The following is a 72089-nucleotide window of genomic DNA, read 5'->3' on the forward strand; positions in this document are numbered from 1 at the left end:
GTCACAAGATTAGAACAGGAAACCAGATGTGAGATGCATCATTGTTCTTCTTGAATGTCATTTGTTTTGTGGGGGGAAAGCCATTGCACAGTGTGATGTTGAGCAGTACATGTCAGGAAAGTCTCAGATTAACTAGTAGCCTGTGTTAAGTTATCTGATCTGAGCTCGCTGGACAAGGGTGGGTGGAAGTGATGGGACTGTATTTTTTATATATTTGTTCTTGGGACATGGGCATGTCTGGCAAGGCCAGCATTTATTGCTCGTCCCGAGTTGTCCTGAGAAGGTACTGGTGGGCTGCATTCTTGAGCCGCTGCTGTCCTCGTGGAGATGCTACTCCCTTGTGGTTAGGGTGTTAGGGAGGGAATTCCAGGATTCTGACCCTGTGACGATGAAGGAATGTGATATATGTCCACGCTAGGATGGTGTGTGATTTGGAGGGGAACTTGAAGGTGGTGGTGTTCCCACAGCATTGCTGCTCTTGTTCTTCTTGATGGTAGAGGTGACAGGGGAGGGAGGTGCTGTCAAAGTAACCTTGGTGAGGTGCTGTGGTGCATCCTGTAGATTGTACACACTGTGGCCATGGGGCGCCGGTGGTGGAGGGGGTGGATATTGAGACCTGCTCTTGTAGCCATGATATTGATGTGGCTGGTCCAATTCAGCTTCTGGTCAGTGGTGACCCCCAGGCGTTTAATGGCCATGAAGCACCCATGGATCTGTACTCTAGAATGAGCCACCACCTTCAGGAAAGGAAGGGAGAAAATGGAATGGAATCTTTCTACAGTGAAATAAATGGAGTGAAGGTAAGACAGAGGATTGACTATAGGGAGAACCCTTGCCATCCAGCTCAATCATTGAGTGAAAAAGTGAGTTATATATCTCAGTATTGCTCTCTTTATCGTTGATATTTATCTCATTGCTGTTTGTGTGCAAATTGGCTGCCACGTTTTCCTACTTTGCAATAGTGATTGTACTTCCAAAGTTCTTCAATGGCTGTGAAGCACTTTGGGACGTCCTGCAGTCATGAAAGGTGCTCTATAAATGCAAGATCTTTCTTTGTTATATTAAAGCCTGTTTTTGTCCAAACATTTGTGTTACAAAACAGTGACCACACTTTGCGGAACAGATTCTGACAGGGCAAAATTCCTATCTGTAAAATTAGTCAGTGTGAACATGGGATAAGAACATAAGAAATAGGAGCAGGAGCCCCTCGAGCCTGCTCTGCCATTCAATAAGATCATGGCTGATCTTCTACCTCAACTCCACTTTCCTGCATTATCCCCATATCCCTTGATTCCCTTAATATTGAAAAATCTATTGATCTTGAATATACTCAACGACTGAGCCTCCACAACACTCTGGGGTAGAGAATTCCAATTTTGCCTATTCCTTAATGCTAACCAAATAGATTCTGTCTTTGACCCCTCAACTACATTATTCCTTTCCAGTGCTGTAACAGTTTCCAGTGCTGATGCCTATTTTGTAGTTACTCTAACTTTATTGCTAAGTTGGGGGAGGGTTTAAACTAATTTGACAGGGGATGGGCATCAGGATAAAGCATTAGAGAGGAGAAACAAGGTGCACAGAGGACTGGGAGAGGCAAATAGCACTAGAGTAAAGATAGATCAGAAATAGGAGGGATCAGACGGGGGGAAATGTGAGGCAGTCTAAGATGAGTTTGGAGTGCACGTGTGTAAATGAATGTAGCGTGGTAGAAAGGTTGGTGAGCTGCAGGCACAAGTTGCCACATGGGATTATGATATCATGGCAATAACAGAGACCTGGCTTAAAGAAAGAGAAGGTTGGGAACTTAATGTTCCTGGCTACAAGGCATTCAGCAAAGATAGAGAAGGAAAGAAAGGAGTGCGGGGTAGCCAATGTTCCCGCTAAGGTGCGCGTGCAGCCGCGCAGTAATCTGAAAGTTCCCGCGCAGGCCGCTCACCAGCTTTTACTTTGTAAATACTGAACATGCACAGAAATTTAAAGGTACCGCACATTAAAAGAAACAGGCCGCGCAGAACAAAGCACAGCTTACAGGGAACATTGGGGGTGGCTGTATTGATCAAAGAAACTATTACAGCACTGGAAAGGGATAATGTATATGAGGGGTCAAAGACAGAATCTATTTGGTTAGCATGAGGGAACAATAGAGGAACTATTACACTGCGGGCCACCAAATAGTGGGAAGGAGATGGAGCAGTAAATTTGCAGGCAAATTACAGAAAGGGGCAAGAACAACAGAATAGTGATAATGGGAGACTTTAATTATCCCAATTTTGACTGGGATAGTAACAGTGTAAAGGGCAAAGAGGGGGAGGAATTCCTGAAATGTGTACAAGAGAACTTTCCCGATCAGTGTGTTTCCATCCCAATGAGGAAGGAAGCCATGCTGGATCTAGGAGAATGAAGTGGGGCAAGTGGAGCATGTTTCAGTGGAGGAGCATTTGGGGAACAGTGATCATAATATCATCAGGTTTAGAATAGTTATGGAAATGGTGAGAGAACAATCAAGCGTAAAAATACTTAACTGGAAGAGGGCTAATTTCAGTACATAAAAAAGGGATCTGGCCCAGGTGGATTGGAATCAAAAATTGGTATGTGAAACACTAATTGAACAATGGGAGGCCTTCAAGGAGGAAATGGTTCGGGTACAGAGTAGACACTTTCCCACATGGGGGAAAGGAAGGGCATCCAAAGCCAGAGCTACCTGGCCGACTAAAGAGATGGTGATTAAAATGAAACAGAAAAAGGAGGCTTATGACAATTGTACGGTTACTAATACAATAAAGAACCAAGCTGAATTCAGAAAGTACAGAGATCTGAAAAAGGAAATAAGCGGGACAAAAAGAGAGTATGAGAATAGATTAGCAGCTAGCATAAAAGAGAACCCCAAAGTCTTTTATAAACATATAAATAGCAAAAGGGTAGTCAAAGGAAGGTGGGGCCGATTAGGGACCAAAATGGAATTCTTGTGAGGGCAGAGGGCGTGGCTGAGGTACTAAATGAATACTTTGCATCTATCTTCACTAGAGAAAGGATGCTGCCAGTTTAACAGTAAAGGAGGGAGCAGTAGCAATATTGGATAAGATAATAATAGATAAAAAGGAAGTATTTAAGAGTTTGGTGGTACTCAAAGTAGAAAAGTCATGCGGTCCTAATGGGATGCATCCTATGTTACTGTGAAAATTGCGGAGGCTCTGGCTATAATCTTCCAATCCTCCTTAGATATGGGGGCAGTGCCAGAGGCCTGAAGGATTGCAAATGTTACACCCCTGTTCAAAAAAGGGAGAGGGATAAATCCGGCACTTATAGGCCAGTTAGCCTAATGCCGGTGGTGGGGAAACTTCTGGAGACAGTAATCTTGGACAAAATTAATTGGCACTTAGAAATATATAAGTTAATAAATGAAAGACAGCACAGATTTGTTACAGGAAAATTGTGATTAACTTGATCAAGGGTTGATGAGGGTACTGCGGTTGATGTGTATATGCACTTTCAAAAAGCATTTGATAAAGTACCACAAAATAGACTTGTTAGCAAAATTTAAAGCCTATGAGATTAAAGGGAGAGTGACAGTATGGATACAAAATTGGCTATGGGACAGAAAACAGAGAGTAGTTGTGAACCATTGTTTTTCAGACTGAGGGAAGTGTACAGTGCTGGTACCCAGTATTAGGACCACTGCTCTTCTTGATATATATTAATGACCTAGACTTGGGTATGCAGGGCATAATCTCAAAGTTTGCAGATGACATGAAATTTGGAAAAGTAGAGAACAACTTGGAGAATAGTAACAGACTTCAGGAGGATATAGACAGACTGGTGAAATGGGCAGACACATGGCAGATGAAATTTAATGCAGAGAAGTGTGAAGTGATACATTTTGATAAGAAGAATGTGGAGAGGCAGTATAAACGAAATGGTACAATTTTAAAGGGAGTGCAGGAATAGAGACCTGGGGGTGTATGTACACAAATCTTTGAAGGTGGCAGGACAGGTTGAGAAGGCTGTTAAAAAAGCATATGGGATCCTTGGCTTTATTAATAGAAGCAGAGAGTACAAAAGCAAGGAAGTTATGCTAAACCTTTATAAAACACTGGTTAGGTCTCAGCTGGAGTACTGTGTTCAACACTTTCGGAAGGATGTCAAGGCCTTAGGGAGGGTGCAGGATGATTTACTAGAATTGTACCAGGGATGAGGGACTTCAGTTATGTGGAGAGCTGGCGTTGTTCTAGTTCGAGCAGAGGTTAAGAGGAGATTTGATAGAGGTGTTCAAAATCATGAAGGGTTTTGATAAAACAGTTTTGATAAACTGTTTCCAGTGGCAAAAGTGTTGGTAACCAGAAGACACAAATTTAAGGTGATTAGTAAAAAGAACTAGAGGCGGCATTAAGAAAATAGTTGTTGTGATCTGGAATGCACTGCCTGAAATGGTGGTGGAAGCAGATTCAATACTAACTTTCAAAAGTGAATTGGATAAATACATTTACAGAACTATGGGGAAAGAGCAGGGGAGTGGGACTAATCGGATAACTCTTTCAAAGAGCCAGCACGGGCATGATGGGTCGAATGCCCTCCTTCTGTGCTGTATCTTGATACTACAATACATTTTATTGACATATTTCAATGTAAAAGTCATGTCATTGTTGACATAGAATCATAGAACCATAGAATGGTTACAGCACGGAAGAAGGCCATTCGAGCCTTCAGTTAGTCCCACTGCCCCACCCTTTCCCTGTAGCCCTGCAAATTTCTTTCCTTCATATACTTATCCAGCTCCCTTTTGAAAGCCGTGATTGAGTCTGCCTTCACCACCTTTTCAGGCAGTGCATTCCAGATCTTAACCACTCGCTGCATAAAAAAGTTTTTTCTTACGTTGCCTTTGGTTCTATTGCCAATCACCTTAAATCTGTGTCCTCTAGTTCTCGACCCTTCTGCCAATGGGAACAGTTTCTCTTTATCTACTCTGACCAGACCCCTCATGATTTTGAACACCCCTATCAAATTTCCTCTCAATCTTCTCTGCTCGAAGGAGAACAACCCCAGCTTCTCCAGTCTATCAACATAACTGAAGTCCCTCATTCCTGGAATCATTCTCGTAAATCTTTTCTGCACCCTCTCTAAGGCCTTCACATCCTTCCTAAAGTGTGGTGCCCAGAATTGGACACAGTACTCCAGTTGGGGCTGAACCAGTGTTTTATACAGGTTCATCATAATTTCCACACTTTTGTACTCTATACCTCTATTCATAAAGGCCAGGATCCCATAAGCTTTTTTAACTGCTTTCTCAACCTGCTCTGCCACCTTCAATGATTTGTGCACACATACCTCCAGGTCTCTCTGTGCACCCCCTTCAGGATTGCACCATTTAGTTTATATGTCCTCTCCTCATTCTTTCTACCAAAATGTATCATTTCACACTTTTCTGCATTAAATTTCATCTGCCACGTTTCCGTCCACTTCACCAGCCTGTCTGTGTCTTCCTGAAGTCCATCACTCTCCTCCTCACTGTTCACTATCCTTCCAAGTTTTGTGTCATCTGCAAATTTTGAAATTGTGCCCTGCACACCCACGTCCAAGTCATTAATATATATCAAGAAAAGCAGTGGTCCTAGTACCGACCCCTGGGGAACACCACTGTGTACCTTCCTCCAGTCCGAAAAACAACCGTTCACCACTACTCTCTGTTTCCTATCACTTAGCCAATTCCATATCCATGCTGCCACTGTCCCTTTTATTTCATGGGCTTCAACTCTGCTGGCAAGCCTATTATGTGGCAGTTTGTCGAATGCCGTTTGGAAATCCGTGTACACCACATCAACCGCATTGCCCTCATCAGCCCTCTGTTACCTCATCAAAGAACTCAATCAAGTTAGTTAAACATGATTTGCCTTTAACAAATCCATGCTGGCTTTCCTTAATTAATCCACACTTGTCCAAGTGACTGTTAATTTTGTCTCTGATTACTGTTTCTAAAAGCATCCCCACTACCGAGGTCAAACTGACTGGCCTGTAGTTGCTGGGTTTATCTTTACATCCTTTTTTGAACAATGGTGTAACATTTGCAATTCTCCAGTCCTCTGGCACCACCCCCGAATCTAAGGAGGATTGGAATATTATGGCCAGTACCTCCGTGATTTCCTCCCTCAATTCCCTCAGCATCCTAGGATGCATCCCATCCGCTCCTGGTGACTTATCTACTTTAATAGAGCCAGCCTTTCTAAAACCTCCTTTTTATCAATTTTTAACCTGTCAAGTATCTCCACTACCTCCTCCTTTACTATGTCTATGGCAGCATCCTCTTTCTTGGTGAAGACAGATGCAAAGTATTCATTTAGTACCTCAGCTATACCCTCTGCCTCCATGCATAGGTTTCCTTTTTGGTCCCTAATCGGCCCTGCCCCTCCTCTTACTAACCTTTTGCTATTTATTTGCCTGTAGAAGACTTTTGGATTACCTTTTATGTCCTAAAGGGACAGGTGTTCAATGTCAAGTTGATTCTTGGTGTGGTTTGACAAGCTTCATCGGCATCTTGGTAAAGTCTTTACCATGGAGGCGTTTCCTTGGCCAGAAATGTAATCGGGCAAACTGCTGATCAGCCACCGTAACTTCAGTTGACTCATCCCCCATGAGATTGTGGAGAATGTTATACAAAAACAAAAGTCAATTTAGATAAAAATGTTTACATGAATGAACAAGGAAATCAGAATGGATAATGCGGAAATATAAGGTAAAACAAGTAAAAACCAATATAACCAAAGTAAATGATGTGCTTATCATTCTAACTATTTGCCACCAAATATATCCCAGTTTTGGTGTAAAATCAGCACCAGGATACAGTGATTCTCTGCTTCCTATCCCATCCTTTCAAAAGAATGGTGTGAGCCCACTCTTCCATCTCTGCGTAAAAAGCTGGAGGTGACAGAATGGGAATGAAGTCCAGTTAACCTTGTTACATATATAACAACACTCCACCTCACCTAACCCCACCCCTTCCCAGTGCCATTAACAAGGGTGATGTCGCTGGGCTGGGGTGCCACATATATTAAGTGCTCCTATATTCTCTGAAACATTGGAGCATCGCTGCTTAGATTCAAGCCCAGCCATATGCAGTGACACTGTCCAGTTGTGTATGAAACTCAGTATGGGCCAAGTATACTGGACTGGTGAGGAGGGCGCAAAAGAGGTGAATAAAACTACGCCATTATCCCATCGGTGTCGATGACTTTACACTGTTTTTGCATTAGAATAGCATAAGTCCTACTCACAAAGGCTGCAGGGAAATGCAGCCAGGTTGATAATGAACTCAGATTATTGTGTTGAACTCAGATCATTGTGTTGAACTCGGATCATTGTGCCGAACTCGGATCATTGTGTTGAACTCGGATCATTGTGTTGAACTCGGATCATTGTGTTGAACTCGGATCATTGTGTTGAACTCGGATCATTGTGTTGAACTCGGATCATTGTGTTGAACTCCGTTCATTGTGTTGAACTCGGATCATTGTGTTGAACTCGGATCATTGTGTTGAACTCGGATTATTGTGTTGAACTCTGATCATTGTGTTGAACTCCGTTCATTGTGTTGAACTCGGATCATTGTGTTGAACTCGGATCATTGTGTTGAACTCGGATCATTGTGCTGAACTCCGTTCATTGTGTTGAACTTGGATCATTGTGTTGAACTCGGATCATTGTGTTGAACTCGGATCATTGTGCTGAACTCCGTTCATTGTGTTGAACTTGGATCATTGTGTTGAACTCGGATCATTGTGTTGAACTCAGATTATTGTGCTGAACTCTGATCATTGTGTTGAACTTGGATCATTGTGTTGAACTCGGATCATTGTGCTGAACTCTGATCATTGTGCTGAACTCCGTTCATTGTGTTGAACTCGGATCATTGTGTTGAACTCGGACCATTGTGCTGAACTCCGTTCATTGTGTTGAACTCGGATCATTGTGTTGAACTCAGATTAGCAGGGCAGCACGGTGGCATAGTGGTTAGCACTGTTGCCTCACAGCACCAGGGACCCGGGTTCGAATCCGGCCTTGGGTGACTGTCTGTGTGGAGTTTGCACATTCTCCCCGTGTTTGCGTGGGTTTCCTCCGGGTGCTCCGGTTTCCTCCCACAGTCCAAAGATGTGCGGGTTAGGATGATTGGCTATGATAAATTGACCCTTAGTGTTAGGGGGATTAAATACGTGGGGTTACGGGGATAGGGTGGGATATGTGTTGGTGTAGGGGTTACGGGGATCGGGTGGGATATGTGTCGGTGCAGGCTCGATGGGCCGAAATGGCCTCTATCTGCACTGTGGGGTTTCTGTGATTCTGTGATATTGTGCTGAACTCTGATCATTGTGCTGAACTCGGATCATTGTGCTGAACTCGGATCATTGTGTTGAACTCGGATCATTGTGCTGAACTCCGTTCATTGTGTTGAACTCGGATCATTGTGTTGAACTCGGATCATTGTGTTGAACTCGGATCATTGTGCTGAACTCCGTTCATTGTGTTGAACTCGGATCATTGTGTTGAACTTGGATCATTGTGCTGAACTCTGATCATTGTGCTGAACTCGGATCATTGTGTTGAACTCGGATCATTGTGTTGAACTCGGATCATTGTGTTGAACTCGGATCATTGTGTTGAACTCGGATCATTGTGTTGAACTCGGATCATTGTGCTGTCAAGTCAAATAAAAGAAGCCAAGGTTCCTCTCCTTAGAGCTAGCAGGAGCAAAGTGACATATTCATTTAATGAAGGAAAATAACTTGGGTTAATTAGTGTGCTTTATATGAGATCTGGAAGATGGGGCGAAACATTTTTAAACTGTTGGCCTATTAAGAATCCCAGTGATGCCCCTCGTAGAAGTTTACTGGTGTATGGCTTAAACTAGAGACTGGGGAGACTGGGCCACACAAGGGACTGATGTGGTTTCGCTTTACATTGGTGTTCAATCCAGTCCAAACTCTTGGGATAAAAGTTGGGGAGATCTATGTGGAATTAGTAGGGGCGGTCTCAACTCAGATCCTCGTGGACATGGACCCACAGCAGAAAGCTGCTCCAATTTCAGCACAAACAGGCAATAAACTGACAATTTTACCCAAAAGAGTCGTAAGACGGCCAGTGTGAGCAACGGAAATGTTGTGCTGATGCAGCAGGAGGTGTACTTCTGAGATTTGGGTTAGGGCACATTGTTGGGACAGAATAAGATACACCTTAACACTGCTCGTGGATGCACTGTCCTTGACTCGGGAACCCTTGATACTGACACGTGGCAGCATCAAGCGGTGGTTGGAGAGGGACCCTTCCAGTTTTGTCCCCACACCTTATCTAGACTTAGAATTGAGACTGTACAAGTCCTTGCCCTTTTAAGAGGAGTCCAATTGAAACGGTTTGCCCACCCTCTGTAACACTAATAGTAACCTTTCAGCTTACAGCCACAGTTATAAATAGGACGCAGACCATGTCCTTGAAATTTATAACAATCGTTTGTCAGTGTGTTTTCAAATTATGTAAATCCTCTACTTCAATTATTCACTCAAACGTCTTGTGACCTTTCCAGGCCTTGCACTGGAGTGAAAGAGAAAAGGTGCCATAATTCATCAGTTACCCACTATTTCATGAACTATAGCTTCTTAAAATGATACCTTCAGATGTTACCAAGCAATTTGCATTGAGCTGTAAAGTACCGGTTGTCAATTTTTAAAGAGTATAGCTGGCAGCACGTTTGAATTTTTTTTGATGCAAATTGATTGTTCTGTACAATACCTTAATCTGTGTGAAATTTAGAAGAGAATGTTAAATAGGTTCTTTAGTTAACCCTTTGATTTTACACTGTTTGCTGGCCGTACAATTTCCCAAGGGAGTGACCACAAAGTTATTTTTCAATAAATTTGCAGTGAGGGAATTTAATCTTTTGGCATGGAAGTTGTGTGTGTCAAAAGACATGGAACATGCTGGCTGGCAGGATCTACACTAACCAGGGCTGCTGACAGAATTGCCCAAAATAGCATAAAAATGCCCCTTACCACACGGGCCAGATTTTCTCGCGGTGGTGCGATTGGCGACGGCACTGTAAGACCCGCCTTCTTGCTCGGTGATCTCACGCTGCTAACCTGCTTCAAATATTGTTGGTTTTCAAATTAGAACAGGCCGCAGCAAGCACAGCGGCGAATCGGGCACTCGGTGCCGATCTAAGAGCTGAATTGACGGACATCTCCACCGTCCCGGGCTGCGTGAGGGTTTCGGGGAATGAAAGTGCAGCTCCTTAATATAAACTTTAATCCACATCTTTTTTAAGCTGTAGTGAACCTCTTCGAACTTTGAGATTGTTTTATCAGCTTCACTGCTGTGTGTGATCAATTAATCCAGGCCACTAGAGTCATAGGGCTGGATTTTCATTAAGGAGTCGGGTAGGAGGTGGGACTACAACTTTTGGGGTTGTAGCCCTGCTTCCATCGAGATGTGGCCAATCCACGTGATTTTAACTTGATTGACCTTGTTGAGCCCGCCCAGCGGGCTCAGCAGGCCAATTAAGGGCCACTCGGCAACAGGTGACGTCACAGACTGAAATTTCATCTGTCAAGACGTTTTGACAGATGAAATATCAGCGTGTCACAGCTGTTTGAAGCTGTCAAACACTGACAGTCTTACGTCTAACCTGAGTCCTTCTCCACAGACTCAGTTAGAAATCTCTCCTGCACAGAAAGCTGAAGGCTGTCACTTTTGACAGTTCGCAGCCATTCTGCTTTCTGTGCCGATGAGATGAGGGACTCCCGAGACCTAAAGGAAGGAAGGCTGAAAAGATAAGAAAAGGTAATTTAAGCTTCTTTAAACACTTTAGACACACCAAACACACTTACCTTTGCACTCATGCACACATCACTCACCTGAACACCAACATCTCGACCCCTCCAAGTCCTTCAACCCGACGGCCCGCCTCGCAAACTTGGCGTGGTGTGGAGCCGCCGGGAATCCCACACTTCAGCATTAAAAATAGGGATTAGGCTAAAAACTGCCTGTTAACTACCTGTTAACAGGCCGTTAATTGGCACTAATCCCTTCCCGCCTCGGGTAGGCGGGTCCCAGTGCGGGGCGGGTACCCACCTTCTTTGAAACTGACATGGAGGCAGGTTGGGTGTGGGATGGGGTCGGGACCCCTATTTTGGGATTTTAACCCCCACACACCTCCAATCCTGACTCCACGGCCCAATGAAAATCCTGCCCATAGTGTCATAGAGTTATACAGCACAGAAAGAGGCCCTTCAGCCCATTGTGTCCGTGCCAGCCATCAAGCCCTTTCTATTTTAATCACATTTTCCAGCACTTGGTCCATAGCCTTGTATGCTATGGCGTTTCAAGTGCTCATCTAAATGCTTCTTGAATGTTGTGAGGGTTCCTGCCTCTACCATCCTTTCAGGCAGTGAGCTCCAGATTCCAACCACCCTCTGGGTGAAAAAGTGTTTCCTCAAATCCCCTCTAAACCTCCTGCCCCTTACCTTGAAACTATGCCCCCTGGTTATTGATCCCTCTACTAAAGGGAAAAGTTCCTTACTATCTACCCTATCTATGCCCCTCATAATTTTGTACTTCTCAATCAGGTCCCCCCTCAGCCTTCTCTGCTCTAAGGAAAACAACCCCAGCCTGTCCAGTGTTTCTTCATAGCTGAAGCGCTCCAGCCCAGGCAACATCCTGGTGAATCTCCTCTGCACCCTCTCCAATGCAATCACATCCTTCTAAAGTGTGGCAACCAGAACTGCACACAGTATTCCAGCTGTGGCCTAACTAGCGTTTTGTACAGCTCCATCATAACCTCCCTGCTCTTATATTCTATGCCTCGGCTAATGAAGGCAAGTATCCCATATGCCTTTTTAACCACATTATCTACCTGTCCTGCTGCCTTCAGGGATCTATGTACATGCACACCAAGGTCCCTCTGATCCTCTGTCCTTCCTAAGGTCCTACCATTTATTGTGTATTCCCTTGCCTTGTTAGTCCTCCCAAAATGCATCACCTCACACTTTTCAGGGTTAAATTCCATTTGCCACTGTTCTGACCAACCCATCTATATCGTCCTGTAGCCTGAGGCTTCCCTCCTCACTATTTGCCACTCCACCAATTTTCGTGTCATCTGCGAACTTACTGATCATACCTCCTACATTCATATCTAAATCATTAATATACACTACAAACAGCAAAGGACCCAGCACTGATCCCTGCGGAACACCACTGGACACAGGCTTCCAGTCACAAAAACAACCTTCGACCATCACCCTCTGCCTCTTGCCATGAAGCCAATTTTGGATCCAATGTGCCAAATTGCCCTGGATCCCATGGGCTCTTACCTTCTTGACCAGTCTCCCATGCGGGACTTTGTCAAAAGCCTTACTGACGTCCATGTAGACTACATCAACTGCACTACCCTCATCCACACACCTAGTCACCCCCTCGAAAAATTCAATCAAATTGGTTAGACATGATCTCCCCCTGACAAAGCCATGCTGACTATCCTTGATTAATCCTTGCCTCTCCAAGTGGAGACTAATTCTGTCTCTTAGAATTTTTTCCAATAATTTCCCTGCCACTGATGTTAGGCTCACTGGCCTGTAATTCCCTGGTTTATCCCTACTACCCTTCTTGAATAATGGTACTACGTTAGCTGACCTCCAGTCCTCTGGCACCTCCCCTGTGGCCAGAGAGTTTCTGAAAATTTGTGTCAGAGCCCCTGCAATCCCCTCCCTTGCCTCACATAGTAGCCTGGGATACATCTCGTCTGGGCCTGGGGGGATTTATCCACTTTTAAGCCCGCTAAAACCGCTAGTACCTCCTCCCTCTCAATACTAATTTGTTCAAGTATATCACAGTCCCCCTGCCTGATTTCTATGCCTACATCGTCCTTCTCCACAGTGAACACAGATGCAAAGTATTCATTTAAAGCCTCACCCACATCTTCCAGCTCTACACACAGATTGCCACTTTGGTCCCTAATGGGCCCTACTCTTTTCCTGGTTATCCTCTTGCCCTTAATATATTTATAAAACACCTTGGGATTTTCCTTTATTTTGCCCGCCAGTGTTATTTGATGCCCCCTCTTCGCTCTCCTAATTTCTTTTTTAAGTACCCCCCTGCACTTTCTATACTCCTGTAGGGCTTCCACTGTTTTTAGTCCTTTGTATCTGCCAAAAGCCTCCCTTTTTTTCCTGGATTTTTTTCCTAATCCATTCTTGGCTGGAACCGATGTCCTAGGGGGAGTGTTTGCTAGTGCTGTGGGGGAGGGTTTGAACTAAAATGGCAGGGGGTTGGGAACCTGAGCAGGGAGACAGAGGAAAGGGAAACAAGGATAAAAGCAAAAGATAGGAAGGAGAAAAACAAAAGTGGCAGTCAGAGAAATCAACTGTTTAAATCAAACATGGCCACAGTAAATAATAATTCTAATAGGTCTAAGAGCGTTAAAAAAACAAGCCTGAAGGCTTTGTGTCTTAATGCGAGGAGCATTTGTAATAAGGTGGATGAATTGGCTGCGCAAATAGAAGTAAACAAATAGGATTTGGTTGGGATTACGGAAACGTGGCTCAAGGAAGGCCAGGACTGGGAACTCAACATCCAGGGGTATTCGATATTCAGGAGAGATAGGCAAAAAGGAAAGGGAGGTGGGGTAGCATTACTGGTTAAAGAAGGGATTAACACAATTGTAATGAAGGATATTAGCTCTGATGAGGTGGAATCTGCATGGGTAGAATTGAGAAATACTAAGGGGAAAAAAACGTTAGTGGGAGTGGTTTATAGACATCCAAACAGTAAGGTGGAGGTTGGGGATGGCATTAAAAGGGAAATTAAAGAAGTGTGCAATAAGGGCACAGCAGTCATCATGGGTGACTTTAATCTACATATAGATTGGGCCAACCAAATTAGTAACAATACTGTGGAGGAGGAATTCCTGGAGTGTTTACGGGATGGTTTCCTGGACCAATATGTCGAGGAACCAACCAGAGATCAGGCCATCTTAGACTGGGTATTATGTAACGAGAAAGGATTAATTAGCAGTCTTGTTGTACGAGGCCCCTTGGGTCGGAGCGATCATAATATGATCGAATTCTTCATTAAGATGGAGAATGAAGTAGTTGACGCGGAGACTAGGGTCCTCAATTTAAATAAAGGAAACTATGATTGATTGGGGAATGGCACTCAAAGGGTTGACGGTGGATAGGCAATGGCAAACATTCAAAGACCGAATGGATGAACCACAGAATTTGTTCATCCCAGTTTGGCATAAAAATAAAACAAAAAAGGTGACCCAACCGTGGCTAACAAGGGAAATTAGGGATAGCATAAGGTCCAAGGAGAGGGCATATAAATTGGCCAGAAAAAGCAATAATCCTGAGGATTGGGAGCAGTTTAGGATTCAACAAAGGAGGACAAAGGGATTAATTAAGAAAGGGAAAATAGAATATGAGAGTAAGCTTGCAAGGAACATAAAAACTGACTGTAAAAGCTTTTATAGATATGTGAAGAGAAAAAGATTGGTGAGGTCAAGCGTAGGTCCCTTGCAGTCAGAATCGGGGGAATTTGTAATGGGGAACAAAGAAATGGCTGACCAACTAAATACATATTTTGGTTCTGTCTTCACAAAGGAGGACACAAATAACCTCCCAGAGATGCCGGGAACATAGGGTCTGATGAAAGGGTGGAACTGAAAGAAATCAGTATTTGTAGGGAAATGGTGTTAGGAAAATTGATGGGACTGAAGGCCGATAAATCCCCAGGGCCTGATAATCTACATCCCAGGGTACTTAAGGAAGTGGCCCTAGAAATAGTAGATGCATTGCTGGTCATCTTCCAGAACTTGATAGACTCTGGAACAGTACCCATGGATTGGCGGATAACTAATGTTACCCCACTATTCAAAAAAGGTGGTAGAGAAAAGGCAGGAAATTATCGACCGGTAAGCTTGACATCGGTAGTGGGGAAAATGCTAGAGTCCATTATAAAAGATGTAATAGCAGAGCACTTGGAAAGCAGTGACTGGATCGGACAAAGTCAACATGGATTTACAAAAGGTAAATCATGCTTGACTAATCTACTGGAATTTTTTGAGGATGTAACTGGTAAAATAGATAAGGGAGAACCAGTGGATGTGGTGTATTTGGACTTTCAGAAGGCTTTCGATAAGGTCCCGCATAAGAGATTAACGTGCAAAATTAAGGCAAATGGGATTGGGGGCAAGGTATTGATTTGGATAGAGAACTGGTTGGCGGACAGAAAGCAAAGAGTTGGAATAAACGGGTCGTTTTCCGAGTGGCAGGCAGTGACTAGTGGGGTACCGCAAGGATCGGTCCTAGGACCTCAGCTGTTCACAATATATATTAATGATCTGGACGAGGGAATTGGATGTAATATCTCCAAATTTGCAGACGACACAAAGCTGGGTGGGAGGGTATGCTGTGAGGAGGATGTCATGAAACTCCAGTACGATTTGGACAGGTTGGGTGATTGGGCAGAAACATGGCAAATGCACTATAATGTGGATAAATGTGAGGTTATCCACTTTGGTGGCAAAAACAGGAAGGCAGATTATTATTTGAATGGCAATAGATTGGGAGAAGGGGAAGTGCAAAGAGACCTGGGTGTTCTTGTGCACCAGTCGCTGAAGGTAAGCATGCAGGTGCAGCAGGCGGTTAAGAAGGCAAATGGTGTGTTGGCCTTCATAGCAAGAGGTTTCGAGTACAAGAACAAGGATATCTTGCTGCAGTTGTACAGGGCCTTGTTGAGACCACACCTTGAGTATTGTGTGCAGTTTTGGCCGCCTTACCTGAGGAAGGACGTTCTTGCCATGGAGGAAGTGCAGCGAAGATTCACCAGGCTGATACCTGGGATGGCAGGAATGACGTATGAGGAGAGATTGTGTAGATTGGGCTTATACTCACTGGAGTTTAGATGATTGAGAGGGGATCTCATCGAAACGTATAAAATTCTGTCAGGCCTGGACAGACTAGGTGCAGGAAGGATGTTTCTGATGGCCGGGGAGTCCAGAACCAGGGGTCATAGTCTAAGGATAAGGGGTAAGCCATTTAGGACTGAGATGAGGAGGTATTTCTTCACCCAGAGAGTGGTGAACCTGTGGAATTCTCTGCCACAGAGGGCGGTGGAGGCCAGTTCATTAAGTATATTCAAGAAAGAGTTGGATATATTTCTTAAGGCTAAAGGGATCAAGGGATATGGGGAGAAGGCAGGGACAGGGTACTGAATTTGGATGATCAGCCATGATCTCATTGAATGGCGGAGAAGGCTCGAAGGGCCGAATGGCCTACTCCTGCTCCTATCTTCTATGTTTCTATGTTTCTATCCCATGACATCCAGGGTTCCCTGGGCTTGTTGGTCCCACCCTTGACCTTTACGGGAATATGTTGGCGTTGTACTCTCTCTATTTCCTTTCTGAAAGACTCCCACTGCTCTGATGTGGATTTTCCTACAAGTAGCTGATCCCAGTCCACTTTGGCCAGATTCTGCCTTATCATATTAAAATCGGCCTTCCCCCAATTTAGAACTTTTATTTCCAGTCCATCTTTGTCCTTTTCCATGGCTACCTTACATCTTGCTGAATTATGGTCACTGTCACCAAAATGCTCTCCCACTGACACTTCTACCACTTCCCCGGCTACATTCCCTAGAACTAGGTCCAGTACCGCCCCCTCTCTTGTAGGACTTTCTAGATGCTGGCTCAAAAAGCTCTCCTGGATGCACTTTAAGAATTCCGCACCCGCTAAGCCTTTCACACTCTGACTATCCCAGTTAATATTGGGGAAGTTGAAATCCCCTACTATTATTACCCTATTATTTCTACACTTCTCTACAAGTCGCTACATTATAAATTCTTAATAATTCAGGAATAAAATAAATTATTGACTTTTATTTTTGTGGAATACGAGGGCGAAGCAAGTTAACATTGAATTTTTTACCTTTGAAAAATTCTGACAATTATTTCAGTTTGTATGAGACTGAAGATTGCAAACCTTTGCTGTGGACAGCAAAACTTTGTTTTTGAGGTATGTGTATGTCAATTTAGAAAGAAAGACTTGCATTTATATAGCGCCTCTCACAACCATCAGACTTCTCAAAGCGCTTTACAGCCAATGAAGTAGAATCACTGTTGTAATGTAGGCAATTTGCACACAGCAAGGTCCCACAAACAGCAATATGAAAATAACCAGATAACCTGTTTTTGTTATGTTGGCTGAGGGAGAAATACTGGCCAGAACACCGGGGAGAACTCCCCTACTCTTCTTCAAAATAGTGTCATGGGATATTTTACGTCCACCTGAGAGAGCAGACAGGGTTTAACATCTCATCCAAAAGCTGGCACCTCTGACAGTGAAGCACTCCCTCAACAATGCACTGGAGTGTCAGCCTAGCTTATGTGCTCAAGTCCCTTGATTGGGACAAGAACCCCCAACCTTCTGACGAGACGAGTGTGCTACCAACTTTTTTTTTTAATTAAAAAACTTTATTGAACATTAAGAACATTTACAACATCGTGATCATTACATTGTATGATACAAATCAATTCCACCGCTCTGCACAGCCATTCTGCCACCACCTTTTAACATCAAAACCTGAAGTTTAATTTGTCACCTGCAACATATATTAATCGATTGTACTTTAAAAATTGGTTGTAAAATACTGTCCTTAAATTCCTTTCTGAATAAAACATCCACAGAGCCTTATAATGATCTTTTAGCTTATATTTAAAATACTCTTTTAGATTGATTCTCCTCCCCTTAAAAAACAGAGCATTCCTTCTTTGCACAATCACGAATCTAGCCAAACTGAACATTAAATTAATTGCCGCTCCGCTAGACTCTGGCAGACTCTCCTGCAATCCCCATCTCAAAATTGAGTCCCACGGAATTCCCATTCTCGCTCTTCGGTCCCCACCCAGCAAAAAAGCTTCACACAACTGTCGAACATAGTACTTAAAGTCATTTAACTGCGGATATAACACCAGTAAATGGGACAGAGTCTCATCCTGTGTCCCACACATTGGGCAAGTTGCCGCCTCCACTCGTCCAATCTTGCACAAGACCGTCATGGTAAAAATCCGGTTATGAGCCAATTTGAAATCCAGTTCAATCCATTCTGGGCATTTAAAATTCGCCCACACTCCCTTCCAAATCCTGTTGAAGTCCAGCTGTGGGTATATACTCTGCCAAAACTCCTGACCAGCAGGTGTCTTGAATCTCCATTCTCTGAATACCTCATAGAAATCTCGAGCATTACAGTTGTCAAATTGGACTAACTCTCCCCCTTTCTCCAGTACAAAGCTTGGAAAAGCAGGATGCATTTTACTTCCTTTGGAGATTTCCGCATTTATTTCTTCCATCCAATCCTGTGGCATTGCCCTCACAATCTTCTCATACATGATACCTACTGCTTTTTCGTCTACCTCCTGATCCTCCTCCCACACCATGTCCCTCACTATCGCTTCCAGCAACCAACCTGGAATCACCTCGTATAATACATCTTTCACAGATATAATACCAGCTTTTATAAAAGCTTGATTAAATAAAACCTCTCCTTCGATGTTGACCCACCTGTTCAAAAATAAGGGCTGTTCTAAAAATTCCTCAGCCTCCTTGGGCATAAACTGCACACTTTTAAAAAATTGAGCCCAAGTCTCTACAACCCCCTTATAAAACCTAGGGAGAAGTTTAATCGATTTCAAAAACATATTATTGTATTCCATATACAATATCCCCTGCCCTCCTATCCCACTTCGTTTTAAAAAATGCTCAAAACAACTCTTCCAAAAACTTGTATTTGACTTCTGAAGAAATCTCTTCACCCATTTGATTCTAAAGGATTTTTTCTTCAAATCAATATCTGGGAAATTGAGTCCTCCCTGATTTCTCCGTCCAATGATGGTATTGTAAGCCACCAAGGCTGGTTTCCCTTCCCATAAAAACCTCACACAAGCCTCTCGGATGGACTTTTCTGCCCACTCAGGAATATCCTCCACCGTCAATAAGTACCATAGCTTAGATAGCAGGAGAGCAGACACCACTGTCGCTCTTCCTTGCACTTTCAACCACCTTCTTTCCCATTTTCCCAAAATCTTTTTAATTTTCGTAACCTTCGGTTCCCAATTTAATCGATCCACTTCTTCCCTGTCTTTCTTGCACCCCATATGCACCCCCAGAACTTCCAAAACCTCCACCACCTTAAAGGGATATTCCCCCAACCATTCTCCCCTACCCCTCCCTGCAACCAGGCATTGGGACTTACAATAATTCACTCTGGCACCTGAAGCTCTACAATATTCCTCCACTACCTCCATAGCTCTCCTCACTGACTCCCCATTTCTCAATGTTAAGGTTGTGTCATCTGCATATTGGTGTATCACCGACACCAGCCCAGAACTGGGTACCACAATCCCAACTACACCTTGTTTCTTTCGCATCATGTAACCTAATGGTTCTGTTACCAATGTGTACAGCAATGGGGACAGGGGACAACCCTGTCTCACTGATCTCTGTATCAGAAAAAAGTTAGATAAAAAACCATTACATTTAACACAGCTAAATATGTTTGAATAAAAAATCCTTATCCACTGAATGAAATTTTCCTTGAAACCAAATGCTTCCAAAACCTTCAGTAAAAACTCATGAGAGACCCTATCAAAGGCTTTCTCTTGATCTATCTTTAATACATAAGCCTCCCTCCCACTCTCTTCCATGAGCTCTATCGCATCTCGGATTGAGACCACAGATTCTGCGATGTCCCGGCCTATGACTCCATAGGACTGAGAGGGCCAAACTATCTCCGGTAACACCTCCTTCAAACGATTTGCCATAACCCTCGCCAAGATCTTATAATCCACATTTAATAGTGTGATGGGCCTCCAATTCTTCAGATCCTGTCTATCCCCTTTATTTTTGTATAAGCTAAGCGTATGATACCTCTCTTCATAGATGGGGCCAGGCTTCCCTCAATATTAATTTCCTTAAAAACTTCTAAGAGCAATGGACTTAAAATCTCGAAAAATTCCTTATAAAATTCTGCACTTAGTCCATCAGACCCTGGGCTTTTCCCCCCCTTCATTCCACTTATTGCTATTTTTATTTCCGCTAATCCTACTTCTTTATCACACATGCTTCTCTCATCCTCCTTTAAACCCTTTTCAATAAAAGCAGTAACCTTCTCCATCTCCAAATTGGAAATGTCTTCTTTTGTATATAGCTCTTGATAAAAGCTGCTAGCCACCTCCAAAATCTCCTCACTTTCATGAATGATCTTCTCCCCAACCTTCAACTCCTCAATTAACGATAATCTCTGTCGCAGCTTCTCTTGCTCCAGAAAATATCTAGTGCATCTTTCGCCCTCCAATGCATCTCTAGCCTTTGCACGGAGAATGGCCCCCTTGCATTTTTCAGCTTGCAATAATTCCCACTCTTCCTTTAGCACCCGGAACTTAGTCTCAGCTCCCTTATCCCCTCTGTCAACTGCTTTACAGACATCCGTAAACCTTTTGTTTATATTCTCTTCTCGATGCCGGTTAGCTGCCGCCCTCTTTTTCCCATAACGTACCGAAAAAACTTTTACCTCATATTTGAAATTGTCCCACCAAACTCTTCTTTCTTTCAAGAACAAAAGTTCCTTCCGAGCATTCTTTATTATATTTATAATCCCTTCTTTATAAGCACTTTCTTTCAGGTATTGATTGTTTAAAATCCACACCCCTGAACCGATCTTAACTCTGCTGTTCCTAATTCTAAGAACCAAAGCCGAGTGATCACTAAAAAATACTTTTTTATAATAAATCTCCATCACCTCTGAACTTAGCCCTTCCCGCATTAACACAAAATCTATTCGGCTCTGTTTTAAAACATCACCCACCCAACCTGCTCTGGAGAACTCCCTTTTTATGGGGTTCCGGTCCCTCCATAAGTCTCTCAAATTTAAAATTTGTCATCATTTTTACAATCATCCCTCTGGAGTTATCATCTTTAAAGGTCATCTGGGCTGTAATGCCCATCCAAGATAAAAATACATTAAAATCCCCCACTATACAAGGATTTTCCACCTCTGCCACTTCAGTGAATAACCCCTGAAAAAACTCACGATGCTTGCAATGGTCGTTCGGTGCATAGATATTAAAGAGATCACAATTAAATCCTTCCAATTTTACCCTTAGCCGTAAAAATCTCCCCTCAGTGTCCTTGTCCACCAAGGCAACGTTCTCTTCTATGGACGGACTCACCAAAACAGCCACCTGTAGTGTCCGTGTGTAGATAAAGACACTGAAGACAGGAGTTGGTTCATAGGTATTTACTAAGCAAGTCTGGGGGGGGTTCTAAAGGATATACACAATACACAGGCTTATATAGCCCAAGTGGCAATTACCGGCATTACGCACACCTGGGGCTCTTAAAGGCACATACACCACAATTCCTCCCTTTCTAGCTAACTAGTACATCATATTTTAAGTAATTAATTACATGTTATATGCAAAATAATATACATTGCTGTATTAATTAATTATAAGTTAGTCTCTCAGGAGGCTTCCTGACTTGGTCCGGATAACGCCTCGGGGGTGTAGTAGTTTCTGGTGGTGTAGTAGGTTCTTCTGACAAGGCTGATTCGGCTTGAAGGCCAGTGTCGGGTTCATCGGGTTCCAGTATCACCGGATCGGAGGTAGATATGGGTATCTCTACTTCATCGTTAGATGTATAGCGTGGTGGTGTATGTTGTCCCTTTTCGGATGACTTGATGATTTGGTCAGCATGGCGCCTTATTATGCTTTCTCCGATGTCCACGGTATACATCAGTGGTCCTAGTCGTGTGCAGATAGTTCCAGGCTGCCATTTCTTGGTACGGTAGTCCCGGGCCAAAACCGGTTGGCCTATCTGGAAGGCCCTAGTTGGCCTTTCATTCATGCCCTGAAACTGCCGGTTCTCCACGTCCCTTCGGATGTTGGGCTTGACCAAATCCAGCCGGCATCTTAGGTTTCTATTGTAGAACATCATGGCGGGAGTTTGGTTTGTAACCATATGTGTTGCATTCCTATATGCAAATAAGAAGTTATCCACCTTGTGCTGAAGTTTTATGTCTTCATTACCCATGGCCTTTATGGCCTTCTTAAAGGTCTGGACAAACCTTTCAGCCAATCCATTGGTGGCGGGATGGTATGGGGCGGACGTGTAGTGCTTTACCCCATTGTTCTTTAAGAACTTTCTGAATTCTTCGGACACAAATTGCGGTCCATTATCAGAACATATCTGTTCCGGCAGCCCATTCCTGGCAAATATGGTCCTTAATACTGTGATGGTTTTTTCCGTGGTGGTGGAGGACATCTTTATTACCTCCGGCCACTTGGAGTGTGCATCAACTGCGATTAAGAACATTGAGTCCATAAATGGACCAGCAAAGTCGATGTGCACCCTTTGCCAGGGAGATGAGGGCCACTCCCATGGATGTAGAGGGGCCTGTGGCGGAGCATTTTAGACCTTCTGGCATCCTAGGCAGCTCTTGGTCATGTCTTCGATGTCTCCATCGATACCTGGCCACCATACAAACGCCCTAGCTAGGTTCTTCATTTTCACTCCACCCAGATGCCCCTCGTGAAGCTCCTTTAGCACTTTATCCTGGAGTTTGGGTGGAATCACCACTCTGGATCCACACATCAAGGTTCCTCGGCACACTGACAGCTGTTCTCTTCTTTGCGAGAATGCTGGCAACAGTGGTTCGCCATGTGCTGGCCATCCCTTCATTGTTAAATCGTAGACCTGTGAGAGAGTAGGGTCATTTCTGGTCTCCCTTTCAATGGCAGAATTTGTCACCGGTAGACATTCCACTATGGTAGAGTGGAATATCTCCACTGGGTCTACTGTAGGTGCCTCTTCTATTGCTGGCAACGGCAGGCGCGATAAACCGTCAGCATTCCCATGCTGTTTTGACCCTTTGTATCCAATGTTGTATTGGTGTGCCCCTAGAAAAAGGGACCACCTCTGTAGTCTTTGTGCCGTCATAATGGGGACACCTTTCTTAGGGTTGAATATGGAGATGAGGGGTTGATGGTCAGTCAGCAAGGTAAATTTTTGTCCGTGTAGGTAATGGTTGAATTTCTTCACTCCCCATACCAGGCTGAGTGCTTCCCTGTCTATCTGGGAATAGTTACGCTCAGCTGAGTTCAATGAGCGTGACGCAAAAGCTATCGGCCGTTCCGAGCCATCAGGGAATCTATGGGACAATACCGCTCCTATGCCGTAAGGGGATGCATCGCACGCCAGTCTGATTGGTAGTGATGGGTTGTAATGAGCCAAAACTTTCTCGGATGTGATTAAGTCTTTACATTTATGGAAGGCACGTTTACAGTCTTCGTTCTATTTCCAAATCACTCCTGTGTGTAGAAGATCATTAAGAGGGTGTAGAATAGTTGATAAGTTCGGTAAAAATTTATGATAGTAATTTATTAATCCCAGGAATGACCTCAATTGTGAAACATTTTCAGGTGCTGGGGCTTTTATAACTGCTTCAATTTTTTCAGGTGACTTATGCAATCCTTCCTTATTAATTATGTGGCCACAATATGATAGCTGATTTTGGAAAAATTCGCACTTGGGGCGATTTGCTCGTAGGCCCCGTTCTTTCAGCCTAGTGAGCACCTGCTCCAAATTGGCAAGGTGCTCGTTGTCGTTTTCTCCTGTTATAAGGATGTCGTCTAGGTAACACTGAGTCCCCGGAATCCCTTGCAGGACTTGTTCCATAGCTCTTTGCCAGATAGCTGGAGCTGATGCTACTCCAAAAACCAGTCGATTGTACTGGTACAGGCCTTTGTGTGTGTTTATTGTGAGATACTTTTTAGAGGTCTCCTCAACCTCCATCTGTAGATATGCCTGTGCCAAGTCAATTTTTGTGAAACGTTTTCCTCCGGATAGTGAGGCGAAAATATCTTCTATCCTCGGAAGAGGATACTGTACCGTGTGAAGGACCGGGTTTACAGTCACCTTAAAGTCCCCACAGATGCGAATTTTTCTCTGTTCCTCAGAGTTATTTTTCAATGCTTTTTTCATGACTGGAACGATGGATGTTGCCCATTCGCTCCAATCTATTTTGGATAATACGCCTGCCTTTTCCAAATTCTCCAGCTCTGCCTCGACTGCCGGACGTATTGCGTATGGCACCGGTCTTGCCTTAAAAAATTTTGGAATTGCTGCATCTTCCACTTTTATTGAGGCGGTGATGCCTTTCAAGGTTCCTAGTTTCTCTTGAAACACTTCTTTGGCGTTGGCCAAAATGTCTTTTAATCGTTCAGGTATGATGTCATCCTTGTTTTTTTCCTTACTGGTCACCGTCAGTGCCTGAATGGAGTGCCAGTCTAAACGTATCTTCCTTATCCATTCACGTCCCAACAACGGTGGACCACCATCTTGTAGAATGTATAAATACAACTTTTGTATTTCTTTGCCGTTGTATACCACAGGTACCTTTATTTTTCCTTTGGGGTATACTTTCTGCCCCGTATATGTTTTTAAGATAATGGATGTGTCTTTTAGAGGTATATGCGAAAATAGCCTCTCGTAATCGCATCGATTTATTACGGTTAGAGCTGATCCTGTATCTAGCTCCATTTTAACTGGGGGCCCTGCTATTATGAGGGTAACCCAAATGGTCTGGTAATCTTCATTGGTAATTACATTATGTAATTTGAGAGAGCTTAGTCTCTTGTTCCCGGAGTCGCTATCGCTCTTCTGGTCTTTGGAGCTACTGTCCGTCATCATTTGTACCTTTCTGTGCTTTTCCTTATTGATTCTTTTCCCGTTCGTGGATTTTTTATTTTCAGATCGGCATACACGTGGAATGTGTCCCATCTTTCCGCATCGCCTGCATGCTTTTTCTTTGAACCAGCAATCCCTCTGGTCATGGTTGGATCTGCCGCAGCGATAACATCTCTTGAAACCCCGTGTCATTTCATGGGTGCCGAAGTCCTGTGGCCTTTGCTGTATCTTTGCCGCTCCTATTGCACTGAAAGCCTTGTCCAGTGTTAAATCTTTTCCAGAAGATACCTTTTTTTGTGTTTCTACACTTAGGGGATCGCAGATGAATTTGTCTTGCAGAGAACCTGCCAGTCCAGCCTCGAATTGGCAGTGTAGGGTATCAACAATCTCCTCAAAATTCTTGTCCATCGGTTCGGCTGGAGTGATTAAGTTGCGTAACAGCTTGTATGTTTCTGCGCCCATTAGATCCAGAAGCACTGAAGCTTTTTTTTCATCTTCTATTCCATTTGCGGTGCAAAACACCTCCACTCTTTCTACATATGTGGTCCAATTCTCTATCTTGTTATCAAAAACATCAATATTGCCAAAGTTAGGCTCTGTTTCGTTATCAAAAGCATCAATGTTGCCAGACTTAGGCATTTCAAAAAAAAAATATGGCGCTTCCCGCGCTTTTTTCTTTTTTTTTCTCTCTGTAGCAACGATATGGCGCTTCCTGCGCTTTCCCGCCGCTGCTACCGATAACAACGCTGTTTTACTGTGGTTTCCGTTTATTCACTGTTGGAGACTCGTTCCCGACGGAGGTCTAAACGTTGACCTGCTTGCCGCGCCGGCCGTCTCCCGAGTGCACCCTCCCAGTCCGTTATTGCTTGCCTCCGATTTCGCTGCCTGTCTCAGCTGTAGAGCCCGACGCTGGAGCCCCAGCCTGACGCCCAGGAAGGATTAGCGCAGTACCTGCCACCAGCTTGGCCAGCTGGTGAAACCACAGCTTCTATAACTTCCTTGAGTCTTCTGGATGCTGGAGGAATTGATGTCCTTGAGGTGCTGCCGAATTGCAGGTAAGTCCGTTTCCACTTCGTCGCCACTGTAGTGTCCGTGTGTAGATAAAGACACTGAAGACAGGAGTTGGTTCATAGGTATTTACTAAGCAAGTCTGGGGGGTGTTCTAAAGGATATACACAATACACAGGCTTATATAGCCCAAGTGGCAATTACCGGCATTACGCACACCTGGGGCTCTTAAAGGCACATACACCACATCACCCCTCTTCGGTTATTGTTTGCACAACTTGCAAACACCTCTCCCTTCCAAACCTTCTGAACTCTTTCTAGAATATCCTCATCCCAAAAGTTTTCTTGCAGACACAACAAGTCTGTGCCTTTAAAACCCTGCAACAACTGCTGCAATTTCTTCTCACCCCTCAGTCCGTTCACATTAATCGAGACCAATGTAATCATGGCTCCAAAGAAGGGATGTATGCCCAATAATCTCCCCATCATTTAATCTCTGGCTCTTCCCTCCTCACATGCTCCTTCTCAACTTTTCGGGCGGCTGTTGCTTTTTCCTGCAGCCTCCGACTCTTTTTCACCTCCTGTTTGACCCCTCCCTGCTGTTTCAGCCTCTTCCTTGCCTTAAGTTTGGACCCAGGAGCTGCCCTTTCTCCCTCCTTCTTCCCCTCACTAACCTTTCCCTTTCCACATGATGCCACCCCACCCCCGACTTCCATGTCCGGCCATTCCACACTCCTCTCCTGCTACTTCTCCCATCTCCTCATCACTCATTTTGCTCCCTTCTGCCACACACTCACAGCGGGTGGAGCCTTTCCGACACACCCCACAGCTCTCCGCCTTGCAGCTCCGTGCAATATGTCCCGACTCACTGCAATTGTAACAATACAAATCAGGACAGTTTCTTACGAGATGGTCATGTCCCAGACAATAGTAACACACCTTTACTTGGTTATCGTGCAGCACACGAAAGTACTGCACTCCTTCCGGTGTCTCGAACTTCATACTGTACGGCAAAGACCTCCCTCCCTCTGAGAACTGCACCTTTACATACTGGGTTCCGTCTGCTACCCGTGTTCCCGGATAGTACCTCCTCTTTATTTCGGAACAGATTTTAATGTCCCACGACTCCAACTTTTTGCTCAGCACTTCGTCCTTGATGTATACAGGCAAGTTCAAAAATGAAACCACCACCTCCTCTGAATGTAGCAGAGTCACCTCCAAGAATTTCTCCCCAACTTTCAGACTGAGCAGCAGTTTTTCCACTTCCTCACGGCCACCTTAAATCCCACATTTGGTTTTGGTCAGCAGGCAAAACAGCTTCCCTCACCACAGTCCTCATGAACCACCTGAATTATATCCCAGGCTCGAATCTTCTTATCTTCACATTGCACCACCACCGTATTTTCTTTACCAAACCTCCTGAGGTCCCGGCCCAAATCTTTGGGCCTTTTTTCCCCCCTTCCCACCACAGTTTCTTCCCTAATAAAATTCCTCTCGGGAATATTGTCCTCTGAGGGGCCTGGCACTCCGGACCCCTCAGCAGCCATCTGGCTGTTTTTTGTGGGCCTAAAAGGCCCTAAAACCTGAAAACAACACCCCAAAACCCTCCACCAACTTTTTACAAAACTCCCTCCAACACCCAGCTGCAATTAGGCAACCAGTCACACCTGGCTCACTCCTAGGCCCTCCCACCTAGAGAGTGCTACCAACTGAGCCACAGCTGACACTCATAACTCATAACTGATTGAAACAATAGTGATTAATGAACAAATTAGAGTTATTAGAGTGGGTATGTTTGTTGTGTCAGTGGCTTTAGTGAGGTTGAACACTGTGGGGAAACAGAGAAAGAGGTCATTTAAATTCTGAGAATGATCTCATAAATTGAATGGACTCTGGACATATGGCGTGACAATATTAAAATTATAAATCCCAGGTGCAGGAAGTGGATACTGAAAGATTCTAGTTGTTTAATCTTTGCAGCAGTAATACATTTTTAACATCTGGGAGTTTAAACCCAATCTTGGAGCAATAAATCATGCTCCAGCTGGGCCATTTAGAATATTATTTCTAAGTCTAAGTGGCAGGGGCATGAAAACCGGCTTCAATGGAGGAAAACCGCTTTTGCCATTGATTTTACTGGAGTCGGAGCTATTATAATGTACCTTCTGACTGTTTTCAGCGAGGCTAACAGTAGAGCGGCACAAACATCCCAGGTATTACAAGCAGCATAATTAATGGCGTAAGTCACTTACTCCATAATTTCCTTTTTTTTGCGCCGTTCAAGTGTTGCATTTTATAGTGCCCCTCAACGTGTTGCTGTTTTGTAACTGGATATCACACCAGGACAAATCACACAGTAAACTACCATTTCATTTCACATTATGTGATCTGACCTTGTAACTCTGCCATCCAGCACTGTTCCTTCTGACACTTGACTCACCATTGACATTTCTCTCTGATGATGGAGTGAGCCCCAGAATTCCAACTGCAGGTAACAAACCCGTTTGGGCCATATGTCTCCAGCTCTAGTTGTGCACTGGTGTCAGGCATTGCTCAGTTGGTAGCATTCTTGCCTCTGAGTCAGAAGGCTGTGGGTTCAAGTTCCAGGAGACTTGAGCAGAAAAATTCTAGGCTGACACTCCAGGGAGTACTGCACTGTCAGAAATGCTGTCTTTTGGATGAGATGTTAAACTGAGGCCCCATCTGCTCTCTCATGTTACATGCAGGACATAAAAGATCCCGTGGCACTATTTCAAAGAGCAGAAGAGTTGTCCTGGCCAATATTTATGCCTCAATCAACATCACAAAAATAACAGATTATCTGGTCAGTATCACATTGTAAGATTCTAAAAATTGTAATAAAACCACTGCTACCATGTGGAGATCGAAGTTCAGAATGAATGATGAAATGGTTACAGATGGATTTAAAATGTAGGAAATCAGCATGTGTTCTTTGTTTGTGAAGACACAAAATGGCGGAAGTCAGCAGGGGGTCCTTTGCCTGGTGGTGAGCATGGTCATTTGTTTGAAAGGCCACATGGACAGGAAGGAGACACCGGGGTTGACAAGGAAGTCCCGCCCCCACACACCTCACAGGAACATGAACGTGTCATGCGGAAGGAACTCCAATCAGGGACAGTTTGGACCTATCAGAGGGAGGCAGACAGTGATATACGAGGGAGGCCGGCAGAAAGGCCCTATAACAGAAGTGAAGTAGATTTTTAGAAATCACACTTAGTAGAAGCATAGCACTATGGGTAAGAATAAATGGTCAAGACACTTTTGCCTGGCAACAGCAAGTTATAGGCTTTGCACACAGCTCAGCACGCAACCACAAAAAAAAGGATAAAGATAGACAACGTGCTGAGACACAGAAAAGAGGTAGCGACTTGACAATAATAGGTCAAAAGGAAACTATCCGTTGGGAGATTAGGGAAGTCACCAGGTGGGCAACTGACGGTTCAACCGCCAGCTAGACTGTTAGGAGAATGTGGCAAGAAATAACTTGATTAACAAGTGACGTGAAACCATGTGATGTCACGCGAAAGTATGAATCATTGTGGTTTTAAGACATAAATACGGAAAGCTGTAAGCGTTCGGGGAGACAGCCAGGAATGAGCTGCGGGGCTCTAAGCTGTCTCCTTGATCAGCCCATAGGTACCTCCGCGGACTGTTTGTATTGTACTGTTGAATAATTTTGTGTTCTTGTGTTTTAAATAAACTGCTTGGCTATTTTACCATTTACAGACTAGTGTGCGGATTTAATTAATTTTATTTCGCCACAACATTTGGCGTAGTTGGCAGGATACGTCGGAACGTAGATGGACAATGGCCAAGAGGACACAAGAGGGTGAGTAGATTTGGAATACCACCCGGAAATTATGCAAGGGTGAGTAGATTTGGAATACCACCCGGAAATTGCGTAATTCAGGCGGTCTCTCGTCTGTCTGCGGAACGAGTATCCAAATCATGACAAGCCTGTGAAACGGTAAAAGGACAGACACGTTTGGGCGTGTAGTGAGTATGATCTTAATGTAATAATACGTGTAAACATTAGTATTGGAAGGGACACTGCTGTTGTGATAAAAGACGGTCAGACTAAGAGATTAACTGTGTGAATTTTGACATTGAGTCTTTGTTAGGTATTGTGTTAATACCGGGTGATCGACACGGACAAGGGTGATTGATTATCTCAAACACCTAGCGGACTGAGCCGGAATTAAGAGGATGTAAGTCCCACGTGAAGGCCAGAAAGCAAAGACGTAGAGAACATACGTTAATCACAGGATCGTGAACCCGGGATTGGGATATTTAGTGTTGTGGAGAGGCCGAAGGACATAGCTCAAGTAGAAGTTGTATGTAACGCCGGGAAGGTCAGACCACAGGATACATTTTGGGATAGGATTTAAGTGTTGTGTAGAGGCCGAAGGGACATAGCTCAAGTAGAAGTTGTATGTAACGTCGGGAAGGTCAGACCACAAGATGGCGTCGGGGAAAGAATTAGACTAGGGTGCGGAAGGAACCATAACTAGATTCTATGCAGACGACCAGAATGGCTTAATCAACAAAATGTTAAGAGATGGATGGGATCCAAGTCAGGACCCCACCGTTCAAAAGACTTGGTGACAAAAAGAGAAAAATACACCCAAAAGGCCGGTGTAATAATAGTACGACTGCTTTTACAGTGTACCCTCAAACTGAAACCAAAAATAGAGGAACTATACACAGCCAGAGCAGAAATAAAAAATTGAGAGAAATTTAGGAGAGTCAGAATGTGAAGGGACTCTTTGGCCCCCAATCATGTATACCTACCGCTCCACCACCTCCCCCATATAATAAAACAAAGGATGGGGAGGATGATAAAGATAGTGAAGAGGAAGAAGTCCTCACTGCCGCACCTTTGACGGTGACACAAGGACCACAGGTAGGGGGATCAACAACGAGAGCACACCGAAGCGAAGTAATATTTTAGGAAGTAGCAGGGATTTTAACCCCTGCACAATTTTATGTTTGTCCCAACAATGAGAGTACAGTATTAGGAATAGACATCCTCGGACAATTAGGGGCGTTAATATTCCAGGAAAGGCCATTAAAATAAGAATAGCTCATCAACCATGGCCGCGAGGGCCGTGGAAGAATATCCAACTTGATTTTACGGGGCCACTGCCAAGCTCTCGAGGAAGAAAATATTGTTTAGTGATAATAGATTTGTTCACCCGGTGGGTGGAAGCATTCACCACCCGAAATTGCACCGCAAACACAGTAGCCCGAATTTTAGCTGAGGAGGTGATTCCCTGCTGGGGCTTCCCCACTCAAATAGACTCCGATCAGGGAACCCACTTCACTGGACAGGCTTGGGCTGAACTTGTGATGAAATATGCCATTCATCAGGCACTGTATTCCCTGTGTTTAGTTTAGTTTCAGTTTCATTTCCTTACCTGTATTGTATTATGTGTAGGGCTCCGCCCATACCTGGCCCCTACTTAAGCAAGCCCCAGCGTGTCTCACAGCAGTACAGCAGATCTCTGGATGAGAGACACTTCTCCAATGTGTATTACTTTCTGAGTTAATAAAAGCCTTGCTTTGCTCCGTTAACGTCGAGTCTCGGATTCATTGAGGCACATCAATTTTATTAACTCAATTTTCAACGCAATGGACCAACTCTTGAAACCCGAACGTTTGGATTTGGACCCGCATGCTTCGGACGCATCGGCACGATTCGGACACTGATTTAAGTGTATGGAATTCTTCCTGGACAATTCCGCAGCCATCACAGGCGCTACGGACGCTGAGAGTATGAAACTCAGAATCCTGCGGAATTGGGTAAGCCACCGGGTTTACCCCCTCATCCAAGACGCCGACACGTACCCGGCCGCCTGTGACATCCTAAAGGCGCATTACCAGCAGCCTACGAATGAGGTGTACGCTAGGCATCTGCTCGCTACTCGCACACAGCGACCTGGGGAATCGCTGGATGAGTTCCTAGTCACCCTGAAAACGCTTGGCAAAGACTGCAAGTGCCAAGATGTAAAAGCCGCAGTGTACACTGACGAGCTTGTTCGTGATGCCTTTATCGCAGGCCTCAGCTCCACTTACATCCAGCAGAGGCTACTGGAAAAAACGGGATTGGACCTGAAACAGGCTGTGGACACAGCGCGATCCCTGGATGTGGCCCAGAGAAACTCGGACGCCTACTCTTCGGCCCGCGCCGCCCACGCCGCCACGTGTGCACCAAAGGCGCCGCCATCTTGGAAGACATCTTCCCCGCCCAGCAGCCCGACACCATCGGGGCCCCGCTCTCCCCCCAGAAGCCCTACAACAGCCGCGACGCGTCGGGGCCCCAACTGCTACTTCTGCGGGCAGCCGAAGCACATCAGAAACCTGTGCCCGGCGAAAGGCACCACCTGCTTTAAGTGCGGTAAGAAGGGGCACTTCGGGAAGGTGTGCAGAGGGAACCCCGCTGGAAAACCCGCCACCGCCGCTTGTGCGCCGTGGGAGCGGCCATCTTGGACGCCATCTTGCCCGACCTCGTGGGGTCCGCCATCTTGTGAGCAGACAGCGTGGACGCCATCTTGTCTCGATCAGGGCCCTACAGTGGCATCGGTCACAGTGGACCAGACCAGACCGCACCCGCTATCCAAATCAATGGTGGACATCGAGGTAAACGGGTGCGGGGTTAAATGTTTAATTGACAGTGGAAGCACGGAGAGCTTTATCCACCCTGAACTAGCACAACAACTCTCTCTAACAGTGGTCCCTGCTCGGGGCACCATCTCTATGGCTGATAAAACCCAGACATCGACCATTATGGGTTACTGCGCGGTACAATTGTCCGTTAACGGAACTGTATATGATAATTTTAAATTACTAATCATGAAGAGTCTATGTGCGAGCGTGATCTTGGGCCTGGATTTCCAGTGCCACCACCAAAGCATCACGCTCAATTACGGTGGGTCCCAGCCGCCCCTCACAGTGTGTGGTCTGGCTACCCTGAAGGTAAAGCCGCCTTCGCTATTCGCGAACCTTACTCCCAACTGCCGGCCAATAGCGACCAAAAGCAGGAGGTACAGCTGGGAGGACAGGCGGTTTATCGCGACCGAGGTAGACAGGCTCCTGAAGGAGCGCATTATCGAACGCAGCAACAGCCCGTGGCGCGCCCAAGTGGTGGTGGTGAGGGGTAGCGAGAAGAAGCGGATGGTGATAGATTATAGCCAGACGGTTAATCTATACACCCAGCTAGACGCCTACCCGCTACCCCGCATATCCGAGATGGTGAACCAAATCGCCCAACACCGGGTGTTCTCCACCATCGACCTCAAGTCAGCGTACCACCAGCTCCCTATCAGACCAGAGGACCGCCCGTACACCACCTTCGAGGCGAACGGACGCCTCTACCAATTCCTCAGAGTCCCCTTTGGGGTGACGAATGGGGTCTCGGTCTTCCAGAGGGAGATGGACCGCATGGTCGATGACCACCACTTGCAGGCAACCTTCCCCTACCTCAACAACGTCACCATCTGCGGTCACAACCAGCAGGATCACGACTCGAACCTCGAGAGGTTCCTGAAAACCGCACAAAAACTCAACCTCACTTACAACGAGGACAAGTGCATTTTCAACACCACGCGCCTCTGCATACTAGGCAGCGTGGTGGAGAATGGGGAAATTGGACCAGACCCCGACCGATTGCGCCCCCTACGGGAGCTCCCCCTGCCCAACACTCCCAAAGCCCTGAAAAGGTGCCTGGGGTTATTTTCTTATTATGCCCAATGGGTCCCCAACTACTCCGACAAAGCCCGCCCCCTCTTGAAAGCATCCTCTTTTCCGCTCTCTGCTGAGGCCCACGCCGCCTTCAAAAGCATTAAGCGGGATATTGAGCGGGCCACGCTACAGGCAGTGGACAAGAACACTCCCTTTCAAGTGGAAAGTGAGGCGTCTGACTTTGCCTTGGCAGCCACCCTCAACCAGGCGGGGCGGCCCGTAGCTTTCTTCTCGAGGACCCTCCAAGGGCCCGAGATCAGACACTCCTCCGTGGAAAAGGAGGCCCAAGCCATCGTGGAGGCAGTGCGCCACTGGCGGCACTACCTAGCCGGCAAACGCTTCACCCTACTTACCGACCAGCGGTCGGTAGCGTTTATGTTCAATAATAAACAGAGGGGGAAGATTAAAAATGATAAGATTCTTAGGTGGCGGATCGAGCTCTCCACCTTCGAGTATGACATCATTTACCAGCCAGGGGCCCTTAGCGAATCCCCCGACGCCCTCTCATGAGGGATGTGTGCCAGCGCCACCGGGGATCGGCTACAGACCCTCCACAATGACCTCTGCCACCCAGGGGTCACACGGCTGTTCCACTTCATAAAGTCCCGCAACTTACCCTACTCGATTGAGGAAGTTCGGTCTCTGACCAGGAACTGCCGCACTTGCGCTGAGTGCAAGCCTCGGTTCTACCGCCCTGATAGAGCCCACTTAATCAAAGCTACACGGCCCTTTGAGCGGCTCAGCTTAGATTTCAAGGGCCCCCTCCCGTCAGTCGACCGCAATGTTTACTTCCTGAACATTGTGGACGAATACTCCCGTTTCCCATTCGCCTTCCCCTGCCCAGACATGACCAGCGCCACGGTCATTAAATGCCTCAACAGCCTGTTCTGCCTGTTCGGTATGCCGAGCTACATCCATACGGATAGGGGGGCGTCCTTCATGAGTGAAGAGCTACGCCAGTACATGCTGTCCAGGGGGATCGCCACGAGCCGTACCACCAGCTACAACCCCCAGGGTAACGGCCAGGTGGAGCGAGAGAATGGGACAGTATGGAAAGCAGTCACTCTAGCTCTAAGGACCAAGGGCCTCCCTATCTCCCGCTGGCAGGAAGTCCTCCCAGATGTGCTCCATTCAATACGGTCGCTATTGTGTACTGCCACTAATGCCACGCCTCATGAACGAATGTTTGTCTTTCCCCGGAAATCCACCTCAGGCGTATCCATGCCGTCATGGCTCTCCACCCCAGGTCCGGTATTTGTATGAAGGCATGTGAGGGGCCACAAGATGGACCCCCTCGTGGAGTCAGTGCACCTACTCCGCGCCAACCCCCAGTACGCGTATGTCCGGCATGCCGACGGAAGGGAGGACACCGTGTCCATAAAAGACGTCGCCCCAGCCGGTAACGACAACAACAATGACAACAACAGCAACAACGATCACAACAATTCTTACCCACCCACTATCCTTTCACCACCCCCGGAAGAACATCGACCAACGGTGCCCCCACCAACTACCCCTTCAACAACCCTGGCGGTGCCCCCGGCAGGGACCCAGGAGGCCACCGGGGACACCCAGCCGACACCCGCAGCACCACAACAGCTATGTCGGTCACAGAGGACTATCAAACCCCCGAACAGACTAAATCTGTAGAAGGGGTGAATGTGATGAAATATGCCTTTCATCAGGCACTGTATTCCCTGTGTTTAGTTTAGTTTCAGTTTAATTTCCTTACCTGTATTGTATTATGTGTAGGGCTCCGCCCATACCTGGCCCCTACTTAAGCAAGCCTCAGCGTGTCTCACAGCAGTACAGCAGATCTCTGGATGAGAGACACTTCTCCAATGTGTATTACTTTCTGAGTTAATAAAAGCCTTGCTTTGCTCCGTTAACGTCGAGTCTCGGATTCATTGAGGCACATCAGAACTATTACCTGCTATCCTGATGAGGCAAAGGGCAACCCCTAACCGGACGACAGGATTAACCCCATATGAACTTATGACCGGTCGGGCAATGCGAATGCCCGAAGGTATTATCACCGGGGGGGGCAGGGGGGGTCCGATGTGGGCCCACTACGGGATCAAATAAAAAGATATGTAATGGAATTAAGAATATGAGACAGGAAGTAAGAGAATGACAGGCAGGTAGAGATTGGCAAGAGGAAGTAGAATTCCCGGCAGATCTTCCCCAAGTGGGGGAAAAGGTAATGGTTCAGGGATTACCGGGGCGGACTGGGTTTGCGCCATGTGGTCAGGACTATACGAAATACTGATCAGTGGTGACAAGTGTGCATGTGTGGATATGAATGGAGTAGGGCGATGGAAACACTGGTCACAGTTACAACGATGCGGGAATGGGAAGGAAAAGGAACCCGTAGTAACACAATAAAAATGGGTCACCCCAAAATGACGCCATATGAGGAAAGTGAGGATTGGCGGATGCATTATCAGGCATGGGAACGAGAGCTGTGGCTCACTTGCCTAGGAGGGGTACTCATAATATTAATAATAATCGGGATAGTATACCTCTTTTGGTACATATGGAAGCGCCATCGTAGATAGCAGATGGAAGAAATGCCACCACACCTTGTGGTGGAATTAGTAAGAATGGGATGACTTTAATAAGACTGGTGACGACCAGCCCCTTTATATTTTGCAGGAACTTTAAGATAAAAGAATGAGGTGGATCCTCGCCTTTACCCTCATCAAGATCGTGTGGCTAAATAAAGAGTCACCTGTAACAAACAGAATATATGTGAAACATTTGGATGCATACCCTGCAACCAAACCGAACCATGTAACGGCACTGACGGTACGGGCAACGGAATTTACGATGCGAGCTCTGACACGGGATCAGGAATAGATGCTGCTGAGTGCAGTAAACCATGTTTGAATACCTTGCCCGCAATCGGACTTTGTGTCAATGTACTCCAACTACCACCCCATTAACTTGCCCAACGATGGCAGACGGAGCCAAAGGGGGATTGGTTATAAGAAAAACACAAGATAAGATGTATTTTAGTGTAAAACATTAATATGAGTACTTTTGAAATGCCCGCAATGTGTAATAATCATACGAAGCAATTGTGAAACTCCCTGTGGGTAAAACAATTGGAGGGTCCACAGGGAAAATCTATCTTACAAAGACGTAAGAAACGGGGAATATTGGAAATGGCCGGAGCCGAGTATGCGGCCGGGTTAGTGACAGTTAATAGTTTTGACATAGAAGGAGTAAGTGAAGGAGTAGAGGACTTACAAACAAAAATCGAGAAGTTATTAAAACAAGGCACTGGAAACAGCCAACAAACGGCACTAGCAGGAGAACAAACGGCAAAATAATTGTTGGGGATGGAAGAGATAGTAGCCCCCCATGCAAAAACATTAATACAATTGTTGATCAGATCAGCAATGCATCACAACAAACCCATAAGGAATTAACATGTGCCATGTATGGATCATGGCTATTGTCGAATGCTCAGCATAACATGAAACAAATAAATAATGGATAGATCCCTGACTGGATTACTAATAAGGATCTGGAACCCTGGATTGACTCAAATAAAAGCCTATGTAAAGGGTGTAAAATGGGACAAGTATACAGGGCAGGCAATTGTCTGACCCCATGGACTAAGGTGATTGGCTTTGTATTGACCATCCCACAACTCCCAGAAGAGGGACAGCCCCTGTATGATGTGATTATTATAGGAGAGATACAAAGGGAGAGTTGGGTTAAATATCATGAGGTCCCTACCAAGGCAATTTGGGAAAGGGACAAAGATAATAACCAGAGGAATGGGACCTTAAGGGGGGTGGTAATGGACGGGTGCCACCACAAGGGAAGGACGTGGGTGTGCACACACTCCCCTACCGAGGGAGACACAGCAGTGTGTGGGTTTACCAAAACCACCAAGTGCACCCTTGAGGTACACCCAAGGAGGATACACCGAACAAGGGTAGAACCAAAGAATAACGAGACATTTTGTGTCACCACAGCTGAACAGAAATATGAATACCAAGATCTGACTTGTCCCATTCTCCAGCCAAACATACGTGAAGAGAAAACATGGGCGTTGAACAATACAGAACTTAATAAAGAGGTTGAAACTTATGTTATACCGGAGTCCAAGGTGATTCCTGAATTAGAGGAGCAAGAAGCTTGGAAGAAATTACAGTGGGAAATAAAGGGCATTATCACAGAACATTATCATAGAATAGAAGAAAGTTTAAAGAAACAAGGTCTGGACATTGATAAAACTTTAGCAGAAATTCTATGGTGCAATAAAATCTGGAACTGGGGATTAAATGTTAATATCCACCCGTGGATACGTATAATATCACATATATTGGTGGCAGCACAGCTAGTTTTGGTTCTTGGATACGTTTTTATGTTTTGTTCATCCTGCAGAAGGTGCCGGGCAAGACGCCGCGCCCAGCGGATAGGAAAGGTACTTGAGGAAAGGAAGAGCCTGATGAGCACTGGAATTTAACCACTGACATCAGACACTTATTCCTCCCTAACCCATCGGCTGACCACCGAAGAGGGGGCGGGACAAATTGGTATAATTTAGTTTAGTGTGGTCTCATGGGCTGGGGTAGCCATGGAGCAAAGGAGGGTTTGAAGTAGATTTTTAGAAATCACACTTAGTAGAAGCATAGCACTATGGGTAAGAATAAATGGTCAAGACACTTTTGCCTGGCAACAGCAAGTTATAGGCTTTGCACACAGCTCAGCACGCAACCACAAAAAAAAGGATAAAGATAGACAACGTGCTGAGACACAGAAAAGAGGTAGCGACTTGACAATAATAGGTCAAAAGGAAACTATCCGTTGGGAGATTAGGGAAGTCACCAGGTGGGCAACTGACGGTTCAACCGCCAGCTAGACTGTTAGGAGAATGTGGCAAGAAATAACTTGAATAACAAGTGACACGAAAACATGTGATATCACGCGAAAGTATGAATCATTGTGGTTTTAAGACATAAATACGGAAAGCTGTAAGCGTTCGGGGAGACAGCCAGGAATGAGCTGCGGGGCTCTAAGCTGTCTCCCTGATCAGCCCATAGGTACCTCCGTGGACTGTTTGTATTGTACTGTTGAATAATTTTGTGTTCTTGTGTTTTACATAAACTGCTTGGCTATTTTACCATTTACAGACTAGTGTGCGGATTTAATTAATTTTATTTCGCCACAACAAGAAGTGACCCAGAAATTCAGAACACAGAAGAACAAAGAAGACAGAATGGAAGAACAGATGAACAAAGAAAGCTAGCCAGTCTATGTTTTGACTTACAACTCTCCCTGGACTGATCACCCAGAGATAAAGGAGTATGTATGAAAGTCGGACATAGAGCTTAGATATTGTTAAAGGGTACTTTTATGTACGGTTGACTTGGGATATGAATCGCTGGAGGTAACGTGTAAGTTGCTGGGAAGTACTTTTATGTATGGGTAAATTGGGAGCATATTGATTGCGATTGTACACTTGAATTTTGAACTATAGTGTGAATAAAGACCAATTTTATTGATCACATACTTGTCTGTCATTGTTATGCTTATTCGTAATTCTCGAAGTTTGAACAGTAGTAAGAGAAAGGCTTACAACATTGCTGTTTGTGGGAGCTTGCTGTGCGCAAATTGGCTGCCTACATTACAACAGTGACCGCACTTCAAATAGTACTTCATTGGCTTTAAAGCACTTTTGGACATCCTGAGGTCATGAAAGGCGCTATAGAAATGCAAGTCTTTGTTTTGCATGTGCTGCCTGAATGTTAAGATACTGCCTTGTAACATGCTGTTCCCCGTAACATGCAGTGAAATACAACTCCAGATCACTGCGGTTCCAATCATGCGATTACAGGAGCATGCCTTGTATCACAGTGCACTAAGGCATCCAACCCCATTAAAAAAAACAGAATAAAATGATATCTTGTCCTCACAAACACCATTGGTCCATACACACATATAATAGCATAGAGGGGGATTGTTTTTCAAGGAGGGAATATGTCAAGAGATTGAGCTAATATTAATAAAGAATCAAGTTTTGGTCTTGCCTTGTGTGCTGCCCAATATGTAAGCACAGTCCAGCCAAATATTGCCCTGCATCTAATTACACTGCACCCTCTGTCCAGCAGCCTGTGCCCTATCCTGCACACAATGCACTCCAGGACAATGTGTTATAATGTGTGTAGTACTCTCCAGCCTCTCCATTATCCTGCGTGTATAGTACATCAACCTGTGCATTATCCTGCATGTGATAGACTCCAGCATCATCTTGTGTGTAACACATTCCTTATTATGCATATCCTGCATGTAACACAATCAAACCTATGAGTTCTCTTGTGTGTAACATGCTCCAGATTGCATGCTGAGAATGTGTTTTATCAGAGATTTTTGTTTATGCAGCATATTATAATGAGAAGCTAAGGTGTTGTTGGAAATGAATTGATGGTTTTTCATTAGTGTTTCTTATGTTACTAAAGAATCAATCCTGAATCTGCGTCTTTCTTTAGTTTCTCTCCTATCCCTTAGCCCTCACCAAGCTCATCTTGTCCATGAGATCCACCTCCTTTTACCTTGTCCCACCAAAATGCTGATCACTCAACTTCCTGGCCCCCATGCTAGCAGATATTGTAAATGGTTCCCTCTCCTCAGGTACTGTTCCCTCCCTTTCAAAACCACCATCAACATCTTCCTCCTCCAAAAAAAACACCCTCGACCCACTTTCTTTGCAAACTACCGCCCCCATCTCCAAAGTCCTTGAATGTGTTGTCGCCTCCCAAATCTATGCACATCTTTTGCACAACTTCGTGTTTGAATCTCCCTAATCAGAGTTCTGCCGCTGTGACAGCACTGAAACAGCTCTAATCAAAGTCATAAATTATATACTATATGATGATTGTGACTGTGGTGCACTATCCTTCCTGGACCTCCCTGCAGCCTTTGACACAGTAGATCATACTATCTTCCTCCTACGCCTCTCCTCCGTTGTCCAGCTCAGTGGGATTGCCCTCGCTTGGTTCCATTGTTACTTATCCAATTGTACCAGGGCAACTCCACAATGGCTTCTTTTCTTGCCCCTGCACTCTTACCTCCAGAGTCCTCTTGGCTCCCTCCTTTTACACATCTACATGCTGCCCTTTGGCAACACGGGGTCAACTTCCACATGTATGCTGATAACACCTCTCCACCACCTCTCTCCAGCCCTCCACTGCCTCTATGTTGTCAGATTCCTTGTCCGACATTAAGTTTTGGATGAGCTGCAATTTCATCCAGCTAAACATTAGGGAGATTGAAGCCATTACTTTCGGCCCCCGCCACCAATTCCATTCCCCTCCCCAGCCACTGTTCGCAACTTCAACATCCTGATCTTCCAACCCCATATCCTCTCCATCACAAAGACTGCCTACTTCCACCTCCGAAACATCAACTGCCTCCGACCCTGCCTCAGCCCATCTGCTGGTAGAAACCTCACCCATTCTCACCTATGGACTCAACTATTCCAATGCTCTCCTGGCCAGCCTGCCATCCTCCACACTCCATAATCTTCAGCTAATCCAAAACTCTGCTGCCCATATCCTATCCCATACCAAGTTCTGCTTACCAATCACCCCTGTCCTTGCTGACCTACACTGGCTGCTAGTCCCCAACAGTTCCAATTTAAAATTCTCATCCTCATATTTAAATCTCTTCATGGCCTTGCCCCTCCCTATCTCTGTAACATCCTCCAGCTTTACAATCCCCCAGAACTCTCTGTTCCTCCAACTCTGGCCTCTTGTGCATCCCACTCCCTTTGCTCCATTGTTGGCAGCTGTGCCTTCAGCTGTCTAGGCCCCATGCTCTGAAATTCCCTCTCCAAACCCTTCCTTAAAATCCACCTCTTTAACCAAGCTTTTGGTCACACCTTCTAAAGTCTCCTTCTTTGGCTTGGCATCCATTTTTGTCTGATCATGCCTCTGGGAAACACATTAAATGCACTATATAAATGAAAATTGTTGTTATTGATTACTTTAGTGAGCTGACCACCACAAGAGGGCACTCGAAGCTTTTAAAATAAATCACCAAGTATAATCTGCCTGACATTGTGGCTCAACTCAGTATTTCCAGCACAGTAGCTGCAGCTAATCCTTTTGTAGAATCGAGACAGCTCCCAATGCAATGTGGAAAAAATTTGCTGCAAAGCGAGCATTAATTGGAGACATTTGTTCCTATATTCTGTTGCTTAAAATGGCATCTCTGAAAAGAACTGTCTCTGAGGTCGAGACTTTATGAATTGCTAAATCTCGTAGAACGGGTTCAAAGTCGGGTGTACAGCATTGGCCAGATCCGTTGCCAGCCCCTTCATTCACTATTGCCACACACACATTAATTTCAACTCAGGACAGTACTGATTATTGTTGCAAAAAATACCTATCCATTTCCCAAAGTTTTTATGGTCGCTTTGACTGAATCACAATGTCAGCTGAGATTATGTGCTGAAGTCCTAGGAGTGGGGCTTGAGTCTACAACCTTCTGATTTAGACGTGAGAATGTGACCAACTAACTCAAGCTGACACTTGTACAAACTAAAGTTTCTAAAACACAATCTTGGTGTCAACCAATCACTTGTCTTCTACTCTTCAAACCTGGTGGTGTCCTACAATGTGAGCTTTGGACCTTTACTTTGGATTCTCATTAAAGTTTTGTGAGATTTAATAGAGGTGTTCAAAATCACGAAGGGTTTTGATAGAGTAGATTGGGAAAAAACTGTTTCTATTGGCAGGCAGGTTGGTAACCAGAGGAGACACATTTAAGATAATTGTCAAAAGAACCAGAGGGAAAATGAGGAGAATTTTTTAATGCAGGGAATTGTTGTGAACGGTAATGCACTGCCTGAAAGGGCGGTGGAAGCAGATTCAATAGTAACTTTCAAAAGGGAATTGGGTAAATACTTGAAAAGGAAACATTTGCAGGGCTACGGGGAAGGAGCGAAGGTGTGGGACTAATTGCAAAGCTCTTTCAAAGAGCCGGCACAGGCACAATGGACCAACCAGCCTCCTTCTGAGCTGTAAGATTCTGTTTCATCATTTTATTGTTCTCAGTCCATGTAGACCTGAAGATTTAAACTGTGTGTGTGACATAATCTTGCTAAAGTGCTGAGACTATCAATAAACATGAAATTGCATTGATTAATCCCTAAAGATTTCATTAATAATTTCACATACAGAATTTTCCATAAAATGAGAATTTCCCAATCAATAGCTGCAGCCATAACATTCACCATCAATAATTATTTTGCTAACTCAGAGGCCCACAGATGCACAAAAAGTTGATTCATTCCACTACTACTTGAGAATGGGGCATGTGCAGTCCCAGGCCCCATTTATTACTTACTCTCAGCTCTAAGGGGCAAATTAATCTGCTTTAAAACTCTTAGTCTTAATGTCCATAAACTACTACAGGGAATCAAAATGAGATTAAAAACAGTACATCACTTTGTCCGGGCCTCGTAGAAAAACGTAAGGAAATAAAGGTACATTAGCTTCTGTTTAAAATCCTGCTACTATTTCACTTGCGAGCTGCTTTCCTTTGACTATTATTAATAGCCTGTTGGGGTGGGAGTGCACAGCCAAAAGAGTCTAATGGTGAAGGATGTGTCTCTCCTTCCTTGCAGGCGCCTGAGTTGGGAGACAAATGTAACTCACTGGGTCCCTGGTGCATAGAGTACATGGCCTTTTTCAAAGCGATATTGTGTGAGGAAGAATCCGTTTTCTCTGCTGGTCTGTAAATTTGAAGGTTTACACAATTTTCAAAGGGGCTAACTGGGTCGAGAATCAGGCTATTTTGTCCGAATACATCCTGTTCCCTAGATTGCCATTCCCAGGAGCTAGTTATACCCACTATCAATATTAAATCATACTCACCGTCTGCGTATTCATTGGACATGTTCACGGCTCCAAACGTTAGCATTCAACCTCCTTCCTACTCTGGTTCACAACAACATGTTTCGAGTAAGCACGAGACACTGTATAGTGTAATATATGAAACAGCCTTCATTGATAGTGATCGGCCTATATACAGAGAGAGCAGCTTTTCGGATTCTGTATCTTTCGAGCTCTCTGAAAACCTGTTGAAAGCCATGCTCCTTTATACATCATCTTTTGCCTACATCAAAGGTATATGCCACCAATAAGACCTCATGATGTATCTATTCTCAAATCCTTTGAAGACAAACTATTCACGTAAACAGTTGTAGTTGTTTACTCCAAAGCTACTTCCCTCAAACAAGACTTCCTGATGTAACTCTTCTTAACATCTTTGAAGAACAGGCTTTATCTACCGTTATCTTTCCATACTATAGCTAATGGATCTCTCTACTTACGTTTATTACCCTAGCCCCTAAAGTTACACTTTAATCACTCATGGCTGACATCATCACTGTCACTTATTTCCTTGTACAAGCACTTTTCGTATCAGAAGACAAGCTATGCTTTCCTTTCCTGACACATCAAAGCCATCCTGTTTATCTTGGAAGGTCTGTTGCTGCACGATACAAAGAAGTTTGACTATTAACCCTTACCTCTCCAGGATGTCCAACACACAGTCCTCCACCAAACATGGTGCCGCTCTTTCACTCCTGAAATTTTCAAATTCCACAGCAGTAGCTACAACATACAAGGGCAAAACTCAAGGGAAAGTACAGATAAAATGAAATAAAATGTTAGAAAAGAAGATTAACCTCACACTGTGTGGAACAGAGTAGCGATATTGTAGCAACACAAAGTTAAGTACAAATTTATAATGTGAAAGCCCTGAGGCAACATTAAGTAAGTAAACAATAACATTGAAAGATCCGAGACACAATCTTGATAAGGACTAAGACAAAGAGCACCATAGAGATCGAGTGTGGCCTAACATTGTCAGGGATGATTGAGACCAGATTAAATCATGGAGCTTGCACTAGGACAGATCTTAGGCATGGTTTTCAACGTTCCTAATGAACAATCCGAAAAGATGGGAGGGTTATGTCATAAGATAGATTTGGATGACTAATGCCTTTTGGCCCCTTCAATTTCATAGTGGGGATCTCATACCCAATCCCACTCTCTTCTCAAAGCATTCAGCTGGTTCTTAAATTAGCCTAGTGTCCTGCCCTCAAACACTCTTCCGAGCAACTCTTTTCAGCTGGGAAGCTCAAACTCTTTACGCCAGCAGCTCATCATGGCCCATTTATACCAAAATGGAAAAAAACTCAGGCGTGCTGTAAAACGGGCTGCCGATTCGCTGTGAGCCCCTTTCGCGCTACTGGCGTACACCAATTTCACCCCCACATGTCCTGCCGTCTGCCCTAAATTTATCCTTCACCCGCCTTCAACGCGTGCCCATTTGTCCTGCTACTTAGTCATAACTAAAAGTACAGGTTCTCTGTCCCATTAAGTGTCTTGTATACTTTTACAACAACAGCAACTTACATTTATATAGCGCCTTTAATGTAGAAAAAAGTTCCAAAGCGCTTCACAGATGCATAATCAGAAAGAAATGAAGGCTGAGTCAAAGAAGGAAATATTAGGAGGGGTGACCAAAAGCTTGGTCAAAGAGATGGGCTTTAAGGAGGCTCTTAAAGGACCCTTCTGAGTCCCTGTCTCTTTCTGGGGTTGAAGTGCCTACACTTATTGGCCTAGAAATTCAGTTGGGCGCGCCAGCCGTTAGCGCCTTAGGGGGAGTAGATCTCGAGCGCTAGGCGCTTATCGCCCGGGCGCAGCGCGATCTGCGCCTCTCCCCAACTTCAGGACACATTTAGCGCCGGCGCAAAGTCTTAGCGCGCGCCCTGCTGCGCGCGCAGATCATGACGTCATTTAATAGTGCAACGCCCTTTGTGCGCCCCAAACCGGAACTTCACTCGCGCCGGCCCATTGTGCGCCGGGCGTCCCGAGCGACTGTGAAGTGGAACGGTACACAGCCGAGGCGGGCCGCGGGGAGCGCTAATTAAAGGGCACTTACCCAGCAGTATAAAGGCCAGCCATTTTGCAGCATTCACTCTTGTGCAACGGTTTTTTGGACAGAGACCAAGGAGGAGAGTTTACTGGTTTGGACCAACACTTGGACAGGTATTTTTGGCTCAGGCCAGAGCTTACCAATTATCTTTGCCTTCATTCAGAGCTCAGTGTTTGCCAGCATATAATGGGGGCTGCATTGGGTGGCAACGCTGAATTTCAGCCTTATGCCAGAAGGGCTTACAGACGCCGTGAGAGAGTGGCAGCCCTGGCTAGACGCAGAGGGGGCAACAGGCATCGCCAACTGAGGCCTTACCCACGCAGGGTATACCGCCAGCAGACCTCCTATTTGACCATGTCTGCCGCGATGTGTGTTAGGAGGCTGCGATTCCGAAGGGAGGTGGTTGCAGACATCTGCCGGCTGCTTCAGAGAGATCTGCAGCCACAGCTGATGCGCAGGACGCCTCTGTCAGTGGCAGTGAAGGTGACGGTGGCTCTCAACTTCTATGCCTCTGGCTCCTTCCAATCTGCTACTGGGGACATCGCTAACATCTCCCAGTTCGCCGTGCATTGCTGCATCCGCCAGGTGACCGAAGCCCTTTTCAGAAGGAGACATCAATTCATCTCCTTCCCCATGACCCTGGACAAGCAGCAGCAGCGTGCAGTGGGGTTTGCAAGAATAGCGGGCTTCCCCATGGTGCAGGGCGCCATTGACTGCACGCATGTGGCTTTGCGGGCACCTCTTGAGCATGCCGAGGAGTACCGCAGCCGGAAGGGCTACCATTCCCTCAATGTACAGCTGGTGTGTGACCACAGGCAGCGCATCCTAGCTGTCAATGCCCACTTTCCAGGCAGCAGCCACGATGCCTTTATCCTGCGACAGACAACTGTGGCTGACATGTTCCAGGCACAGCCTCCCCCAAGAGGATGGCTTATCGGGGACAAAGGCTATCCTTTGTGAACCTGGCTCATGACCCCGCTCCGCGCGCCCACAACCCCTGCTGAAGAGGCATACAACGAGAGCCATCAAGCGACGAGGAACCTCATAGAACAAACAATCGGCGTGCTCAAGCAACGGTTCCGCTGTCTCGACCACTCCGGGGGAGCCCTCCAGTATTCGCAGGATCGAGTCTCCCAATTCGTCGTCGTTTGCTGCATGCTGCACAACCTGGCTATCCGCAGGACTCAGGCACTGCCACCTCACGTTGGACCACCACCTCAGGAGGAGGAGCAGGAGGAGCATGAGGACGACGAGGACGAGGAGTACCAGCCCAGGAGGGACGCACAAGGTCCAAGGGCCGCCCGTCGTCGGCTTATTGAACGTCACTTCTAGGCCCCCTGTCAGGGAATGGCTTGTGCCAATGGTAGAACATGATTGCAGCCGCTCCGCAAGCCCTCAGCTGGTTAAGGCAACAAACACTTCAAAGATCAAACATGGACAATGTGAATAAATAAAATGCTTTATTGTACAAACTCTGGGCCCTTCCCACATGAAAACCAAAAACAGATGAAACCCCCAAAAAACACTCAAACACATTACTCGCTCCCACAACCTGGGGAGGATTAACAAAATAGGGCAACTAAAATGGCCGTCATTCTCGGCCTTCGTCCAAAACAAACATCACATCATCGGCCTTCAAAAAACAAACATCCAATTCTCGGCCTCAAGAAACAAACACAAATGGCCACACATTCGACTATTTGGCCCGCTAGGGCGATGCCTTGGCCATCTTTGGGTGGCCCCTGCCCGCCCTGCTGCTCCGCCTCAAAGTAAGGCCATTGGCTGCTGCAAGGCTGGGGGCAGGCTCCTGAGGGGCACATGTCGTGACGGCAGATGCCCTTGGGGGTCGGCCTAGTCGAGGTCTGGCCGTTGAGCGGCCGGCTGTTGATTGCTGCAGCTGTGGCTGGCCAGCATCAGTCGCTGCAGCAGCTCCTGGCAGCTCCACTGGGGGAGTGGCAGTGGCGGCTGGAGGAATGGCGGCAAGCTGGCGGATGGCAGGCGCTCGCTGGTCGCCTGAGACACTGGCACTCACCCAGACCAGCACTGCAGCATGCGCACCAATCTGCCGAGGGACAGACCGATGTGCTGCTGCAGCGCGCCGGGTGCCCTGGCGATGCCTGGCTGACACAGCGAGTGTGGCAGCAGTGAGTGCCCGTGTTGACCTGTTCACTGACCGCAGCAGAGCAGCCAGTGACTGGACGGCACCACTAATCACCTGGCCAGTCGCTGACAGATCTGCCCGGAATTCCGCCCGACTGGTGGCCTCTAAGGGCCCGAACTCGGCCACACTCCGAGAGAGGGAATCGATGGACTCAGGCAACCGTGCCACTGCCGCCATGAGCTCCGTGTGCCGGCGCTCCGAGTCCGCGGACAAGTCTTCGAGGCGTTCCATCTCCTCAGCGAAGAGCATCTCCTGACTGGAGGCCGGACTCTCCCTCTGGGGAGAAGGCCGCCGAGCTGGCCGACCCTTCCTGCGTTGCTGGAGGCCGCTGGGCCCAGCAATTAGACTCCCCTCCGACGCATCCCCCCTCTGGGGAGAAGGCCGCCGAGCTTCCCCCCCCTCCCGCCTTTCTGCAGCACGCAGGTCCCAGGAGCTCCCCTCCCCTTCGACACTTCCGCCACGCTGCCCTCCAGGGAAGACGTGTCCCCTACATTGGCCTGGGTGGCCGCGGCTGAGGGTTCCCCTGATGGGCCGCCTTCCTCTTGCTCCTCCTCCTGCTCCTCCTCAGAGGGTCTGTCACTGGCAAGTTGAGGGACCTCCACTTGACCATCTGAAAGCAGGAAGGCACAAGAGTAGCTTTAGAGTGAGGAGAGGGCATCAGTGCGGGATGCATGAGTGGTGGCATTCAGCGCATTGGTCGGACAGTTGCAAAGGATGTAGATCTGATGCGCAAGTGGGACGAGAGAGGTGCAAAAGGTGATGTCCTTACCATTGCTGCCCAGAACAGGGTCGGCATCTCCACATGCAACGGGCCCAATCACCTGGCCACCCATGAGGCGCTCCACGCGATGTTGCAGGTCGGTGAGTGGCTGGATATGGGGTCGTCCTCCCCCGGTCGCAGTCCGGCTCTTGCGATTATTCGCCAGCTTGGCCTGCAAGAGAAAGGACGGCCTCTAAGTACAGTGTGTCGCCGTGCTCTTGTGTGCACTGCCTCCCATGGTGGAATAGCCTGGCCAGTGTGTCGCCATGATCTGGTGTGCACTGCCTCCCATGGTGGAATAGCCTGGCCAGTGTGTCGCCATGATCTGGTGTGCACTGCCTCCCATGGTGGAATAGCCTGGCCAGTGTGTCGCCATGATCTGGTGCGCACTGCCTCCCATGGTGGAATAGCCTGGCCAGTGTGTCGCCATGATCTGGTGTGCAATGCCTCCCATGGTGGAATAGCTTGGCCAGTGTGTTAAGTGCAGAATGTGCAATTGATGCTCATGCCTGTCCCATAGCTGCTGGATGAAGGCTGGCCATTAGAGCTTTCAGGTCCCTTTGCCCATAATGTGAGGTGCACATGCAAGGATGAGGAGGTCATTGGAAAGGGTACTCACCCTGACAATGCGTATGAGGTCATTTAACTTTTTGCGGCATTGGGCACCGGTCCTGGGGACGTCGCTGTTGGCTGACAGCTTGCTGGCGACATGCCTCCAGGCTCTCCTGTAGACGTGGACCGTCGCCTTCTTGCCATTGTCCGGGTACAAAACATGGCGCCTCTTCTCCACAGCAGCAAGCAGCACACTCAGATCACGCTCTGAGAAGCGCTGCGCACGTTCACGGGCCTTCTCCATGTCTTCAGGCGCTATTTGGGTCCAGCAGCAGTGTTCAGGCCTAGCTGGAGGGCTCCACTATCCAGGGCGTGGCAGCAGACACAGTCGACCCTTCCCCCTTAAGAGCTGGCCGGCGCCAGGGTGTCTGCTGTCAATCACGAGATGGCCGCACCTGCGCTGCGCCCGGCCTCGGCGCTATCGATCACCACCTCCGGCTTAGCGCCCAAAGGGAGGCGTCCAGCAGCAGTTTTAGCGCTCGCCCGAACTAGTAGGGCGAAGCTAATGAATATCGGAGAAGTGACCTAGATTTGGCGGCGGCCGCAAACTTTAGCAGACGCCCCACTTTAGCGCCCCAAAAGTGGCGTCAATGAATTTCTAGGCCATTAAGTCATTTGGACATCAGGCCTAAGAGAGGATAAAAATGAAAGAAAAATGGTCAAATAACAATATGGGGAGGGGAAGGTTCAGCCTGGGATTGCTTTGTGCAGCTGTTCCCTGTAAATTGAGTTTGGCGGAAGAAAATAATGGCAAACCCTTTCTGGGCCTCACCTTATCCATTGGGTAACTGGGAAGACTGGGATTCGCACAACCTGGTCCTCTGCACAATACTTCAAAAGGGGAGACTAGACGTGAAAAAATATTGCTTGAGATGAACAAATGGAATACATAGTTCTCTCATTTGTAAGCCTGGCATATGAATAAGATGATGCCTGCTGCAAATCAGTCTGATCTGCAGTATCAAAGCCGTCTTCTGTCACATTGCAGAATCCTCCAGGGGAAGATCCAAAACATAATGCAGTAGATTGGGTGCAATTGAGAAACCTGTGATGGGCTTGATATAATGCAGCTTTATTGCCCATTTTGACTGGATTAAGGGAGTAGATATGCGAGCAGAAGCTAACTCCTCCACACTCTCTTTAACGCTGCTCTTTAATCTCATGTCACCAGTGACACAGCTCCTCTGTTGTGTGCTAGGTATAGTGAGGAATTTTTAGTTGCCTCTTGGGTAGGCAGATGCTGGTCGATAGTCTAGGAACTGCAGACCAAGTTGACTCAGTTGAAGTTGGACAATAAAGTTTAGCTACCTACATTTCACCTAAGTGAGAGGAGTTCATCTTGCCCATAGAAATCGATATAAAATAGATCAATTAAATTAACCAATCAATTAAAAGCACTCCAGTCGCAACACCTGGCTAGAAATCCAATGCATGGCTTTTGGCTTGGAATGGAGTTTGAAGTTCTGGAGATACCTAAAATAGATGCCACCTTTAAGAAAAGACCTCCTCGCAGCAAAGTAGCATGGATCAAGTCACGCTCCAGCAAGGGAATAGACTGTGATAGATCCAAGTACAACTTAGAGGAATATCTGGGTTGTCCCACAGAGAGTAGCAGCCAGCCAGCTCTCACAGAATGTGGAAATGGTGGCATATGTCTTGCCAGACCGGTATGACTGCCCCAAAAGAGGACAAATGTGAAATAAGAATAGAAGGTGAGACTGTCAGTTGCATCTTCACCACTGGGTGTGTGCTGTGCTAAACTTCTGTGGAGAAATGGAGCTTGGAACACAATTTATTTCCACCACCAAGTGAGGTACAATTGTTTCTCCTTCATGCAGTTTCCACCACTCAGTTTTTAGAAGGTGTAAATATCTATATTTTTAAAACTTGTTCTCAGGATGTGTGGGATGTTGCCAAGGCTTCAATTATTGCCAATCCCTAGTTGCTCTGAAAGGGTGGTGGTGGGCATTCTTGAACTATTGGAGTCTTTTTGGTGATGGCGCTCTTACAATGATGGGAATTCCATGATATTGACCCAGCGATGACAAAGGAATGAAGGTGTATGCCCAAGTCAGGGTGGTGTGTGACTTGGAGATGATGGTGTTCCTACAACAACAACAACAACAACTTGCATTTATATAGCGCCTTTAATGTAGTAAAGCGTCCCAAGGTGCTGCACAGGAGTATTTTAAGACAAAAAATTTGACACTGATCCACATAAGGATAAATTAGGGCAGATGACCAAAGCTTGGTCAAAGAGGTAGGTTTTAAGGAGCATCTTAAAGGAGGAAAGAGAGGTAGCGAGGCGGACAGGTTTAGTCAAGAAATCCCAGAGAATAGGGCCTGGGCAACAGAAGGCACGGCCACCAAAGGTTGAGCGATTATAATCAGGGATGCTCAAGAGGACAGAATTAGAGGAGCGCAGATATCTCGGCCGGTGGGGTGGTGGGGGGGGGTTGTAGGGCTGGAGGAGATTACAGAGATAGGGGAGGGGCGAGGCCATGGAGGGATTTGAAAACAAGGATGAGAATTTTGAAATCGAGACATTGCTTACCCGGGAGCCAATGTAGGTCAATGAGCACAGGGGTGATGGGTGAACGGGACTTGGTGCGAGTTAGGACACGGGCAGCCGAGTTTTGGATGACCTCAACTTTACGTAGGGTGGAATGTGGGAGGCCAGCCAGGAGTGCATTGGAATAGTCAAGTCTTTTTTTAAATTCACTTTTGGGATCTGGGCATTGCTGGCAAGGCCAGCATTTATTGCCCATCCCTAGTTGCCCTTAAGAAGGTGGTGGTGAGCCGCCTTCTTGAACTGCTGCCGTCCGTGTGACAAAAGTACTCCCACAGTGCTGTTAGGTAGGGGCTTCCAGGATTTTGATCCAATGACGATGAAAGATCGGCGATATACTCCTAAGTCAGGATGGTGTGTGACTTGGAGGGGAACTTGGAGGTGGTGGTGTTCCCATGCACCTGCTGCCCTTGTCCTTCTAGGTTGGAGAGGTCGTGGGTTTGGGAGGTGCTGCCGAAGAAGCTTTGGCGAGTTGCTGCAGTGCATCTTGTAGATGGTACACACTGCAGCCAAGGTACGCCAGTGGTGGAGGGAGTGAATGTTTAAGGTGGCGGATGGGGTGCCAATCAAATGGGCTGCCTTGTCCTGGATGGTGTCCAGCTTATTGAGTGTTGTTGCAGCTGCACTCATGCAGGCAAGTGGAGTGTATTCCATCACACTCCTTACTTGTGCCTTGTGGATGGAAAGGCTTTGAGGAGTCAGGAGGTGAGAAACTTGCCACAGAATACCTAACCTCTGACTTGCTCTTGTTGCCACAGTATTTATGTGGCTGGTCCAGTTAAGTTTCTGGTCAATGGTGACCCCCCAGGATGCTGATGGTGGGGGATTCGGTGATGGTAATGCTGTTGAATGTCATGGGGAGGTGGTTAGACTCTCGCTTGTTGGAGATAGTCATTACCTGCCACTTATCAACCCAAGCCTGAATGTCGTCCAGGTCTTGTTGCATGCGGGTATGGATTGCTTCATTATCTGAGGAGTTGTGAATGGCGCTGAGCACTGTGCAGTGTTAGGATAAAATTTGGTTTAGGGGATATAAAGGGGTAGGCCTCAATATTTAACTGGTATAATATGTCTGAAAGGTACCTGTTGGATCCGTGATTCAGAGGATATGCTGTTATTAAATAATCACACGGATGCTGTACATTAACAATAAACAGGTCTTTACTGCAGGAGGGTAGTCTCAAGACTGGGGGTACAGAGGCATGCGCAAAGCTTATATACCAGTGTGGTCACTGCCGGTACTACAGTATACAGGAGCTGTAAAAGTAGTTCTGACTTAAAGGCACATACACTACAGTACCATTCAGTCTTGTTAGGCTGGAAAACAAACGCAAAGCACCATGGGATACTTGGCTGTGTTAACCCTTTTAGCCTAACATAAATGAGTTTAGCTGACCAAGGACATTCTGAAGATCTACTTATAATTACACTCTACTTATAATTACACTGAGTAAATGCTGAGAGGGGGGCCTGCTCCTGGAAGAGATAAAATTACAAAGGCACATTGGCGAAATCTCTGCAGATAAGGCTTTGAAGACTGGCCACCTGGCTACATAATTCAATGGGGCTTTGTATCCACCCAACCATATCTCTGCTGAAGATACCTCCCTATATTGATCCCTAAGAGATAGCCCAAGAATGCAGAAGTTAGCAGAAGTTAGAATGAAGCCTCTGCAGTCCATCAGCTCTTACTGACGTATCCAGAAGTTGCTGGAGTTCAAAGGGCAGGCCTAATAGTTGATTGATTAACCATGTAAACCAATGAAGTATCAATATTCTCATGTACACACCCTCATTAGTAATAAGTGGGCATTGTCTAATAAACTGTATAACTATGCTGTATTTTCACATTTTCCTTTGAGAACGACGTCTCCAGCTAAAGGTAGCTGAGATAGTTCTCCCGTGTGCACTCGTAATAAAACTATTGATCTGGGTAACACCTGAGTCTGTTAGTTCTGTTTTACCTTCCAGATTTTCCTCGCTTACATGTAGTCATCAGCGAACATCCCCATTTCTGACCTTATGTAGGAGGGAAGGTCATTGATGAAGCAGCTGAAGCTGGTTGGGCCTAGGACACTGCCCTGAGGAGCTAATGCAGCGATGTCCTGGGGCTGTAATGATTGACCTTCAATCACCACAACCAAATTCCTTTGTGCTAGTTATGACTCTAGCCAGTGGAGCGTTTTCCCCCTGACTCCTATTGACTTCAGTTTTACTAGGGCCCCTTGATGCCACACTCGGTCAAATGCTGCCTTGATGTCAAAGGTAGTCACTCTCACCTCACCTCTGGAATTTAGCTCCTTTGTCCATGTTTGGACCAAGGCTGTAATGAGGTCGGGAGCTGAGTCGTCGTGGTCTTGGCGGAACACAAACTGGGCATCAGTGAGCAGGTTATTGGTGAGTAAGTGCTGCTTGATAGCACTGTCGATGACTCCTTCCATCACTTTGCTGATGATTGAGAGTAGACTGATGGGCCGGTAATTGGCTGGATTAGATTTGTCCTGCTTTTTGTGGACAGGACATACCTGGGCAGTTTTGCACATTGTCGGATAGATGCCAGTGTTGTAGCTGTACTGGAACAGCTTGGCTAGAGGCGCGGCTAGTTCTGGAGCACAATTCTTCAGCATGATAGCCTGGATGTTGTCGGGACCCATAGCCTTTGCTGTATCCAGTGCACTGAGCCATTGCTTGATATCATGTTGAGTGAATTGAATTGGCTGAAGATTGGCTTCTGTGATGGTGGGGACCTCGGGAGTAGGCCGATATGGATCATCCACTTGGCACTGCTGACTGAAGATGGTTGCAAAGGTAAAGGTAACAAAGGCATGGATGAGGGTTTCAGCAGCGGATGAGCTGAGGCAATGGCGGAGACGGGCAATGTTACGGAGGTGGACGTAGGTGGTCTTTGTTATGCTGTGGATATGTGGTCGGAAGCTCATTTCAGGGTCAAATATGACACCAAGGTTGTGAACAGTGTGGTTCAGCCTCAGACAGATGTTAGGGAGAGGGATGGAGTCAGTGGCTAGGGAACAGAGTTTGTGGCAGGGACCAAAAACAATGGCTACAACATTGCTGCTCTTGTTCTTCTCGGTGATAGAGGTTTCAGGAGAGTCAGGTGCTGTTGAAGTAACTTTGGTGAGTTGCTGCAATGCATCATTGCATCATATACATTGCAGCCACAATATGCTGGTGATAGTGGTGATGGTGGGGAATATGGAGTCCAATGGCAGAGGCACTGATCAAGTGAACTGCTCTGTCCTGGGTGACGTTGAACTTCCTGAGTGTTGTTGTGGCTGCAAACATTCAGGCGAGTGGTTAGAATTGTATCACTGTCCTGATTTGAGCCTTGTAGATTGTGGCGAGACTTTGAGGGGTCAAGAGATGAGCCACTCGTTGCAGAGTATCCAGACTCTGCCCTGTTCTTGTAGCCACTGTGCTGGTCAATTGTGACCCCCAAACTATTGATGGTGGGGGGAACGCAGTGATACTGGCACCAGTGAAGGTCAGGCAGAGGCGACTGAGCTTTCCCTTGTTTGAGATGATCATTAGCTGGCATTCAGGTGGTGCAAATATTACCTGCTACTTGTCCGTCCAAGCATAGATGTTGTCCAAGTTCTGCTGGACAATTTTCCTTGTTTAAAATTCTCATCCTTGTTTTCAAATCCCTCCATGGCCTCGCCCCTCCCTATCTCTGTAATTTCCCCCAACCCTACAACCCTGTGAGATCTCTGCGTTCCTCAATTTCTGTCCTCTTGCGCATCCCTGGTTTTCTTTGCTCCACCATTGGTGGCTGTGCCTTCAGCTGCCTAGGCTCCAAGCTCTGGTGGAATTCCCTCCCTAAACTTCTCCACATCTCTATCTCTCTCTCTTCCTTTAAGATGTTCCTTCAAACCTACCTCTTTGACCAGGCTTTTGGTCACCTCTCCTAATATCTCCTTCTGTGGTTTGGTGTCACAGTTTGTTTGATTATGCTTCTGTGAAGCACTTGAGGATGTTTTGCTATATTAAAGGTACTATATAACTGCAAGTTGTAGTTGTTGTTGCTGTATGCTTGCATGAGCTGCTTCATTATTGGAGGGGTTTTTCAATGGAGCCGAAGACTGGAATTGTCAGCAAACAGCCCCATTCCTGATGGAGGGAATGTCGCTTTTGAATCAGCTGAAGATGGTTGATCTGAGGATACTTCCCTAAGGAACTCCCACAGCGATGTCCTGGGGCTGAGATAATTGGCCTCCAACAACCATAAGATGAAAGGAAGATAATTCTGCATGAATTCTCAATTTACTGCTAATTTACAATTTGGCTTTTGTGAACCCTTGTTAGTGTGAGATGAACACAGGGCTTAGCCCTACGTGTAAGAATGTATAAAATTCTTTTGAAACACAGAAGTTAAAGATATATGCATGTTTACTAAATACTTGGCAAGAAGATGTACTGAGGGATCATCTGCGGCATGCTGATAATAATTCTCATGGGATGAGTATAATCTCCATTTATCTAAAATACTGACCAAATAACATTCTAATTGACCATGAAGTAACAAATTCCAGTAATCACTTCATCATCAATCATAACCCCACTGATGAAATGTAGAATTGACTACCTGAGTACTAATAGCACTCTTCAATCAATAGCAGTGTGATGCCCTGGATCCTGGAGGCAGTAGACTTTGCATCAGCATCAATCTTCATATATTTCCAGCACGGAGTAGACCTGCCTTATATGTTCAGATGCGTATTGTTAGCCTGATTCTGAAAAACATCTACAAACAGAGAAAATAGGAAAATACTTCCTGAGATGCTAGTTGGAACTTTGTCTATTTTTCTTATCACCTCTGTAATTCCCCACCCCTCCCTTTTTCTCCTCCTCTTGTGAACGCAGTGAATCATCCTGGATTACAATTCTGCAGGCTATTGCCATCCCTTCCGTACCTCGCTCAAGTCATCATCCTTCATGTGTGAGCCTACATACATCAGCAGGCTTTGGGGAGAACAAGAACTGAGGCTGAACCTGCCCTCACTCACTCTCCACATGTTGGTATTTTCCATCAGAGATTACTGCATCACAGCTAGGAGTGAAAACCATAGCAATCCTTCCCCCCCGCCTAATAGGACGCTGAGGCCAATTTTGGTGACCCGCACTCCTTTACAATCAAGACTGAGGTCGGCTAGCTCAGTGCAGACAAGCATGAACTTGGGACCTCACTGGTCTCAATGGTTCACAAAGAGACTTGCTTGGATTCAAAATATTTTTGTATTTTCCCCTCTTCATAACCATCCTTTGTTAGTTCCCTTGTGCCAATTAGCCTTTCCTGGTGAGCAAGTAAAATAGCAAGACGGCCTTTGTCCACTCGATCTGTAAATAGTCACCAAGGTCAATGACTAAGGTAAGTGGGCCTTCACTGACATTATCTTCTTCGGCAGCACCTCCCAGTCCCGCCACCTCTACCACCTCAAAGGACAAGGGCAGCAGGTGCATGGGAACACCATCACCTTCAAGTCACACACCACCCTGACTTGGAAATATATCGCCGTTCCTTCATCATCACTGGGTCAAAATCCTGGAACTCCCTCCAATGTTCCCTCTAATTTTTTTTTGAGCGGCTGTGCAGACAGCTGGGCAGCCACGTGGCTGCGCAACCTAAAGTCAACATTGGCTCCCTCCCTAACAGCACTGTGGGAGTACTTTCACCACACGGACTGCAGCGGTTCAAGAAGGCAGCTCACCACCATCTTTTCAAGGGCAATTAGGGATGGGCAATAAATGCTGGCCTTGCCAGCGACGCCCACATCCCATGAACAGATTTTTTAAAAATTCAAAGTTAAAATGAGATCTTTCCACATCTGTTCTGTCATTTTCTCAGTACTACTTTATTGGACTTCAATTAAAGGTGCCATAAAACATACATTGAACTGTTCCCAGAGTGCACTGATCACACTGTAGAATGGATTACTGCTAACGAGTATTCACTCTGTTACAGTGTTCACTGTATTACAAGAGATGAGCAAAGGTATCTTGTTATCAGTACTAGTACGTCAAACTACACATCCTGACGTACGCCAAACTACACATCCTGACTTACAGTAAAAAACACAAAACCAATTAAAGTAAAATAATTGTGATTATTTGTTAATCCTTTGGGATAAAGAAATTCTAGGGAAAGCAAAGTAGGTGTTCTTGATTTTTTAATTTATGGAGAACCAAAGTGAAAGGCCAGCAAGGCTCATAACACAGGACATCAACAAGACTGAAAAGAGCAAAATAGAAGAGTTAAATCAACAAGTAATGATTCGGTGATGCTGATTTGAGTTTTAAATAGCTGGGAGCAAAGAAAGATTGGGGGAGATAAGGAGTTTCTGGTCCAGGGAAAGTATGATTTAAATGGAACAGAAATTGGATGCTCCGCCTGACAGGTTACCGTCCAGGTGGGGAAGTTGAAAATGACCCTGATTTTTCTGCCTTTATGTAAGTCTCTCCTTGATTCTGTCTCCTGTATATCTGAGTTTCTATCTGTTTCTCTTCCTCTGTATGCACGTCTTTTTTTCTGTCTTTTTTTCATTTGTCAGTACTCTGTAAGCACCTTCACGGGCTTTCTCTCCTTTTTCTCTCTTTGTCTTGCTTCCTCTCTCGCTCAAACACTCGTTACATATGACTCTCTCTCTTTTTCACACACATTCTCACATACAGTGGATATCTCTCTGTCTCGCTCACTCATTCACACACACTAGGCCTGATTTTAACTCTGCCCGCCCGGCAAGAACGGTACGGGTGGGTGGTTCAAATGGCGTTCCTGATGCTCGCGTCATTTCAACCCCTCCATTTCCGGTGGCGGAGAAGGTTCCTGGCTCAGGCAGGCGGGGCCTCATCAATATTTATATGTCAGGATCCAATGATGTAATTTGGACCTGATGCATTTTTATCTCTGCATCGCCGCTGCAATGCCCAGTGCCGGAGGCGCTAGGGAAGCCTGACAACAGGTTGTAACATGGCCAGAAGAGGCCCGGGTAAGATTTATTTTTTACTTGTTTCCTTGTGGGCCAGGAGGAGATGGAGTGCTCCTCCGTGCCCTACAAGGAAACCATGAGCCTCCCTGCCCCAGGCTTCCCTCCCTCAAACATGATCGCCTCTGAATATCCTCCTAACCTCCCCACCTCTGATCTTTTGCTGGGGACCATGCCTTTAGGTATAGGTGCTGTTGAGATCTGGCAGCACGAGGGAAGTGTCTTGGGATCTGGGAGCACTGCAGGGGTTTTCTGGGATTTGGGGTGGTTGAAAACTGGTGGGTTCAGAAACATTGGGAGGAATGTTCTGGAGTCTAGGAACATGGCTCAGTGGTAGCACTCTTGACTTTAGAAATCAGAAGGTTCTGGGTTCAAATCCCACTCCAGAGCCTTGAGCACAAATGCTAGGGTGACACTTCAGTGTAGTACTGAGGGAGTTCTGGACTGTCTGAGGTTTTGTCTTTCAGATGAGATGTTAAACCAAGGCCTCATCTGCCCTCTCAGGTGGATGTAAAAGATCCAATGACACTATTCAAAGAAGAGCAGGGGAGTTATCCCCGGTGTCCTGGTTAATATTTATCTCTCAACCAAAATCACTAAAAAAAAAACTGATTCTCTGGTCATTATATCATTGCTGTTTGTGGAAGCTTGCTGTGTGCAAATTGGCTGCCATGTTAACTACATTACAACAGTGACTACACTTCAAAAAGTATTTCATTGACTGTAAAGTGCTTTGGGATGTCCTGAGGGTGTGAAAGGTGCTATAGAAATGCAAGTCTTTTTTTCTTTCATGGGGAGATTCCAGAGTCTGTGTACATGGGAGGGAATCCGAACATGTGGGAGTTGTGGGGAGAGCCTGGACTCCAGGCCTATGAGACACAGTGGGTCGCCAGTGTGGGGAAACGTAGCAGGTGCTGGATCACCCTTGGGCGGAGGGATGTAGTCAGGGTCACAGGCCAATGTGATGTGGCAGGTCACCGTTGGGTGGAGTGATCCAGCCAGAGCAGCAGGTTTCAGCTCATGGATGAAGAGAGACAACTGGCAGAGATAACAGAGGAAAAGTAAATCGGGCGGAGGAGCACTTTTGGAACATCTCCCCTACTTCAAGAGGACTAAAAGGTGAGTATAACGGTAAGTACACAAACTCTACAACTTAAGGCTGAACCCCAGGAATGACACAAGTAGCAGGATGGAGAAATTGTAACACCGGAAGTAAACAAAACACAAATCGGAAGTTTCAAAGCTTTTATTATATTATGTAAATAGGATTACATCGGATATACGGTACAGAAACAGGCCATTCGGCCCAACCAGTACATGCCGGCATTTATGCTCCACTCGAGCCTCCTCCCGTCTTTCCTCATCTAAATCTATCAGCATAACCCTCTATTCCCTTCTCCCTCATATGCTTATCCAGCCTCCCCTTAAATGCATCTACAGTATATTATTCGCTTCAGCCACTCCCTGTGGTAGCGAGTTCCACATTCTCACCACTCTCTGGGTAAAGAATATCTTCTGAATTCCCTATTGGATTTCTTGGTGATTATCTTATATTGATGGCCTCTAGTTATGCTCTTCCCCACAAGTGGAAACACTCCCTCTGTATCCACTCTATCAAAACCTTTCATAATTTTAAAGACCTCTATTAGGTCAGCCCTCAGCCTTCCTTTTTCAAGAGAAAAGAGACCCAGCCTGTTCATCCTTTCCTGATATGTATACCCTCGGAATACTGGCATCATCCTTGTAACTCTGCCCTGCACCCTCTCCAGTGCCTCTATATCCTTTTTATAATATGGCGACCAGAATTGTACACAGTACTCCAAGTACTGTCAAGGTTCGATACAAATTTAGCATAACTTCACTACTTTTCAATTCTATCCCTCGAGAAATAAACCCTAGTGCCTGATTTGCTTTTTTTATGGCCTTGTTAACCTGTGTCGCTACTTTTAGTGATTTGTGTATTTGTACTCTGAGATCCCTTTGCTCCTCTACCCCACCCAGACTCGCACCCTCCAAGTAATAAGTGACCTCCCTATTCTTCCTACCAAAATGTAATACCTCACATTTATCTGTGTTGAAATTCATTTGCTAATTATATGCCCATTCTGCAAGTTAATTAATGTCCTCCTGTAATTTGTTGCGGTCCTCCTCAGTGTTGACTATTCCCCCCAATTTGGTGTCATCTGCAAATTTAGAAATTGTGTTTTTGATTCCAAAGTCTAAATTGTTAATATAAATTGTGAACAACAGTGGTCTCAGCAATGATCCTTGTGGAACACCACTACCCACCTTTATCCACTGTGAATAGCTACCCTTTACCCTTACTCTCTGCTTTCTGTCTTGAAGCCAGCTAGCTATCCATTTTGCTACTTGTCCACTGACCCCGCATTCTCTGACCTTATTCCTTAGTCTATTATGTGGTACCTTATCAAAGGCCTTTTGAAAACTAGATAAATTACATCTACTACATTACCTTTGTCTACTCTCTCTGTTATCTCTTCAAAAAATTCAATGAGGTTGGTCAAGCAAGAATTTCCCTTTTGAAATCCATGCTGTCTATTCATTATATTTTTTGTTTCTAGATGTTCTTCTATTTTCTCCTTTAGTAGGGATTCCATTATTTTTCCTACCACCGATGTTAAGCTGACTGTTCTATAGTTCCCTGGACATGTTCTATCTCCCTTCTTAAATATACATATTATGTTAGCTATCCACCAGTCCTCTAGCACTATACCTTTTTCTAATGAATGATTAAATATGTGTAGAATTGCCTCTGCTATCTCTTCCCTAGATTCTTCTAAAATGCACGGATGTAATCCATCCGGACCAGGGATTTTATCCTCTTTGCGTTTGATTAATTTATTTAATATACCTCCTCTTTTTAGTTATAGTTTTTTAGTTTTCTCATTACTAATCTCATTATCCAATGTCATGTCCACCTGTTCTATCTCCCTGATAAATACTGAAGCAAAGTAATTATTTAATATTTCTGCCATCTCTCTATCGCTGCCTGTGGTATTATCCTGTCCATCCCTTAGTGGCCCTATTCCCATCCCAACCTTCCTTTTTTTATTGATGTGCCTGTAAAATATTTTACTATTTTGTTTTATCTTCCTTGATAAATTAATTTCGTAGTTCCTCTTTGCCTTCCTAATTGTTTTTTTTTACTTCTCTCCTAAACTCTTTGTATTCTCCCTTATCGTGCTCTCCCCTGCTGTCCATGTACTTAATGTATGTCTCTTTCCTTACCCTCAATTTTTCCCTTATGGCTTTATTCATCCATGGTGTCTCATTAGTGTTTAGTTTTTTTTTTGTTTAGTGGAATATATTTTTCCTGGTCTCTGATGAACACCATTTAAAATATTTCCCATTGCCATTGTTTGCCAATATTGTTGTCCATTTTATTTTCCCAAGTTCTATTCTCAGCCCCTCAAAATCAGCTTTTCTCCAATCTATTACCCTGGTCTTTGTCATACATATGTCCTTCTCAATTACAGGTACTATCTTAAAGCAAATTATATTATGGTCACTATTGCCTAGATGTTCCCCTACTTTTACTTCGCTTATCTGCTCTGGTTCATTCTCCATTACTAGATCCAATAGCAAATCCTCTCTTGTTGGGCTTTTTACATATTGGGTTAGAAAGGAGTCCTGTATAGATTGTCGAAACTCCATTCCCTTATCCCCTTTACCTACCTCTTCTGTCCAATTAATATCGGGGTAGTTGAAATCCCCCATGATTATTATTCTACGTTTTTTACTCAGTTCCCTAATTTGTTTGCATATTTCTTCCTCCACCTCCTTTCCACTATTAGATGGTCTGTAGGCTACCCCTATTAGTGTGATTGATCCTTTATTATCTTTTATCTCTTGCCACATGGATTCTATTTCTGTCTTGCTGATAGCTGCATCACTTTTTTTTACTGCCATTATGTTATCCCTAATAAGTACAGCTGCTTTACCTCCCCTTTTTTCCTCTCTATCTTTTCTAAATATGTTATGCCCTGCAATGTTTAATTCCCAGTCCTGATTTTTCTGTAGCTGTGTCTCAGTAATCCCTACTATGTCTGGTTCCTCGCAATGCATGATTACCTCCAGCTCCCCTGTTTTATTATGGACACTGTGTGCATTGCTGTACAGACAGTTTAACTCATTTTTAATAGCAGTTCCTCTCACTTTATTTTTAACCATCTTTTTACACTCCTGTTCTATAACTCAATTTATTCCCTGGCCATTAATATCCTCCCTTACTTTATTCTTTCCTATGCTCTCCTTTCCTGTTTTGTTTATAATTAGGCTGATTTCATTTCTTGTAGATTCCTCGCCCTATTTTGGTAGTTTAAAGCCTTTGCCTCCTCCCTATTTATCCTTTCTGCTAGGACACACGTCCCATCCTGGTCCAGGTGGAGCCCGTCCCTTCGGTACAGCTCCTTCCTGTCCCAGAACTGGTGCCAGTGTCCCATGAAAAGGAACCCCTCTTTCCCACACCAGCCCTTTAGCCACGTGTTAATTCTCCTGATCTGTCTGCTTCTATGCCAATTTGCACGTGGCTCGGGCAATAATCCAGAGATTATTACCCTCGAGATCCTGCTTTTTAATTTAGCTCCTAATTCCTGATACTCCTTCAGGACCGCCTCCCTGTTCCTACCTATGTCATTTGTTCCGACATGGACCACAACAACTGGATTTACCCCCTCCCTTTCCAAATTCCTCTCCAGCCGCCTCGAGATATCCCTTACCCTGGCACCGAGAGGCAACTCACCCTTCGGGATTCTCGTTCTTGGCTGCAGAGACCACTATCTTTCCCCCTAACTATAGAGTCCCCTATCACTACCACATTTCTATTCCGCTCCTGCCCCCCCTTGGACAGCCTTCTGAGCCATGGAGCCTTGGTCTGCATTGTGGCTGTCCTCCCTGCTGTCTTTCTCCTTGTCCCCACAGGTAGCGAGTACATCGTCACTGTTGGACAGGACCAGTGTCTGCGGGACCTCCTTCTCAACCTCTCCTAAGTCCCCGCTACCCGTCTCCCTAGCAGTCACACCCTCCCCTTCCTGAACCTGTGCTTTCCTCTGGGGTGAGACTGTATTTGGATAAAACTGTCCAGAAATTCCTCCCCCTCCCTTATGTTTCGAAGTGTCTCTAACTCGCACTCCAGCTCAATGACTCTGAGCCGGAGTGACTGAAGGCAGAGACATTTCCTGCAGATGTGGGAATCTGGGACAATCTCGCTGTCCACAAACTCCCACATACTACAGTCCCGACACATAGCCTGCCCTGCCATCTTTAGAATTCTTTATAACTTGAATTAATTTAATTAGTTAAAGTTTTTATTCAAACGATTATTTATAGTTATATTAATTAATTAGTCTATCTAGTTAATTATTAATTTAATAAAGTAATAGTGATGTCACTCTGATTTTTTTTTGCTCTCTCTCTCCGCTCCTCCTCTTTCCACTGATTCTGCTGCCACCGCTGCTGTTTAAATATTGCTCAGGCCTTTCCGGTGGTGCTCCGCGCTAGATGTAGATTTGCACGTGGAGAAGATCAGGGGAAATACTTTACATTGAAAGTTCTCCTTCCTAGAATACAGTTCTCCTTTAGCTACCAGATCGACCCAGCACCTTCCTTCACTTTTCCTCAGATTTTCTTTGTCCCCACCCAGCCTGTCCTTGATTTACAATCCGCTACTTCTCTTCGCCCAGACTCATTATTGGCTGGGTCAGCTCCTGAGCTTGCTGCACCTCTTCTTGCCTTTTATTATGCTCTGTGTGTCTCGCTCCCTGTCCCATTTTACAGGTAATCAAATGGCTCCTTTTCCACACTCGTTTGATTTATGTGCTGCAGCTGGAAACATGACTGACCTGGACTACTTTCACTTGAACCGACTGTAAATTCGACGTGATGTTGCAGGGATCCCACTGGACTTCAACAAAATGAGTATCTCCAAAATAAAATCCACAAGTAAGACCAAAATAATCTACATACCAGATGTTGTGCATTTGCTATCCATCATTATTATTAACCAAGGACTGGGCCGAGGCAGTCACTGAATCCTGCTCTGGATAGCTGTACTTTCACTTTAGAGACGCTGGTTGGAATTTCTACTCGGGGTGAACGCTCTCTCTCCAACACCTGACATAACTTATTTAGCTCACTTCCACAGTGCCCAGGGAGATAATTCCCTTCTTTCATTCTGTCCCATTGCATTCAGCCAAGATAAACATTTACCCGCAATGCTCAGCCTGGCATTAGCTCAGCGGAGCTGACTCAATCCACTTGTATTTGCTCATTGACCCTGCACTGTGCTTCCCTAAATAATATAGACAGTTCTGTTTAAATTACAGGTTGTGTGTGTCAGCTTTTTTTTTTCAGATCTAAGCATTAAAGGGAACAGTCAGCAGCATTATTTTGTGGTTTTCATTGAAAACGTTTTCCCCCTCACGTTAAACCGTTTCGATTTCTGCCTGAGAAATTCAAAGTTAAACAAAACAAGGAGAAAACCCGATTTCAATCACATCCCACCGCCTTTGCATTTACTTTCCTAAAATCCTTGGAGCCCAACACCTGTGGGTTAATGGCTTCGTTGTCAGTGCGGCTTGGCTGGCAGAATACTCACCTTCAAAAGGCCCATGGGTTCGAGCTGCACTGCAGGCACACACTGCACAAACAGACAGCTCCAGCGCAGGACTGAGGCAGTGCCGAGTTGCCGGAGCTGGCGTCCTTCGGATGAGACGTTAAACCGAAGCCCCATCTGGTTCTCCAGGTGGATGTAAAAGATCCACGGATACTATTTTGAAGAAGAGCAGGGGAGTTCTCCACAGTGGTCCTGGCCAATATTTATCCCTCAACCAACATCACTAAAAAAAAAACAGATTCATTGGTCATTTTTCACATTGCTGTTTATGGGACCCTTGTGTGCAAGTTGGCTGCTGTCTTTCCTACATTACAGCACTTCAAAAGTACTTAATTGGCTGTGAAGCGCTTTGGAACATTTTCAGGTCGTGAAGGGTGCTATAGAAATGCAAGTCTTTCCTTTTTCTTTCATTAGTTTGAGGAAGAACAGGAGGGTGCCCCACCCCTCAAAGCCCACCAGATACAGACAACTAGTGCAGCTATCTCGCTGTCAGTGAGCAACCAATGGCTTGCTGTGCCTGCCGACCTTACGGTAATGAAATGTACTTTGCAATAGTTCACGTTTGAGAAACATGGCAAAGCGCAATGGGGGAGATTCTTTGTGATTCCGTCCCACCATCGGGGACTTGCGTGCAACAGATGGCTTACAAAAGTGCAGCTGACAGGACACAATTTCACACAGGACAGTGGAGGGAACTCGGGCTGGATCAGACAGCACGGGAGGTGCATGGCACCCACCCACCAGCACCCCCACACCAGAATACATAGGCCCAGGTGCATATACCTGCATTTGACAAAAGTAGCAGTGCCTGAAGAGGCTTCACTGTACTAAGAATACCGTCACCAAGTTATGCCACTGGCACTGCCAGTAGCTTTTAAGTTCACAACCAGGCTGCCACTGGGGACGTCACTAACATTAGCCAATCAGCTGTGCACAGAGGCATTCATTGCTGGAGGAGCAGTTTCGCTGCCCCTAAAATAAATTTCTCTTCTCGAAAGAGCCGGTGCAGACTCGATGGGCCACATGGCCTCCTCCTGTGCTGTACTATTCTATGATTCTATGGGCAGTCAGCAGCAGCTTGACAAGTCACTGCGATGGCAGGACTCCCAAGGATTCAAGGGGCTCTGGATTTTAATTCAGCGGCGGGCTGGGGCCGTGTAATCCGCATTTCGTGTTATCCACCCGAATCTAAATCGATGTGCGAGATTGATGCGATTTTAACTTAATTGGCCAATTGAGTTCCAACATGTGGGAGCCCATGGCAAATGAGTTTTTCCAGTCTGAAAGTCGCCTCCGATGACATCATCATTGCTGCTGCATTCAAGGTCTGCAACAAGCCTTGCCTCTTCTGCAGACTGCCAACCTTTTGGCCTTTCATGCTCCAGGGACCTGGAGGAACAATGGCCAGCCAGAGAGCTAGGGCTGCTCGAGGTTTGATGACGTTGCCCTGCAGGCTTTAGTTGAGGGAGCAAGAGCTCATAAAGAGGTGCTCTTCCCTTGTTCAGGGAGGAAGAAGCCTCCCCAGCAGACCAAGGCTGTGTGGATCCAGGTGGCAGGGGAGGTCAACTCATTATCAGTAACCCGCAGAACCTGGATTCAGTGCAGGAAGAGATTTCATGACCTGCGCACTGGAAAAGTGAGTATGAATTTCCCATCACCCTCAATCTGATCCCCATTGCCTCTCCTCACCAGCACTCAGCTTTAGCAATCTCTTCCTCCACATCCCACTTGACACTGACATCCATGCACCCTTACCCATTCCCTCTCTCTGTAAGGGGGGGCTTCTTTTAACTGATTTAAGGTAATTTACCTGGTCAGGCAGCCTTTGCCTGCACTCTGACCAATTTCCAATAAACCAATTTTCAAACAGCGGTTTCGAATCGCTACCCCACCTTCCAGTTCTGACAAGAGGACTTATAATTAATGATATATTAAAATGAACAAGTGGTTTTGATGTGAGAAAGTCAAACTTTTATTAAACTAAAGAAACTATAATCAAATATTAAACCATACCGCATGAGCACAGTAAGTACAGTAAAATTGCTTAACTGGGGGAAAGCAGACGGCAAAAACGAGGGGTAAGTAGCTACAATGTTGATTAAACAATTTTCGCAATATCCCCTTAAATTACCATCCCCCAACTCCTTACTAGGTTGCTTTGCTGAGGGGTCAGAAACTCTGCTCACCTGTGGTCCAGCGAAGTGAGAGAGAGAGAGAGAGGGGCTCATCTGTGGTCCCAGGAAGTAAAGAGTGATAGCTTCTCAGGAGCTATCATATATACCTGGTGAGCTAGCTCCCTGGGCTGAAACAAAAGGGAAATACAACTGCTCTATTGTCCAGAATGCTAGGTGATTTAAACACATTCAATTCTTAAACGGTTCCCATTCAAGATCCAAAAGTCTCTTCTGCAGTTTAGATGTATCCACTCGATATACAAACAAATGTTAATAGCATTCAATTGCTTTGTAAACAAAGCATTGTCCTGTGGTCATCTGGAACCACTATTGAAACAGGCATCGATTGTCCTGCTGCAGGGGGGGTGGGGACACCCCTTTGATTGGCAGCTCCATTGAACCTTACTTCCAGACACAGAAAGCTGCGTTCCAAGTCCTTTGTCTTTGGCCATGTGGTGGCAGCCATTTTTATCCCTGGAAATTTAAAAGCACATCGCTCAGGGATTCTTTAATCAAAAAAATTAATCTTCAGAACTGTAAATTATTGCAAATTCTTACATCTCTCTATGGTCACATTCACCTAACTATTCGACTATGCAGCCCTCACACGCCCTATCACTGTGATGCTATGAAAACAACTGACAACACACAGGGAGGGCCCTTGGTCTTACAACCTCACTCCATCTTTGTCTCCTTCTAAGTATCTATGCTATGGAATCTCTACACTCACTCCTCACTCCTTCATTCTCACTCAACCTCCACTTGTCTTCCACATTGCAGGAAAAGAGAGCTCACAATAAGCGAGAAAGAGCGAGGACAGGAGGAGGGCCACCCTCACTAGCCCACCTCACCCCCTGGGAGGAGGCGGTCCTGGAGATCGTAGGAGTGGAGGAAGATGTGCAAGTGGGGGATGGACAGAGAGGTGAATCACAGCAAGCTGGTGACAGAATAGTTGTCCATCTCTCTCATTGACATTGCATGAGTTGCTGATAATGATTCTGAAGCTCTAACAGATGGACTAATGATCATCTGCAATATGCAATATGCATGTAAACTTGGCATCACATCTCTGACTCTTTCCTTTACTCCCCCACAGGACCATCGCAAGCACCCATCCCCACTAGCCAGGAGGAACAGCATGAGCCTCAAGACTCTTCAGAGGAAGCTGCAACCTCTGAGGGCACAGCGTCAGCAGAATTCACCACACCCAGCACCAGTGCAGACACTCACACCTCGGTGGGACCTTCGAGACATAGAGTAGTGTTGTCACCTGGTGTATCACAGCTCGCAAGTGAGCATCAGCAGATTGTGGAGACAGGGACAGCAGTGGAGAGTCAGAGTCGGAGGGCGCAGAACTCTGCCAGATTGGCTCAGCTGCATGTCGGCCCTCTGCCTCTAGGTCCATCCATAAGATCAGCAGTGATGGAACACCAGGAACAGATGCAGGAGTCTCTGGCAGGTTTTGTCTCCAGGGTCACTGCGAGTGTGGAGCGAATGGAGGAGTCCATAGCGAACATGAGCAGAGCTTTTGTGGAGTCATTGGCACATGAACGCATCATCATGGAAAGGATGGCAACCTCCATGGAAAGGATGGCTACAGTAGACAAGAGGATGGCTACGGCCATGGAGGTGATGAGTCGCCAGAGTGCAGAAAACATGGCGAGTGTTCAGAATAGAATGACATCTCTGGAGGAGCGATGGTCATCTATTGAACAGAGAAACCAGACCTTCATGGAAATCCTTCTGAGTAGGACTGCCAGTGCAGATACGGGTCCCCATGGCTCCCCTGATGTGCAGCAAGGTGCTCTCAAGCCACTTGCGAGCACTGAGGGGGACCTGACCCATGAGAGGGAAGTTGGTGGCAGACATCAAGGAAGTGGGGGCTCCTCTCCAAGCGCTCACACTTCCATGCCACTGCAGAGCCCTCGGTCAGAGTCCCACCAGAGTCCACACCCAACTGAGATCGGCGTCTCAATCCCTGCACAGCCACAGGAGCAGCAGACTGTTGCCGAGCCCTCACAGGTTCGCAACCCCAGAGGATGCCCACCAAAGGTGTCGAGACAGGAGCAGCAGGAAAGTGAGCAAGGGGCCTCCACATCTGCTGAAGCCACAGGGGAAGTGCCACGTAGGAGCACGCATAAGAGAAAGATACTGCACAAATAGTCACAAGGGTAGTCACTTGGGTGAAATTTGATGTTTTATGTGAAAAAGCCATCAGATGAATAATGTAAATAAAAAATCTGATGGCTACTGTTGTAGTTGCGGCATGTGTCATTTCGCAAATGGGACTTTCACATTGAGGGCTTAGGATTACTTGCAATTGTCAGTATGGTGGTCAAATTGCTAGGAATCCACTGGTTCTTGGCCATTGTTGATGCTCAGGTAAGAAGCTGCGAGGCAACAGTGCTTGATTGGCTAGGCTAAGCAAATCTGGCCAAAATGAGTGCGTTCCTTGCATCCCGGGCAGCAATGTTCTCGCGTACTGCGGCTGCTGGTTGATGGGCCTCTGCAAGATGTTTGTTTTCGCTCTCCTGCTCCTCCTCCTCCTCCTCCTCATCTGAGGAGGATATGTGATGAGCCACTTGGTCCTCAGGAATCTGCAAGCCATGATGCTGTGCCATGTTGTGAAGTGCACAGCAAACCCCAACGATTCTGGAGACCCTGGCTACTGAATACTGCAGGGCTCCACGTGATCTATCCAGGCATCTGAAGCGCATCTTCAGCAAACTGATGGTTTGCTCGATTATGGCTCTGGTGAACATGTGGCTGGAGTTGTAGCTTTCCTCAGCTTCGTTGGATGGTCTCCTCAACGGCGTCATTAGCCACGTCTTCAGGGGATAGCCCTTGTCTCCAAATAGCCATCTGTTAAGTTGGTCTGGTGGACTGAATAGCGGAGGCACACTAAACTGGCGCAGTATGAAGGAATCATGGCAACCACTAGGGTACTTGGCACAAACATGCAAAATTTCCTTCTTGTGGTCACACACCAGTTGAACGTTAAGGGAGTGGAAGCCCTTGTGGTTGACAAAAATACCTGGATTGTGATGGGGTGCCTTAAGGGCCACATGTGTGCAGTCAACGACACCCTGCACCCTTGGAAAGTCTGCCAGATTCGCTAATCCAACCGCATGCGCCGTGACACTTGCTTGATCCTTGGTGAAATGGATGTGATTGTGCGCAATGGCAAAGAGGGTATCGGTTACCTGCGTGATGCATTTGTGTGTGCGGCCGCCCGGGAAATGCCGCTGATGTCTGCTGCTGATCCCTGGAATGAGCCTGAGGCAAAAAAGTTGAGTGCGGTGGTGACTTTGATGGCCACTGGTAAGGGTTGTCCACCTGGTCCTCTTGCCTGCAGGTCTTGTTGCAGCATTGCGCAGATGTCACCCACTGCCTCTCGCGAAAGTCGGAGCCGCCTTTGGCACTGCTGCTCAGAGGTAGCTGACCCTGTGTCTGTAGACCCTGTTTGGGGGGTATCTCCTGCGCCGACGGGCTTCCATGCACTGGCCCCTTCTGGCCTGTGCAGCTTCAGGTGGGTGAGCAGCTGCTTGGCGCTCCTGTTGCTGCTGCTGTTGGTGCTACTGCTGTTGGTGCTGCTGTTGTTCCTGGTTCTGCTGGTGCTGCGGCTGGTCTTCGTCCTCATCTAAAGTCCAGAAGGGAAGGAAATAAATGGCTCCCATGCTTCTGGTATATGCCTCAGTTGAGGAAGCGCTCAGTGAAGGTGGCGAGAGGGGTTTCCCAGGAGGTCACACTGGAGATGGGCGTCAGGCTCCAAACTTCCACAGCTGTGGTTATGCCTTCTAATAGTTCCCCCAGACCTGAGACTACAAAGTCCTGCCACCTGCAAATGATGGCTGATCAAATCTCCTATTTAATGGTTGAGCTGCAGCTGATATTCAGCAATCCAATTGTGCTCCCGCCAGGTTTCACTGTCGTGTTTCAGAACAGGCGTGTTTCACATGGGAAAAGGGATAAAATCGCAAAGGCCTTTCAAAATGGCATTATAGAGCCAATTTAGTGCTTGTTAAGAGCCTCTTGGAGGCGGGACGAAGAAGGGACCATTAGACACGAATTATTGAAAATTGCTTGGAGGTGGGATGGAGGCGGGGTTGGGCCCACACGCCAGCTTTTGCACTTTTAACCCCCCACCCGCCTCCAAACCCGCCTCCACGGCCCAATGAAAACCCTGCCCAAGGAGTCACAGATTGCACCCAGGTAGCCCTATATACACACTTGCTCAATGGTATGACCTGCGCCGGCAGGAAAGGATTCCACTCACTCAGTGTGCAATTCATGACCAGCTGCGCTGCGTTACACCAGGGAATGCTCACTTCCCTGTGAGCCCCCCACAGTGCTCTCATTTTCAGGCAGTCCACTGTGCCAGCACACTTTGACCTTGAAAGCCAAGTCTTGGAGTAGCTTCTAAGTTTCAAGGTTATCCTCTGCAGCCATGGTTCATGACACAAGCTGAGTACAATGAGGTCAACTGAGGCACCAGAGTAATAGTTAAGCATGTTAAAGGAAAAGAAGAAGAAAAGTTATGATGGTTTCCTGATGGGCAGAATTCACATACATCAGGATTTCACGATCTGGTTTACTGACAGTTAATGCGGGGCACAACAGCATGAGAAGGAAGAAAAGCAGAATCTCCTCACCAACCTGCAGCTGGCAC

This window comes from Somniosus microcephalus, chromosome 4 (assembly GCF_052327205.1).
Source record: "Somniosus microcephalus isolate GS21.2 chromosome 4, FLI_Smic_1.0, whole genome shotgun sequence".
Classification (NCBI taxonomy): domain Eukaryota; kingdom Metazoa; phylum Chordata; class Chondrichthyes; order Squaliformes; family Somniosidae; genus Somniosus; species Somniosus microcephalus.